This window comes from Trachurus trachurus, assembly GCF_905171665.1.
Source record: "Trachurus trachurus genome assembly, chromosome: 5".
Taxonomy (NCBI): Eukaryota; Metazoa; Chordata; class Actinopteri; order Carangiformes; family Carangidae; genus Trachurus; species Trachurus trachurus.
The window spans coordinates 26154633-26215580 of NC_139896.1; the positions used below are offsets into that span (position 1 = coordinate 26154633).

General features: G+C 38.9%; 2 protein-coding genes across 14 annotated transcripts; both read right to left on the bottom strand.

Annotated features, from left to right (window-relative positions):
• Nucleotides 1–3715: 3715 nt before the first annotated feature.
• On the bottom strand, nt 3716–14800 carry LOC310986600 (immunoglobulin-like and fibronectin type III domain-containing protein 1). Its single transcript, XM_083972573.1, has 24 exons — nt 13950–14800; nt 11596–11663; nt 11285–11407; nt 11047–11183; nt 10850–10949; nt 10717–10758; nt 10581–10626; nt 9989–10172; nt 9720–9833; nt 9428–9590; nt 9027–9299; nt 8319–8933; nt 8100–8224; nt 7865–8006; nt 7424–7717; nt 7035–7331; nt 6756–6935; nt 6524–6652; nt 6124–6432; nt 5937–6022; nt 5621–5813; nt 5049–5345; nt 4119–4445; nt 3716–4022 (listed from the first exon to the last, which is right to left on the bottom strand). Exons 2-24 carry the CDS (start codon nt 11645–11647, stop codon nt 4018–4020), a joined length of 4233 nt encoding a protein of 1410 aa, XP_083828699.1. The 5' UTR covers nt 11648–11663; nt 13950–14800; the 3' UTR covers nt 3716–4017.
• Nucleotides 14801–15059: 259 nt separating this feature from the next.
• Nucleotides 15060–49214, bottom strand: igfn1.1 (immunoglobulin like and fibronectin type III domain containing 1, tandem duplicate 1). 13 transcript variants are annotated; one of them, XM_083972562.1, is made up of 29 exons: nt 48991–49161; nt 48824–48878; nt 45009–45094; nt 39046–39165; nt 37286–37428; nt 37068–37167; nt 36907–36954; nt 35631–35664; nt 35284–35470; nt 35036–35149; nt 34778–34946; nt 34268–34540; nt 33429–34097; nt 32875–32979; nt 30581–30688; nt 26923–27030; nt 23044–23151; nt 19905–20029; nt 19601–19742; nt 19165–19458; nt 18760–19056; nt 18427–18606; nt 18184–18312; nt 17771–18079; nt 17296–17381; nt 16995–17187; nt 16581–16877; nt 15769–16095; nt 15060–15667 (listed from the first exon to the last, which is right to left on the bottom strand). In XM_083972562.1, exons 3-29 carry the CDS (start codon nt 45055–45057, stop codon nt 15663–15665), a joined length of 4719 nt encoding a protein of 1572 aa, XP_083828688.1. In that variant the 5' UTR covers nt 45058–45094; nt 48824–48878; nt 48991–49161; the 3' UTR covers nt 15060–15662. The 13 variants fall into 13 exon arrangements, with proteins under 13 accessions (XP_083828688.1, XP_083828683.1, XP_083828689.1 ...); XM_083972557.1 differs by lacking the exon at nt 48824–48878 and having other exon boundaries at nt 48991–49214; XM_083972563.1 differs by lacking the exons at nt 32875–32979; nt 48824–48878 and having other exon boundaries at nt 48991–49214.
• Between the last annotated feature and the right edge of the window lie 11734 nt (nt 49215–60948).

Genomic DNA, 60948 nt, shown 5'->3' on the forward strand with positions numbered 1-60948 from the left:
TGCACTAATGACTCCTATTGACACCGACTAAAAATACAGTGTGTTTATTGGGAAGGGGGTCTCGGAGGAGTTGTAAATAGTGTAAAGTTAAAAACATGCTTAACAGTGCTCTCTCTGTCAAATTGAATCGTAGGCAACTGGACTTGTATTTGTCTAGGAAGACGTTTCGCCTCTCATCCACTCTCATCAGTTCGTACGCATCGGTCTCACTAGTCTATGCTCTATGCTTAACAGTGTGAGCACAGGACCTGAACTTCACAAAACTCTTGTAGATGAGGTCTTTTCATGTCAGAGACTTTACGATCATGTTGGAATTAATCTGCCACTTTAAAGTAGTATCAGTTGATGGATTCAAAATGCAGACTAATTAGATATGCATTTTAAATGTCTACATTGTTGAGTATTGTGTAAAAATCTGACCTGGTGAAACCTTCACAACTAATAATAAAGCAGGAGAAAATGATTATCGCTGAGGTGATGGCCAGTAAGTAATGAATAAAGCAGCTATAACTATTCCAAGCTCAGTACCAGGTGCACGTGAAGATGCTCTGTGAGTCTTATTAAGCATAAAAACTCGAGTTTTACTGAAACTAATTTAAATGTAAATTTGCCTCAACAGAGGAATTTGGTATTTTGAATGACTTGAGGTAATCTATAAAGGACCAGCCTCACTGTTGGCATTAAAACAGTATGAAAAAAACAGCTCTGTACCTACAGCAGGGAGGTTGCATGTTCCCTTGTATTTAATTTGGGCAGTTTCCACTTTATTAGCCTGACCAGATGTGAACAAGCATATAGTGAGATAATTGTTGTTTTAATAGATTGGAAATAAAGGAGAGTAATGATGATAAATATGTCACCCGTCCTGATAAGCTGTGCCAAGACTGTTAATAGTGGTTGTTGATGAAAAGTTATCACGTCAGCCTTTGAGGACAGTTCCCATGATTTCTTCAACTTTTTCTCTGTAAATCTTCTTGAGTCAACATTATTTAAAGAAGTGTGACCATGGGAAAGAGTTCCTCTGAGGAGTTTACAGATGAGTCTCTTTCTACTTTCCAAAGAGTTTCACTGCTTCCCTGCAATTGGTGAGCTTAACTTCCTCAGTCTGCAGATTGAAGTTACAGCTGATGTGATTTATCCTCATATTGCAACTTTGTTACTCAGCTGTTCCTCATTCACATCACCATGCAGTAACAGATAATTTAGTTGCAGCAGAACTCCTAATGCCTTTTGAAAAAACAAAACAAAAAACATCAAACCAACTGCATATGTTAATGATTTTAAATGGAATTGTTGTTATGATTAAGAGGGACTTCACTAGTACAGTACATGTCAGAATTTTAAATGCCACTCAAACATTACTTCTTTTTTTTTACATTGAGAAATGTACTGAGTATATTTTCATCATGAGGGCATTTACTTACAGTACATTCCTCATGGAGTCTGGCCTGACGGCACTTAAAACCATCACAGTCACTGGTCTCAGTAATAACACAGCTATGGTCAGTTTGAGCACGATTGTGTGTGTGTGGATATTTCAAGCAGTGTAATAAAAGTGGGTGTGCGGCACAGGAACTATGACTGTTCTCAGGCACGGTAAGCTGATATGAGAGGCTTAATGTTCTTGAAGGCATTTATTGCAGGGGGGGGTTCACTGAAGTCAGGATCTTTGAATTCTGCCATCCAAAACAATGACGAAACAAGCTTCAATTACACAACAATATGCAACATGTTCAAAGGTTACTTCAGCAATGCGGGCCCGTTTCTTTTTTATCTTGCATTTATTTTCATTGTAAAAGCACACTGCATTGAAGCATCACTGAAAAGAATAAGTGTTTGAGTTGTGAAAAATCGCCATATATTTACATGTTTACATTGTCAAAGAAAGAAAGTGGCTTGTAGTTATAGGAAATATCTTTTGTATACCACTATCAAACAGCCAATATTATTCGAAATTTAACGTTTTTAGAAGCATATCGCTACAAAGCATTGCGGAATACTGTTGGTATGTAAACTCCCAGTTGTGTCAATAATCCCAGTTGTGTCAATAATAACAGGATGCCATGTGGCCACTGATAATATTAGTGTGTCTCCAGACTTTACACAGGAATATGTGCAGTTGTTTGCAAGGTTGCACTTAGTCATGCACATGAAATTGTATCATTTATGACTTTCCATAATAGACTTGCCATATCCTCTGAAAGCGTGCAAACACATGCTCGCAGTAAAAGAGTAATCTGAAGCCATGTGACAGTTGGCAAAACGGAAGCAGTGCACGTGAAGGTGCAAAATGGAAAGGCGCAATAAATGCCTCACAGTACAGCTATGTGCTATGTGTCAAACAGTGGTTAAGAATAGCCAAATTCTCTTATTTGTTTATTTATTTTTTGGTGAGTTTACCCCACTCTCTCAAAAGTTAATTTTTTCCTCCTTACTTAGCCCTTATTATTTTTTTTCTTCTTTTTTTTTTACTTTCATCATTTTGTTCCATGACGTGCAATTCCTTCAATAAAAAACATTATCAAAAAAAAATAAAGAAAGAAAAAAAGAATAGCCAAATAAATCAGACATACTTGATCAATTTTAAATTGACAAAAAAAGGCTTGTATGTCTTTAGGCTAATAATATTTTGAACTTTGTGCTGTGCTTTATGACAACCATGGGTTTATGTTGTAACAGAATGATGAATGGTTGTATTGTGCCTCAATGCAACAGTAAACATAGACAGAGACAAGGCCAGTGTCTGGGTCTGAATATTGACATCTTTGAGCACAGAAGTATGACTGCCAGGCTACTGTTTATTTTTTTATTTATTTATTTTTTTTATGTATTTGTTATTGGAGTCACACTGCAGGTTAAAATGGTAAAAGGTCTATGAATGGTAATAATAGTGTTGCCAATCATATACAGTTTTGTTCACACTCAAATCAGGTACTCGACTGTATGAACTGCCATGAAATTCGATGAATGCTTTTACATTGCCAGTCAAATGTCCAAACCTCTGTCACAGCCAGGTACTGTGGATGACAGCCATGTATAATCCTGCATGGTAACAAACTTGCACTGACACTCATGGCACCTGAACAATGCACCCTAATGACTTGATTCATTAGCAGATTTTTCTTCCTGTGGTATCAGTGAGGTCAGTATTTTAATTTGTCCAATTTCTATGATTTATGACTCAATCAAAACCATCTCTCAAAGCCCTCAGCTGCACTTGATGGAAACTTGCAAAATTATGGAGGTGAACCTGGTAAACATTACCTCTGCATACAAACATTAGCACTCTGAGCATGGTAGGCTAGCACTCTGAATATCAATGATAATAATAATAATAATAATAATAATAATAATAATAATAATAATAATAATAATAATAATAATAATAATAGTTAGTAGAAGTTCAAAGCACCTAAATGTCTTTAGACTCTAGGTCTTGATAATTGACTGTGCAGACTTGTCATTATAGACTTACGTTATACAACTGAGAAAAGACACCGCAGTTCACTTTCAGCAGATTGGTTTTATTTACACCTTGTCATTCATAATGATTAATAATTTAAACACATACAAACACTATCTCAGTTGTAGCCACATTGTCACACCAGTTTCCATGAGATAGTAAGTTTTGGAAGGACCAGTAAACGTTCTGTGTCATTCAGAAAACGGCAGAGGAAACTAACTCTAGTCCCTAGTCACAGCTCAGGGAAAAATAGGTATATTGCTAATGTTGAATTGCAGATGTCATCTTTTTGTGCGATAGAGAAATAAAGATGAATATTAGAATCAAGTCTAAATCTCTGACATTTGTTATTAGTGCTTTCAAACATTTACAGATTGTTATCAAGAGTTCTTCCTTTCCTTTCTCTCTTTCAGCCTTTATTCTCTCTCTCACTGTTAATTCAAACACATTAATTCACAAATGGATAACAGCAGATTTCGATTTGGCAAATCTTCCACCTTCCATGCATTTAAACGGATCAGGTTTGTTCAGCACTTCTGGAGCTCAGCTTCATCCTAATCTGCAGGGGAAAGAGGAAGAGAAGCTAATTGATTCAACAACCAACCAGAGAGTGGGAACATATGGTATGGTGTGTGTGTGTGAGGGGAGTTTTTACCTTTAACGATGAGTTTAGTTGAACACTCCACCCTGCCCAGAGGGTTTTCCGCGATGACTGAGTAATCTCCACTGTCCTTGGATCCAACTTTGAGAATCACCATGGAGCAGACACCACATGTATTGGTGATGTAGTAGTTAGTGTTAGTGTTGAGGCTGACATTATTTCTGTACCAGGTAACATGGGGTTTGGGGTCTCCTGTCACTGCACAGCTCATGTAGCACTCGTAACTCTCTGGGCTGTTGCGTGTTTTTAGAGGAACGCTGAAAGATGGAGCAGTCTCAAAGCTGCAGTCCTTTGAGACAGGCATGTTCAAAGAAAATGTTTCTGCAATGATCAAAAGAAAATGGAGAGGGAAGTCAAAAAGGTGTATTACATAATGATTGGTACATTTTTCATTGCTGCCACCTAGTTGTTGTTGTTTTATGCATTTATCCATCTTCAGAGGAAGGCAGTTTACTGATCATGCTTTGAAATTGTCACTCCTATTATGTTTAACATCAAGGGCCACAGCTAACGATTTCCAATATTGATTAGTCTCACAATCACCGTCTCGTTAAATAAACTCTTGTGTGAAATGTCAAAGGTAAATGTCAATAGGAAACTCTTCAATTAACAGGCTCAGAATATGTGAGTTATCCCATTAACAACCCAAAATCCAATATATTGTATGTCATACAACATTGCTGCAAACTTTGATTTCTAGAATGTGGAACTACTGTTAAAGTAGGCATTATTACTAAATGAAATCATGAAATTATTGTGTTGATTAATTTCTTGAAAATTTTTTTAAATGAGCAGCAGCAAATGTTTTGCTTTTATAAATGTCTGAAACAAAAATCTGGATCCCTTCATCCATCTATTAACCACTGCAACCCCATGCCGCCCCATATAGTTTCAACACAATTCAAAATAACTAGTTAAACCTGCCTTTCTTTCTCTTCACTTCCCAGGTTGCTGAGTCAGAGGGTTTGGACATCCCCATGTCATTCTTGGCATAGACCCTGAACTGGTACTGCCTTCCTGGCATGATGTTGATGGCGGTGAACTTGTTATTGAAGAGATGGTCTGCCACAGTTTGCCATGAACGCTTAACTGAATCACGTTTGGTGATAATGTAATGGAGCCTGTCATCTTTCTTTTCATCTGGAGAAGCAGTCCAGGACACCGTCACTGTTCCCGCCACATTCTCATCCAGCTCCACGGGGCCTGGAGGCTTGGGGTCATCTGGAAATGGGTAGGAAACCATTTTCATTATCTTGATGTGTTACTTAAACACAGAACATAGCATACACATAACACCTTTGTGGACACCTTTTTGAATATTTCGTACACTGTAGGTATCAGCATTCACTTTGTCTCTGCATTGGATACAAAGTCAGCTTAAATGAACAAATAACTAACAGTTATTTTCTTAATCATTTGAATGGTTTTGTTTGTAAAACAAAATGCTGATATTGTGAAAAAATGCTGATTCAAACTGACATAAGCATAAGCATTACCTGTGATTCTTATCTCAACGCTGGAGGTCTCTTGACCAACCATGTTCTTCACAATGATGGTGTAGATCCCAGTGTCATGGCGCTCTGATGAGGGGATCATTAACTGTGATGACGTGTCTGAGTTGCTCACTGCCACATGCTTTCCCACAGGCAGGCCATCCTTGAGCCATGCAATTGCTGGTACTGGAGAAGCCTGTCAACAATAGGGGATACTTTCTGTTGCACAGCAGCAAAGTGTCTAATGTTTCTCTTTAGATGGGACATTGTATGAAACATATTTTCATACTCAAGTTTTCATATGAACATAATACTGAACCTGAAAGTTGAAGTTGACTCGAACAGCGTTCCCAGCTCTCATTACCATGAAGGTCTTTATTTTTTTGTCAGTGAAGTGAGGTCTCACTGTAACAATGTAGGAAGAGTGTTGGATAAAGTTAATTAGAAAAGCGATTTAATGAAGGTAAAATGAACCATAGTCTGACAGTGGGCAGTTCATTACTCACCTGGAGGAGGCATTGCAATGATGTAGTTGTCCAGTTCTTGAGGTTCACCGTCTCCACCCTCATTGGTGGCTACAACTCTCACCCAATACATGGCCATGGACTTCAAGCCCATAATAGTGTACGAGGTCACAATGATAGGACTGGTGTTACAACGATCCCATTCTGGGTTCTCTGCTGGTCTGAGCTCCACAAAGAATCCTTTAGCCTCATCTTGGACCCCTTCCTCCTCTATGGGTTTGGTCCAGCCCAGTGATAGGGTGGTGTACGTGGAGTCTGTCACCTTCAAGTCAATGACTTTACCAGGAGGTTCTGAAAGATTGAGAATAGTTGAAGCATTGAGATAATCTGCAAATATGCAACGAGGCAGTGGTGAAATAGATGAGTTGGGCTTGTCACTCACTCTTTGGATCTCGGGCAATCACAAATTCAGAGGGTGTACTTGGCTCTCCAGCACCAGAAATATTGATAGCTGATACACGGAACTCATACTCGATGCCTTCAACAACATCCTTCACGGCATACTTTTTCTCTGTTAGCATGACAAAAGGTAGGGGTAAAACATCATTACCTTTGCTTTTGCTGTACTTACTATAGAATTGCAAGCACAAGTCAGTAAAATTGCCTCACTGTACCTTTAATGGGCTCATCAGGTGGATTGACAAGGCTCCACAAATTGCTGCCATTCTTACGTTTCTCCACATTGTATCCTAAGAGGTTGGTTCCTCCAGTATTAGTAGGTGCAGACCAAGCAAGATTGATACAGTCTTTGAAAGCGCTAACAATTTTTGGTGTGGAAGGAGGTCCAGGATAAGCTGAAACAAAATTAAAATGGGGACAACAGTCACTTTTTAAGTGGTTCATACAAATTCCTGACAACACTTACTGTAGCAGAGACTTCTGATGAGGCTTACCCTTCGTCCCTGCCTGAATGTCGTCGGTCTCCATCATCTCACTGATGCCTTGATCGGTTTCAGCCCTGATGTGGTAGCAGTACTTTCTGCCATGATCCACATCAGTGTCCCTGTATTTAGGCTCTGGGCCTATCTTGCCCAATTTCTTCCAGCTGTTTCGGCCAATCTGCTGACGTTCCAGGATGTAGTCGGTGATAGGGCAGCCTCCATTGTTTTTGGGAGTCCTCCATTTGAAATCAATGCAAGTTGATGAACTTTCAATTATGTCCACAGGGCCAAGAGGTGGTGTTGGTTTGTCTGTAGTTAGAGTGATAATAAAGAATAATAACAGTGCTCATATAGCTCTTAATGGACACATTAAGAACATGCAGATGTCAAGATGCACAAACCTAAAACAATAAGCTGCGTAATGGCCTCAGTTGTCCCACATTCATTTTTAATCTTAATCTTAATTTCTCCTGTGGTTTTGCGCTGGCACTTGATCAGCAGCAGGCGGGTGTGTGACGAAGACTTCTCTATCTTGATATGACTGTCCTCCAACAGCTCCTCGCCCTCATTGTACCACTGAATCTTCATGGGCTCTCTTCCAACGAAGGTCAACTTGAAGGCTGCGTCTTTCCCAGTTTTGATTGTAACAGGTTTAATGAACTCAGCAAGGTCATCAACATTAATTCTTGGAGGATCTAAGAGGAAAAAACAGACAAACTTTTTAAAACTGAGACTTTGAATTGATGAGCATAGAAGAATATTGTCTGACACATCACAGTACTGTAGCTGTCCCTCTGTGTTGCTAAAGTTGGAGTACCGCAAATCAGTTTTGCTGACAGCACCTGCAACATTTAGCGCAGCTTCTGTTTTACGTCCATCGGCTTCACATCGGTACTTCCCAGAATCCTCTTCTTTGCAGTTTTTGATAATGAGTTTGCGAAAGGTCCCATCTTTAACGATACAGATATCGTCTGTAGCTGTTATCTGAAATGCAAATACACACTCATGTAAACACACTTAAATCTCAGAGGTGAAAGTAATGCAAGTCAATACTCTATCAACTTTAAAGTTCTTCACCTCTTGCCCATCTTTGTACCAGGCTGCATCACATTCCTCACTGCTTAGTTTGCAGACCAATTCTGCATCAGTACCAATGACGGCAGTTACATCTGACAGTCCACCGGTGAAGTAAACTCCAGGGTCTAAAGGAAATGCAACCTTACGGTTATGAACAATTACAGTATAGCAGTACATGGGATTTAATTACTGACTCTCTGATTTTCTTATGCATCTCACCAACGACTGTATCAGGGACGAGTGGGCCTGCCCTCACTCTCTTTCTTTTCCCTTGAGCAGGCTCCCCTTCTTCAGCATCAGCAACTTCAGCCTCAGCCTCTCCCTCCTTGGCTTTCACCGTCTTTTTGGAATCTGATGATGCAGATCCAGCATCTCCTTTCCCTTCTCCTTCTCCTTCTCCCTCTTCTACAGCATCATCTTCCTCCTCCTCCTCCTCCTCCTCCTCCTCATCTTCTACACCTTCTTCCTCCCCATCTACTGCTCCTTCAGCAGTTCCTTCTGCTTTATCTGTACCATCTCCCACTTTTGTCTTTGAACCTGCCTTTGCCTTCGCTTTTGTCTTTCCCTTTCCCTTTGGTTTAGCTTTAGCTTTAGCTTTGGCCTCTGCTTCTGCTTTAGCTTTAGCTTCAGCCTCTGCCTTCTCAGCTGCAGCTGCAGCAGCCAACGCAGCTGCTGCCTCTGCCTCTGCCATTGCCTTTGCAATCAACTCCTCTCTTTCTTTCTGTATCTTGGCATTTTGTTCCTGAGCGATCTGCAGAAGATTGGATCCACCGCCTCCTGCTCTGGTCGTTTTGCGAACTTTCTTCTTTCCACGTGCATTGGGATCCTTGTCAACTAATAAGGAGGTACAAGGTGTGAGGATATTTTCAATGTATATACAGTATGTCTTGAACAATATGAAAACAGAAAAAAAAAATGAAACAGTACCTTCCACTACAAGCCAGGCACTGCATGATGCATCCCCAACCACAGCTGAGTAAATTCCTTTGTCCAAAGGCATGCAGTCCTTGATCACCAGGCTGTGAATCAGCATGTCCTCTGACACAAGGATGTCAAATTTGTCTCCTTGCTCCAGTGGGGTCTTGCCCGCCGTCCAGTTAATCTTTTTCATGGGTTGTGAAACAAGACACTCAAACACAGCATCCTCTCTTTCCTCTGCTGTGACATCTTGAATCTTGACCATGAACTCTACTGAGGGAACTAGAAAACACACAATAGCAGCTGAACATGAGATCTGGAGATTTCCCATCACAGGACAAGTCGTGTAGCATTCTTGTACAGCATTATGTTGATCTAAAGTATGAAGTAAATCTCATGCATGATCTTACGTTTCAAGTCAGTCGAGAAAATTTTAACTCCATCCACCTCCACTTGGTATAACCCGGCATCCTCAGGACTTATACCATTGATGTTAAACACAAACCTCTTCCCCACTTGTTTCAATCCATGTTTTACCTCTGTGTCAATATCGAAGGGAACCATAACTCCATCCTGTTTAAACATAAGTGGCCACAAAAGTTGATGCATTATAAAGCAGAGTCTGTAATATGATTTAATGCTGCCCTTTGATTTATCAACTATTAAGAGCATATTTTACAATACAATGATAAAACATCTCACCTTAAATAAGAAAATTTTGCTGGTAGGGTCTCTGAGTGACATTTCAAATTCAAACTCTGCACCACCGGAAGGTTTCAGTTCAATGGGCTTGAGGTTGCAAAGCTTTTCAACAACCTGTAGCCAAATTGGAAAAACAAAAATGTCAGTGTAAAAGTATAAAACATTTGTTTGGAATTTTTTTTACTAACTCATCTATGATCATCATCATCAGCAGCAGCAGAAGCACAAGACAAGACATATGATATTATTTTAGCTGAAACGTATCATACCTTTTCCTGTTCTTGCTCTCTCTCGACCTTTTTCTCATTTAGTTTTTTCAGCATCCCTCGGAAGTCAGTGATACCATACTCTGCACATATGCTCTCGTAATCTTTCTTGTTTGCACTCATCAACAGATCCCAAAACCTGTCATCAATTTCTTTCTTGACCTCCTCTTTTGCCTCCATGTCAACTCTTAAAAAAACAAAGCAAATATTTATCAGTTAAAGCAAACAATCACACATGCACTGCAAAAACTCAAAATCTTTCCAAGAATATTTGTCTAATTTCTAGTCAAAACTAATCTCTTTCCACTTAAAATAAGTAACTTGAAATAAGTAGAAAAATCTGCCAATGAAATTAAGTTTTTTGTACATGTTATAAGGAAGAAAAACTTTGTTCCACTATCAGATTTTTCTATTTATTTCACTTATTTCAAGTGAAAACATGCTTGAAAGGAGTAAAACGTGTCTAAAAACAAGATACTTTTTATATGAGTCTTATTTTAAGTATAATGAGATTTGTTTTGACTAGAAATTAAGATATTTGAGTTTTTGCAGTGTGATTTGTTTTTTCTTCTCCAAATCCCACAGTATGACTTACGTATTTTTTAAGGCCTTTTTGAAATCCTCAGGCATCTCCCGGATAGCTAAAATGACACAAGAGCCCACATGGTTATGATTTAGATTCAATGCATGATTGACATTACATTATTTGAAGTTGATTATAGGCTTCATACCTGTTCTTGATTGTTGCATAGCTTTGCCCTTTTTAAAGCCAACTAAAATGGAAGAAATTAGAGTGAGGTGAGACTTACAATAATAATATAATTTGTAATAATTCATTTTGGTTTAACAAAGTGTAGACCTCACCTTCAATGACATTTAGGGTAGCTGTTACAATCGCTTTTCCATATTCATTTTCAGCAAAACACTTGTAGGTGTCAGCCTGATCCACCGATACATTTGGAATCTATCAGTAAATTCATGGTGATGATTAATATTTTTTCAAAAGCAGGATTTACTGTTCATTTCAAATGATTTATTGATTAGCAGTCATGATAACACACCTGTAGCTGATGTTCACCAGTACTTTGATCAAAGGCGATTTTGAACATCTCCTCATCTATTTCTCCATTACTTCTAACCCATTTCACAGTTGGTTTTGGTTTGCCAGTAACTATGGCTCTGAAGATAGCCAGTTTTCCTACAGGAAAGGCACCAGGAATATACAGGGAGGTTATTATTTCAGAAAACATCACAGTCAGATGAAGTGAAGTTGTGATTAGAGGTAGTATTCAACCTTACCCTCTTGAATTGTCAGAGAAATTGGTTTGCGAGTAAAATCTGGTGTGCTCATGCCCTCGGGTAGTTCTTCCACATACTGGGTGATCATAACTCCAGGCACCCGGGACTTCTTTTTAATCCTCACTGTTATTACATAAAATAAAATTGCATTGTTCATAAATAACTTAAAGAATAATTTTATTGGGCTGAATTGCTTTGACATATGATGTCTCAGGAAAAGACAAATGCATGCAAGTATAGTTTTTATCACATGCTTTGTTTGGCAAGAACATACAGTTACGGGGAAGTTTTAAAACTCTGTCATTACTTACCCTGCCCTGGAGCAGTCGGCTCCTCATCCTTAGACTTACGTATCTTAAACATCTTGACAACAGCTTCTCTGTTAATACAAAAGTATTACAGTGCACTTTTAAAACACTTAAAACACTGTAAAACAGAAGGGATTACTGTTGCTTGTATGCCATTTACTGTAATTGATCTTCACTGTGATGGACTGTTATTTGTGCTCATGTCAATACAGCTTCTGCAATCTGGAACAAATGCCAAATCTTGGCCACTATTAAATGCCATAGGATTTCCTATTGCAGATAGTCCTTTATCACTTATAACTGTTTTAAATGGTGGATTAGGGCAGCATGCCCACTATTAAAGGTTTTTTTTACTACATGATGTTGATGCATTTTTAAGTAAAGTGCCCATCCTTGGAGAGACAGTAATGTTTAATGGGACATAATTTATTCCTCCTAACAATAACAAAAGGTGAGCTAAGTAATACTGCTGTACAAATATCAATTTTATTGCAGGAACTCACTGTTAGACAAAGAGTAGGAGCTTTATATTTCAGGGAAATAGGGCAAGGAGCCATGAGTCTGTAATTCTATCTGGACCTGAAGTGGAAGAACCCCTGTGATCACAAAATACTTGACATTGTGTAGATTCCTACAAGTGACCGGCCTAATTTTGAAGGCAGTAGGTCACATAACTCATAAAACCATCTATCTGACTCAGGAAGTGTTGCAACTGGCTGAGTGCAAATGGAACATTTCTCATAACCATCTTGGTATTTAGGTTGTTCTCTGTTTATCCCTGAAGTTTTATTAAGTGAAAAAAAAAAAAAGATTAAAAAAAAAAAAAAGTGTGCCACCACAGGCAGGTATTGTGTGGATGGTTATATAATTTACTTTTTCCCTTTTTTTAGTTGCATCATTAACTGAAAGTTGTTCTGAAATTACAAAGGTTGATATTAATCAACTGTATTCTTCATCACTTTAATCGGTTTATAATGAAGTGCGTAATTAGGCAGGTTTCATTCCAAGGACTCCACAGCCAGTATACTGCTTTATGATCAAGCTTAAGTTGCATTCAGTCAACACTGCATACATGACACATTAAATAATAACAAACACACCTCATATGGTGTGGAAAAATATTTCTAATTAATAGACCTAGTTTTTTTGTTATTATTTTATTTATTTGTGTTACAAAAAATCTAAAAGATGAAAATATTAAGTCTGTCATAATGATATGTGACATGAGAAGATCACATTTCTAAGACTGTAAAAATGTTTCATCACGGGAAAAAAATCATATTGGTCATTTGAGTATTAAGGCCATGTGTAAAGTACTGTGAGCACTCTGTCCTCAAGGGGCTTCTTAAAACCTTAACCTTTTTTATGATGTCATTATGATGAGCTTAGATCTCATTGGTCCATAGACAGGAAAACCTAATGAACTATTTACATAATAGATCAGAATCAAGTTCAATATGAATAGCCATATCAGTGATATGAAATTGCCCTTGTAACTGAACTTGAACAAAGACTTCAAGACCTTTTCCTGAAGCACATATTACTATGCGCTGAAGACTTAGTCATAACACAAACAGATCCAGACCCTTAAATGATCATAAAAGCATAAAACTAATGGGTAGAATAAAATCTGCTGGCTTCTGTCACTTGATGAAGTACCTGCAGATTTACCAGTTTTGTACACTTGGTACGCTGCTGTGAAGCTATATTTGTCTGAGTGAAAAAATAGCTTTGCCAAGGGTGTGAACTGATTTATGAATACGTTGTCAGGTCCTGGTCTTAAATTTCTCAGCTCCATTTAATAGCAGAGCACATACTTGTACTTTGTTATTTTTCCACAATAAAATGCTTAATGAAAGTATCACTTTGAAACTTAGCAATGTAGTGTAACTCTGAAATCTTTGTAGGACAGAAGTAAGGGGATTTTAGGGATTTAAGTGCTAAACCGCAAAAAAGTGCCTTGTCTGTCGCATCACATACGACTGTTGTCTCACATGTACACATATTTTTCATCAGCTTTGTCCTGTCTGAATGAGTTCCGCCTTTAAAACATATCTTATATTACACATTTACAGGTCATAATTATTGATTCCTCTCTTCATATGAGAAACATATGAGAAACTGGAATCAAATACAATCAGCATGTCAATTTAATCGGAATTCTGACTTTCAATACCTAAGTACATTCACAATGACTTAGTACCATTTAAATCTTCAGTCAATATATAGAAACAGGCAAACTGTTGTGAAATAAGCACATAACAAAAAATACCTTTTATACATACATGTTTTGAAGAAAAATTGAATTAATTTAAGGATCTGTTAATATTTAGGAATTTAGTTTAAATAATGTTTACTTACTATTTTTTCAAGTAAACTGCTGTTCTCTGTTGCTTGTTGCCAGCCAGGTTCCAGCTGATTCTTGAGTGTGCACTCTCCGTTTTGAGAGGCAATAAAGCCTTTCGGAGACACTCAGAGCAACCTAACCCACTGCTTTTTCACAGGGCTCCCAGGGATAGGTTTACTGACATGCACTTTGGCCCCTAAGTGCTATAGGTTCTTGAAAAGGGGGGACCAGAGCAAATGCAGCAGTGATGCTCTATAAACCCTCCCTCCAAACTGGAATTTAAGCTTTAGCACTGCAGTGGGTCGCTTTTGTCCGCTCTTATTAAAAAGGGAAGTCTCAGGGGAAGTGACATACTGTAGAAGTGCCATGGGCTGAGTTGCTTCTCCATTAGCTTAATTGCACACGTAGGCTGCCTGATTCTCATCCCAACATTTAACAAGAGGTAAGTGTCAATTAAATTTAGTTTTTTGAGCTCCGTACATTGCTTTGTTTTGCATGTTTAGGAAAATGTCAGAATCAGAATTAATGAACTGTGCTGAAAGTCTCTCCCAAGAATTACACAATTTGCATGGATGGTCTTATTTATTCTGACACTGTTCTGTATATTGAATGAAAAACAAACAACTGACAAAACAAGCTGTACCTAACATCATTCTCAGACTAATGAGCCACAGTCATTTTGAATGTCTTGTTAAAAAGCTCAGATAGAAGTTAACAATTTTTCAAGCATTGTAGCAAGCACTTCTATTTGAAACTGAGAGGTGTCACCCTTCACTAGCCAGAAATGTTTTAGCCCTCGGTGCAACTGTTGACCCTCTCTTCTTCAGTGACTCTAAACTTGGACTTCTATCTGACCCCACAAAAAATATGCCCAGAGAGGTAATACAAGAAGACTGAACATAAATTATTCACGTAAACCTTCATGGAGGTGAACAAGTGGCATGAATTTTGATACTTGCTATGTCAAGACTTGACATGGGCCCGCAATATATGCCAAAGTCTATCATCATGGCTAAATGGTGATAGTGTGTTTTGTTTTTCTTCTAATATGCATTTAAATTGATTTTCTTCTAAGTGCTCAACTGTTGTTGCCTTGCAGACTAAAAAATCCACATCACAATAACGGTATGAAATGTTTATTTACACCAAACCCACACATGTTTTATTATGTGTAACATGCTACAACAAACAATCCCACAACATGTCATTATGGTTTTCACTCTGTTTCAGTTTAGAGGAGGAGCCTCAATTATGTAAATATGATGGTTGCAACTAACCAGTCACCACACAAGTAAACAGAAACCTGCATCTAAAAATGAATTGGAACACATAAGCTGATAGTTATAGTAGCTTTGTGTGCACAACTTTTTAAATGATAATTTTTTAAAACCAATACATTACAGCTACAGCTTCACCTTTCCTTTCTATAAATATGTCCTGTATTTAACATGCATATCTATACAGTTAAAATACGAAGATTGAACATCAGAATTTCGAACTTTTATTTTATTGAGACTGCACAGTTCAAATCAAAACAGACAGCACATTTGTGGCTTTTAATTCAGCAACTATTATGAATAAGCACCAATCTTCCTACGTGTGTCGGAGCTGGCTCAACTCTAAAGACATAGTACTGACAGTAGTATTTGTAAATTACCCAAACATTTTTTTCTCTCTCTCTCTCAGAGGTTTAGAGCAGTCCCATCATCTTCAGCATGCGCATTTATTCTGAAAAAAAAAGACAAAGATAGTTTAATATTAGTGTCACAGTATTAAGTGGCAACATGACAACTTCTTTAAAATACAAGTTCATTGCGTTTGAGATTTACCTCTGACTGTCAGCTTGGTGGAGCACTCTGCCCGTCCCATAGGGTTTTCTGCAACAACCTTGTACTCTCCAGTGTCCTTAGGTCCAACCCTCAGTATGAGCATAGAGCATACTCCACAGGTGTTGGAGATGAAGTAGTTAGTGTTGGTATTCAGACTGATATTGTTGCGGAGCCATGTCACATGGGGTGTTGGGTCTCCTCTTATGGCACAGCTCATGTAGCACTCATAACCTTGAGGAGCAGTGTGCATTTTCAGAGGAACAATGAATCTTGGAGGACACTGCAGGTCGCAGGTCTTTGAATCCGGCATGCGCACAGTGAACTTTTCTGGAATAAAATGAGAGCACACCGCAAGAGATCAGAATTCATCTAATGTTTCAACATCAGGCCTAATGTCAGTTCTGTGAGGAGATTCATGGGTACAGCACATTCTGGTCTGATTTACATATCAGAGCTTTTCATAGAAATAACACTCACATTGGGAGTCTGTCCTAATAGAAAATGTCAGTATTAAAATTATATGAATATCCTAAAAAAGAGACATTGAATTTGGTGTTGTGATTGGATCTAATCAAGTCAAAACCCAGCATATCCAGCAAATTAGCTGGGTGAATATAACTTAAAAATAAGTATTTTAAAGCCTGAATGTTCAAAAGAAGAGTTGAAATTGTGTAACTGATTAATTGGCTTCAAACATTACTGTGGAATTTGCACAAGTAAAGACCTTTAATTCAGTAGTTTAGTGGAGGGATATGGTTTATGGGATAAAATACATAGAGGTCTTTGCTATTTGAACAACATTAACAACGTACCCTTTTTGGTAGAAATCAGCCACTTTGTTGATTCAGAGGGATTGGAGGAGCCCATGTCGTTCTTTGCATAGACTCTGAACTGATATTCTCTGCCGGGCATTATGTTGCAGACTGTGAATTTATTGTTGAAGATGAGATCTGCAACAGTGTGCCATGATCTTTTGTTTGAATCGCGCTTGGTCACCATGTAATGCAGCCTGTCGTCACGTTTCTCATCTGGAGATGGGGTCCATGAAATGGTGACTGTGCCAGGCACATTTTCATCAAGCTCCACGGGACCTGGTGGCTTAGGTTCATCTGGAATTCAGATACACAAACAAATATTTTTCCTTCTTTTTAGTTGCTGTGTGTGGAATAGGAGTAAATTATTTATACAGGATTTATAAAGAATGTATACTATTATAACAAACTCACCGGTGACTCTAATTTCAATGCTGAACGTTTCCTGGCCAACAATGTTCTTGACAATGATTGTGTAGATTCCAGTGTCTGAGCGCTCAGAGGAGGCAATCAGAAGCTGGGATGTTCCCTCTGCATTGCTGACCGTCACCTTTTTAGACACTGGTGATCCATCTTTTAGCCATGTGACGTCTGGCCAAGGAGAGGCCTACAAACAATAGAATTTTGTCATAGGTTACAGGATATCAGAGAAGTAAGTCCACCACATGTGCATTGTCAACAAAATGTCAAGCCATTTAATTACTTCCTGAATTACCTCAAAGTTAATGTTGAATCGGGCAGAATTTCCTGCTCTCACCACCATTAAACTCTTGATTTTTGAATCTGTGAACCGTGGCCTCACTGGGAGAACAACAGGGTAAAAGTTAGTTATTAACTGCCACACATTTGTTGTTGTCAATTGATTTGTTGTTGTTGTTTAAGGGTAAAGGGCAAAACAGAAAAAAAAGTAAAACTACTGGCTTTAATTTATGGCACTTCTAAATGATTATCAATGGTGATATATATTCTTAAATGAAAGTGAAGAAATGATGAACGTTGATAAGGTGGAGGGGTCAAGTAGAGCAGTACGTTATACTGTATAGTTGTGTCCTGGAGAGTTTATCATTGGATTTGTCTTTATTGTTTAAACTAGGACACCCTGGTTACCCTGAGCTAGGTTCATGTTGAATCTTAAATGCACTTACAAAGTGTTAGACAAATACAGTATTAATCTTTGTAGTATTTCTTACCAGGAGGAGGCATAGCAAGGATGTAATTATCCAGCTCCTGTGGCTCCCCCTCTCCTCCATCATTAGTAGCAGTAACTCTCACCCAGTACATGGCCAATGACTTCATGCCTTTCACTGTATAGGTTGTCATGGTTATTGCATTGGTATTGCAGCGGTCCCAGTCTGTATTTTCTGCAGGCCTGATCTCCACAAAATATCCTTTGGCTTCATCCTCAACCCCCTCAATGTCCTTGGGTTTGGTCCAAGACAGGGACAGGGTTGTGTAGGTGGAATCTGTCACTTTAAAGTCAATGACTTTCCCAGGAGGCTCTGCAACACATGATTCATAGTGAATGCTGGAATTTGTAGGTTGTATGTGAAGCATCAGTATGATGAAATAATGGCTCTCAGAATATTTTTAAATGTCCACCTACTTTTAGGGTCTCTGGCAAACACAAATTCAGATGGTGTACTAAATTCACCCGCTCCAGAGTTGTTGATTGCACTCACACGGAATTCATACTCCATGCCTTCAACCACATCTTTGGCTGCATATCCCTTCCCTGTGTGGGAAACACACAGTACACTGTATATAGCACTTACACACAACAACATATTGGCCATGTAAACTGTCATATTATGATCAAGCAGTGATAAGGTATACGTAGGAGAGTAACCTTTGATCATCTCTTCATGTGGGTTGACTTGTCCCCACAGGTTGCTGCCCTTCTTGCGTTTCTCAATGTTATATCCTAGAATATTGGTTCCCCCAGTGTTGGCAGGGGGAGTCCAGGCAAGGTTGATGCAGTCCTTGAAGGCACTCACAATTTTTGGTGCAGATGGAGGTCCAGGATATGCTATGTGTGGGGAGGATTGGCATCTATGATCATTCCCAACTCTCAAAGATTCAGTAAGTGTCTCATGCAAGTGCAAGTGCTGAAGAAACCAGCTGAATAACTCAATGAGAAAATAATTGTGGTGTTAGATGAATCAGTTCAGTCTGAGTTTACCCTTTGTTCCGGCTTGAACGTCCTCCGTTTCCATGAGCTCACTGGTGCCCATTTCGGTCTCCACTCTGATGCGATAGCAGTACCTTCTGCCGTGGTCTACATCAGTGTCCTTGTATTTGGCCTCTTGACCAATTGGACCCATCTTCTTCCAGGTGTTACGGCCAACTTGTTGTCGTTCGAGGATGTAGTTTTGTATGTCGCAGCCACCATTGTCTTTTGGGGGTCTCCATTTGAAGTCAATTGTGGTGGAGGAGGCCTCAACAATATCCAGGGGTCCCATGGGCGGAGTAGGTTTATCTGTCAAAAAACAAAATAGCATACAAAATGTTCATCTTTACTGAATACTTTATACTACAAAAATAGTGTAGAATTGTTTCCACTGAATTTGTCATATACTGTACATACCCAGAACCACAAGCTGGCTAAAGGCCTCAATCGTGCCAAACTCATTTTTGAGTTTCATCTTGATTTCACCACTGTCTTTACGCTGCAGCTTGGTGAGGAGCAGACGGCTGTACCCATCCAAGGTCTCAATCTTGATATTTGACTCATCTGAAAGCTCCTCACCGTCAAGGTACCATTGAACTTTTATAGGTTCCCGTCCAATATAAGGTAATTTGAAGGCAGCTTTCTGTCCTTTTTTCACTGTGATTGGAGTTTTAAATTTCTCCAGTTCCTCAGTATCAAATCTGGGTGGATCTAAAATGGTTGGTAAAAACAGAGAGATATTTTAAGCAATGACAAACATACATCTACTGTAATTAAGCGTTGAATAATCATTGGAGTTATATGAAGTACCGTATGCAAGGGACTATACGTTTTGTGAGGAAGAGGTTTTTACCTTCAACAAAAATCTGGGCCTCTGTTTTCCGTCCATCCGCTTCAAATTTATATGTTCCAGAAGATTCCTCTGTGACTTTGTGGATTTTCAGCCGGTGGAAAGTTCCGTCTTTTGTAATGGTTATACCATCTTCGGGTTTAATCTGGAAAAAACAAAAGCAAAAAAAAAAAAAAACACAACAAATATCAAGTCTCATTTGAACCTCTGACTTTTATGAATTTTATGAACTTTTACTTTTTGGGTCATATTATTGCATAACATCCAAACAATTGCTAGACAATGACTGTATAGACCCCAGGCTTACCTCCTCTCCATCTTTGTACCAGATTCCCTGGCAGTCTTCTCTGCTTACTTTACACTCAATCTCTGCTGCTTCCCCAACAATGGCTTTGCAGTCAGAAAGCGCAGCATGAAAGTGAACTCCTGGGTCTGAGGATTTACCAACCGGCAAGTTAGTGAACGCTCAAGAATTACAGCTGCACTATACATGTGTATACAAGTTGTTGTTGTTGTTGTTGTTGTTGTTGTTTCAATTTCAAGATTTTGTAATTGTGGATCTACAATTACATGGAAGTCATGCATTTATGCATGGATGAATGCATGGTCTACACACTTGTAATCCAAGTGTGTACACACTTACCTCACTTTTTAAACAACTTTGTATCAAGTCTCTGCATTTTTGGTGATATGTATTTTATTATTAACCTATAAAATACATAGTTTAAATGCAGATTTTATGTCATATAATATATTTGAAGAGACTGCATGATCCAACTTTGTAAGGGATGAAAGAAGAGTGCACTTTGCATGTGTTTTAAAGTTGATGAAGAAGTCTTCTTGGTTATTGTGTAGCTTGATTGTCTTGTTTTGGAGTGCCCTTCTTCAACCTCAGAGTTTGTAGAGTTGAAATCTTGGCACAGCTTATAAGAAAATCATCACAGAGGTGTTCACTTGCATCTGTTCATTTAGTTACTCTTCTAGATTGCGGCATCCACTGACCAGTTCTCCTCTGTCAGTGGATTTTGTCTGTTTTTAATGTGAGGTCAGTCTTCACTGTGAAGAACCTGCTTTAGAGCATGGTCATCCTCCAGAATCAGCTCAGAGTGTCTTCATCTTCAAATAATGTAAGAGTGTGTCAATACACAAGTATTACAGTTGCTGTGTCAAGAACAAGGTTCTGCTCATTTAAATAATTAACCTCAATGCACCGACTCATCCTCAATTAACAATTAAAAAAGGCAAGCAAGATTGTTAACACAAATGCACACAGAGCACAGACAATATTCACACACACATAGTCTGCAAACATACATAAGAAACAGAGTTGAATTCAAATTAAGAGCAATTTCCTGTTGATATCAAACCTGTAGGTCATAGGAACAAATTACTTAAATGTTTCTCTTCGGTTCTCTGCAAAACACAAGACTACAGTAGGTTTTGTTTAATTTCACTGTTATGACAGCTGAAAAAAAAATCATACAGTGTGATAGCAAAAAAACATTAGTGCAACAGATTTGATTAGCAGCACTCTCAAGGTTAAAAACCACTCTTGCTGAACTGTCTGATCATTCTAAGAGGCCATTTAACCAATTAGAGATCAAATGTAGCATTCTGCTCAGTGATCACACACTTTTATCTGTTAACCCTCAAACCACTGAAAAAGTCATCTGCTCATCAAATGACTTTGTTCAGTGACAGTGCTTCCCATGCAGCATTTACAATGCAGCACCTGTAATCTTACCACTAACTCTCTCCTCGATCAACGGGCGTTGACGTGCACGGCCTGAACGCTTGCCAGCTGCAGATGGCTCACCACCGTCTGCACCCTCACCATTTTCAGCAGATTCATCACTGGCTGCTGCCGGCCCCGTGCCATTATCACCACCGGCACCACTCGCTTCTCTGTTTTTTGCTTTTCAGTTTTAGGGGATATCATCGTAATTACCGTCAATCCAATGTTTCTCATTTGTTGTTGGATATGCCTTACAAATAACATTAATGAAAACAGTAACAACAACAATTTAAGTGTCATCCCATGGAAACAATATCAGCAGCAACCCGAAAAGAACAAAACATTAACTTCAGTGCAGGAAGAATAGGGTGGTGGAAAAGGTGATATATGACTCAATGGTGCCATTGTGAAGTGGCTCGATTAACTTACAGTAAGTGGTCTGTTGTTTTTCTGTGTGCAGGTAAGACTATTTCATACACTTGTCACACTGATGAATTATTTGTGAAGTAAAGTAGTAATAACACTAATGACAAAGTCCTCATACAGTAGTCTTCATTTTTCTTTTAGTAGATTTCAATAAAATGAAGCCATATGAATAATTCTAAAACAATTTAGTTCAAGAATAACAAATCTCAAAATCTCTTCTGAACAGCCATCTTTTATGATTTTGATTTTAATTTATATGTCACTTTTTCCATCTTTGTATCCTCTCACAACAAACCTATACATGAATGGAACATGTATTTTACAACATGAAGACACACATGTCTGCAAACAGCAGACAGATCACACACAAGACACAAATGCAGACAAATGCCTTCGTCTGTCTACATAAAGCATGAAAGGAGGAGAAGACAGAATTTAGCATAGCATAGCAGGCTACACTAGTTTCTGTTTCTCACAAGAGGCACAAAAGACAAACACATGAAGATGTAGACATGTGATGTCCGAGTATATGAATTATTGATGGCTTAGTTCATTTAACGGATGATGAATAAGTTGATACTTAAAGCCCAGGGTTTGTGATTGTTGTTTCTGCAAGACTTTTCAAGAATTGATAAGTAACTACAGCAAATATGGTCGCTGAGAATTTGATAGAATACAGGGTTTTTCCTGCATAGAAAATTGTGAGGTGGCCGTCCATCAAATTTAATATCGCCTGCGCTTCCCAACAAAATTTTACATCTTGTCTTCATTGAAGATGTCGTTTCCTCACAAGCATTGAACTTGAAGGGCAAACTGTAGCTCTTTGCAACTATGGCAATGTGGCGCTGTATCGCAATCCGTGCATCAGACATCCAGGACTTCCAAAGAAGAGGAACAAAAACGTGCTGGGTTTTCTCCTTGCAGAAGGAATGTGTCCGGTGGCGCCCTGATTTCTCCTCTTGCCCTCCCCTGGTGTGCCGGCTTAGTACCACCTCACCCTAATTTTCAGTCAGGAAAAACCCTGAAATATGTTTTGAAATCCACCTGGGCCACACGGAGCTTTTAGTTAATCATGTGGTCAGCAAAGTGGAGCAGTGTAAAGCTTTGTGAAGGGTCAGTGACTTTGTTTAGTCAGTGTTATACAGTACATTTAATGTTAATGAGGCTGCATCTAAGTTAGGAAACATTTCCCACAATTGTGAAATTGTGACAAGTCATTTTCTTTTTAAAATGACTTTAGTATTCAATAAGTCGACTACAACATGCAGTCTCCAACATCTCTTACCAACAACAGGTTCTTCAACCTCCACAAGTTTCTTTTTGGAACGTTTTCCTTTTTTCCCAGTCTTTTCACCATCACCTTGATTTGTGGTTTCCTCATCATTACTATCTCCTATTAGTAGTAATAAATACAGTAGCTATTTACAGAATGCCACACATGACATTATGACGAGTCTAATCATTAACGCAAACCTAAAGATGAATGAAGTGATCTAACATAAATGGGCTTGTTTGCTCAGCTGCTTGCTCTCAGCATAGTTATTCTTTTCTTTTTAAACTTTATGCAATATTGTTATTTTGTTTATTTGAGGATATTAAGATATCAATGAAAGAAGAAGAGAGTTTTACAATGAATTTTAAAGTTAACAGAAAAGACAAAACAACAGGAAGAAACGGTAATTTAAGTGTCATCGTATCGAAACAATATCAGCAGCAACATAAAGAACAAATTAACTTCAGTGCAGGAAGAATAGGGCGTTGGAAAAGGTGATATATGACTCAATGGTGCCATTGTGAAGTGGTCCGATTAACTTAAGTGGTCTGTTGATTGTTTTTCTTTGTGCAGGTAAGACTATCTTGCTAGTACATATCACTTGTCATACTGATTAATTATTTTATGGATACGTTGTAAAGTAGTAATAACACTATTGACAAAGTCCTCATACAGTAGTCTTCATTTTTCATTTAGTAAAATGAAGCCATGTGATTAATTATTATTTTTTGCCTTTTTTATTGGATAGTATAGAGACAGGAAATGGGGAGGACGAGAGAGGGGGAATGACTTGCATTAAAGGGCCACGCAATGCGGGATTCAAACCGGGGCCGACTGCAGTGAGGACTGTAGACTCTACATACAGTATGGGGCGCCTGCTCAACCCACTGCGACACTCGGCGCCCCAGCCATATGATTAATTCTAAAACAATTCAGTTCAAGAATAACAAATCTCAAAATCTCTTCTGAACAGGCGTCTTTTATGTTTTTAATTTTAATTCATATGTCACTTTTTCCATCTTTGTATCCTCTCACAACAAACCTATACATGAATGGAACATGTATTTTACAACATGAAGACACACATGTCTGCAAACAGCAGACAGATCACACACAAGACACACATGCAGACAAATGTCTTTGTCTGTCTACGTAAAGCATGAAAGGAGGAGAAGACAGAATTTAGCATAGCATAGCAGGCTACACTAGTTTCTGTTTCTCACAAGAGGCACAAAAGACAAACACATAAAGATGTAGACATGTGATATCCAAGTATATGAATTATTAATGGCTTAGTTCATTTAACGGATGATGAATAAGTTGATACTTAAAGCCCAGGGTTTGCGATTGTTGTTTCTGCAAGACTTTTCAAGAATTGATAAGTAACATGTCCTAACTACAGCAAATATGGTCGCTGAGAATTTGATAGAATACAGGGTTTTTCCTGCATAGAAAATTGTGAGGTGGCCGTCCATCAAATTTCATATCACCTGCGCTTCCCAACAAATTTTTAGATCTTGTCTTCATTGAAGATGTCGTTTCCTCACAAGCATTGAACTTGAAGGGCAAACTGTAGCTCTTTGCAACTATGGCAATGTGGCGCTGTATCGCAATCCGTGCATCAGACATCCAGGACTTCCAAAGAAGAGGAACAAAAACGTGCTGGGTTTACTCCTTGCAGAAGGAATGTGTCCGGTGGCGCCCTGATTTCTCCTCTTGCCCTCCCCTGGTGTGCCGGCTTAGTACCACCTCACCCTAATTTTCAGTCAGGAAAAACCCTGAAATATGTTTTGAAATCCACCTGGGCCACATGGAGCTTTTAGTTAATCATGTGGTCAGCAAAGTTGAGCAGTGTAAAGCTTTGTGAAGGGTCAGTGACTTTGTTTAGTCAGTGTTATACAGTACATTTAATGTTAATGAGGCTGCATCTAAGTTAGGAAACATTTCCCACAATTGTGAAATTGTGACAAGTCATTTTCTTTTTAAAATGACTTTAGTATTCAATAAGTCGACTACAACATGCAGTCTCCAACATCTCTTACCAACAACAGGTTCTTCAACCTCCACAAGTTTCTTTTTGGAACGTTTTCCTTTTTTCCCAGTCTTTTCACCATCACCTTGATTTGCGGTTTCCTCATCATTACTATCTCCTATTAGTAGTAATAAATACAGTAGCTATTTACAGAATGCCACACATGACATTATGACAAGTCTAATCATTTACTGTCATATTAACGCAGACATAAAGATGAGTAAAGTGATCTAACATAAATGGGCTTGTTTGCTCAGCTGCTTGCTCTCAGCATAGTTATTCTTTTCTTTTCTTTTTAAACTTTATGCAATATTGTTATTTTGTTGATTTGAGGATATTAAGATATCAGTGAAAGAAGAAGAGAGTTTTACAACGAATCCTAAAGTTAACAGAAAAGACAAAACAACAGCAAGAAACAGTAATTTAAGTGTCATCGCATAGAAAAAATATCAGCAGCAACATAAAGAACAAAACATTAACTTCAGTGCAGGAAGAATAGGGCGGTGGAAAAGGTGATATATGACTCAATGGTGCCATTGTGAAGACTGGTCCGATTAACTTAAGTGGGCTGTTGATTGTTTTTCTTTGTGCAGGTAAGACTATCTTGCTAGTACTATCACTTGTCATACTGATGAATTATTTTATGGATACGTTGTAAAGTAGTAATAACACTAGTGACAAAGTCCTCATACAGTAGTCTTCATTTTTCATTTAGTAGAATTCAATAAAATGAAGCCATATGAATAATTCTAAAACAATTTAGTTCAAGAATAACAAATCTCAAAATCTTTTCTGAACAGCCATCTTTTAGGATTTTGATTTTAATTTATATGTCACTTTTTCCATCTTTGTATCCTCTCACAACAAACCTATACATGAATGGAACATGTATTTTACAACATGAAGACACACATGTCTGCAAACAGCAGACAGATCACACACAAGACACAAATGCAGACAAATGTCTTTGTCTGTCTACGTAAAGCATGAAAGAAGAAGAAGACAGAATTTAGCATAGCATAGCAGGCTACACTAGTTTCTGTTTCTCACAAGAGGCACAAAAGACAAACACATGAAGATGTAGACATGTGATATCCAAGTATATGAATTATTGATGGCTTAGTTCATTTAAGGGATGATGAATAAGTTGATACTTATAGCCCAGGGTTTGCGATTGTTGTTTCTGCAAGACCTTTCAAGAATTGATAAGTAACTACAGCAAATATGGTCGCTGAGAATTTGATAGAATACAGGGTTTTTCCTGCATAGAAAATTGTGAGGTGGCCGTCCATCAAATTTCATATCGCCTGCGCTTCCCAACAAAATTTTAGATCTTGTCTTCATTGAAGATGTCGTTTCCTCACAAGCATTGAACTTGAAGGGCAAACTGTAGCTCTTTGCAACTATGGCAATGTGGCGCTGTATCGCAATCCGTGCATCAGACATCCAGGACTTCCAAAGAAGAGGAACAAAAACGTGCTGGGTTTTCTCCTTGCAGAAGGAATGTGTCCGGTGGCGCCCTGATTTCTCCTCTTGCCCTCCCCTGGTGTGCCGGCTTAGTACCACCTCACCCTAATTTTCAGTCAGGAAAAACCCTGAAATATGTTTTGAAATCCACCCGGGGCCACACGGAGCTTTTAGTTAATCATGTGGTCAGCAAAGTGGAGCAGTGTAAAGCTTTGTGAAGGGTCAGTGACTTCGTTTAGTCAGTGTTATACAGTAAATTTAATGTTAATGAGGCTGCACTAAGTTAGGAAACATTTCCCACAATTGTGAAATTGTGACAAGTCATTTTCTTTTTAAAATGACTTTAGTATTCAAGAAGTCGACTACAACATGCAGTCTCCAACATCTCTTACCAACAACAGGTTCTTCAACCTCCACAAGTTTCTTTTTGGAACGTTTTCCTTTTTTCCCAGTCTTTTCACCATCACCTTGATTTGTGGTTTCCTCATCATTACTATCTCCTATTAGTAGTAATAAATACAGTAGCTATTTACAGAATGCCACACATGACATTATGACAAGTCTAATCATTTACTGTCATATTAACGCAGACATACAAGTGATCTACTGTAACATAAATGTGCTTGTTTGCTCAGCTGCTTGCTCTCAGCATTCTTTTCTTTTCTTTTTAAACTTTACGCAATATTGTTATTTTGTGGATTTGAGGATATTAAGATATCAATGAAAGAAGAAAAGAGTGTTGTCCTAAAGTTAACAGAAAAGACAAAACAACAGCAAGAAACAGTAATTTAAGTGTCATCGCATAGAAAAGATATCAACAGAAAAGAACAAAACATTAACTTCAGTGGAGGAAGAATAGGGCCGTGGAAAAGGTGATATATGACACAATGGTGCCATTGTGAAGACTGGTCCGATTAACTTACTGTAAGTGGTCTATTGTTTTTCTTTGTGCAGGTAAAACTGTTTTGCTAGTACATATCACTTGTCACACTGTTGAATTATTTTATGGATACTTTGTAAAGTAGTAATAACACTAGTGACAAAGTCCTCATACAGTAGTCTTCATTTAGTAGAATTCAATAAAATGAAGCCATATGAATAATTCTAAAACAATTTAGTTCAAGAATAACAAATCTCAAAACCTCTTCTGAACAGCCATCTTTTATGATTTTGATTTTAATTCATATGTCGCTTTTTCCATCTTTGTATCCTCTCACAACAAACCTATACATGAATGGAACATGTATTTTACAACATGAAGACACACATGTCTGCAAACAGCAGACAGATCACACACAAGACACAAATGCAGACAAATGTCTTTGTCTGTCTACGTAAAGCATGAAAGAAGGAGAAGACAGAATTTAGCATAGCATAGCAGGCTACACTAGTTTCTGTTTCTCACAAGAGGCACAAAAGACAAACACATGAAGATGTAGACATGTGATATCCAAGTATATGAATTATTATTGGCTTAGTTCATTTAACGGTTGATGAATAAGTTGATACTTAAAGCCCAGGGTTTGCGATCGTTGTTTCTGCAAGACTTTTCAAGAATTGATAAGTAACTACAGCAAATATGGTCGCTGAGAATTTGATAGAATACAGGGTTTTTCCTGCATAAAAAATTGTGAGGTGGCCGTCCATCAAATTTCATATCGCCTGCGCTTCCCAACAAATTTTTAGATCTTGTCTTCATTGAAGATGTCGTTTCCTAACAAGCATTGAACTTGAAGGGCAAACTGTAGCTCTTTGCAACTATGGCAATGTGGCGCTGTATCGCAATCCGTGCATCAGACATCCAGGACTTCCAAAGAAGAGGAACAAAAACGTGCTGGGTTTTCTCCTTGCGGAAGGAATGTGTCCGGTGGCGCCCTGATTTCTCCTCTTGCCCTCCCCTGATGTGCCGGCTTAGTACCACCTCACCCTAATTTTCAGTCAGGAAAAACCCTGAAATATGTTTTGAAATCCACCTGGGCCACATGGAGCTTTTAGTTAATCATGTGGTCAGCAAAGTTGAGCAGTGTAAAGCTTTGTGAAGGGTCAGTGACTTTGTTTAGTCAGTGTTATACAGTAAATTTAATGTTAATGAGGCTGCATCTAAGTTAGGAAACATTTCCCACAATTGTGAAATTGTGACAAGTCATTTTCTTTTTAAAATGACTTTAGTATTCAATAAGTCGACTACAACATGCAGTCTCCAACATCTCTTACCAACAGCAGGTTCTTCAACCTCCACAAGTTTCTTTTTGGAACGTTTTCCTTTTTTCCCAGTCTTTTCACCATCACCTTGATTTGCGGTTTCCTCATCATTACTATCTCCTATTAGTAGTAATAAATACAGTAGCTATTTACAGAATGCCACACATGACATTATGACAAGTCTAATCATTAACGCAAACCTAAAGATGAATGAAGTGATCTAACATAAATGGGCTTGTTTGCTCAGCTGCTTGCTCTCAGCATAGTTATTCTTTTCTTTTCTTTTTAAACTTTACGCAATATTGTTATTTCGTTGATTTGAGGATATTAAGATATCAGTGAAAGAAGAAGAGAGTTTTACAACGAATCCTAAAGTTAACAGAAAAGACAAAACAACAGCAAGAAACAGTAATTTAAGTGTCATCGCATAGAAACAATATCAGCAGCAACAGAAAAGAACAAAACATTAACTTCAGTGCAGGAAGAATAGGGCGGTGGAAAAGGTGATATATGACACAATGGTGCCATTGTGAAGTGGCTCGATTAACTTACTGTAAGTGGTCTGTTGATTGTTTTTCTTTGTGCAGGTAAGACTATCTTGCTAGTACTATCACTTGTCACACTGATGAATTATTTTATGGATACTTTGTAAAGTAGTAATAACACTAGTGACAAAGTCCTCATACAGTAGTCTTCATTTTTCATTTAGTAGAATTCAATAAAATGAAGCCATATGAATAATTCTAAAACAATTTAGTTCAAGAATAACAAATCTCAAAATCTCTTCTGAATAGGAATCTTTTATGTTTTTAATTTTAATTCATATGTCACTTTTTCCATCTTTGTATCCTCTCACAACAAACCTATACATGAATGGAACATGTATTTTACAACATGAAGACACACATGTCTGCAAGCAGCAGACAGATCACACACAAGACACACATGCAGACAAATGTCTTTGTCTGTCTACGTAAAGCATGAAAGAAGGAGAAGACAGAATTTAGCATAGCATAGCAGGCTACACTAGTTTCTGTTTCTCACAAGAGGCACAAAAGACAAACACATGAAGATGTAGACATGTGATATCAGAGTATATGAATTATTAATGGTTTAGTTCATTTAACGGATGATGAATAAGTTGATACTTATAGCCCAGGGTTTGCGATTGTTGTTTCTGCAAGACTTTTCAAGAATTGATAAGTAACTACAGCAAATATGGTTGCTGAGAATTTGATAGAATACAGGGTTTTTCCTGCATAGCAAATTGTGAGGTGGCCGTCCATCAAATTTCATATCGCCTGCGCTTCCCAAAAATTTTTAGATCTTGTCTTCATTGACGATGTCGTTTCCTCACAAGCATTGAACTTGAAGGGCAAACTGTAGCTCTTTGCAACTACGGTAATGTGGTGCTGTATCGCAATCCGTGCATCAGACATCCAGGACTTCCAAAGAAGAGGAACAAAAACGTGCTGGGTTTTCTCCTTGCAGAAGGAATGTGTCCGGTGGCGCCCTGATCACTCCTCTTGCCCTCCCCTGGTGTGCCGGCTTAGTACCACCTCACCCTAATTTTCAGTCAGGAAAAACCCTGAAATATGTTTTGAAATCCACCTGGGCCACACGGAGCTTTTAGTTAATCATGTGGTCAGCAAAGTGGAGCAGTGTAAAGCTTTGTGAAGGGTCAGTGACTTCGTTTAGTCAGTGTTATACAGTACATTTAATGTTAATGCAGCTGCATCTAGGTTAGGTTTCCCACAATTGTGAAATTGTGACAAAGTCATTTTCTTTTTAAAATGACTTTAGTATTCAAGAAGTCGACTACAACATGCAGTCTCCAACATCTCTTACCAACAACAGGTTCTTCAACCTCCACAAGTTTCTTTTTGGAACGTTTTCCTTTTTTCCCAGTCTTTTCACCATCACCTTGATTTGCGGTTTCCTCATCATTACTATCTCCTATTAGTAGTAATAAATACAGTAGCTATTTACAGAATGCCACACATGACATTATGACAAGTCTAATCATTTACTGTCATATTAACGCAGACATAAAGATGAATGAAATGATCTAACATAAATGTACAATATGGGCTTGTTTGCTCAGCAGTTTTTTTTTCTTTTCTTTTTTAAACTTTATGCAAAATTGTTATTTTGTTGATTTGAGGATATTATTTAAGATATCAACGAAAGAAGAAGAGAGTTTTACAATGAATCTTAAAGTTCACAGAAAAGACAAAACAACAGCAAGAAACAGAAATATACATCAAGAGAATTGTAATAATTAGGCAGAAGAAAAAAAGAGGAGATTAATATCAAAACACAAGCGATGGTAATTACAATATCACCGTAATTATCATCCATCTAGTGTTTTGTTCGCTCTTGATTATGTCTCACAAATAACATTAATGAAAACAGTAAGCATAACAATTAAAGCATCAACACAGAGCAAGGTAACAGTAACAACAACGACAGAAAGAAGAACATTAACTTAAAGAGGGTGGTGGAAAAGTTGATATACCATTTAATTCACACAATTCTTTTATAGAGCCATTGTAGAAGTTTAGACTATTGTGTTACTGTATGTCAGTTTTTCACATGATCAAATGTTATCATGGAGACTTTGAATTTGTCTGTTGGTAAATCACTTTTCCATCTTTGTTCCTGACACAACAAACTTCGACATGAACAAAGCAAGATACTTGGCAACATGAAGAAGACACATGTATCACACACAAAACACAAATGCAGACATATGTCTACATTTCTAATTAAAAGAAGAGAATACAGAATTTAGCATAGCATACAGGCTATGCTACATGTTAGTTTCTGTTTCTCATAAGAGGCACAAAGACAAACACGAAGAGATGTGGACATGTACATTTGTGGTTTAATTAATGTTTATGTTAATCTGACAGGTGATGAAAGACTTAATACTTTAAGCCCAGGGTTTTCATTTGTTTTTGGACTGAAAACCAACAGAATGGGATACTTTTAATCTCATAGTCTGTAGAACTGCATGGCTTTTCAAGAATTGATGAATACTGTAGATATCTCTAAACCGGTACTACGATCTTACACATCTGGATAAGGCCGGTTTGGTTGCTGAGGCTTGACAAGACTTTTCAGGAATTGTTTTCAATGGGCTACATGGAGCTTTTACTTATTTGAGTGATGGGCAACATGGAACAGTCATGGTTTTTGTAAAGTGTCTGTGGTTTAATTTAGTCAAGGTTATATACATGTATTGTTAATGCAGCTTGATCTACAGTGGCAAGAAAAGTACATCACCCCTTTGGAATGACCTGGTTCTCCTGCATTGATTGGTCAAAAAATGTGATCTGATCTTCATTAAAAGATGGAGACAAACAGTGTCTTTGAGCTAACAATAATAACTTTTGTGTCTATTGAAGCCATTATAATATTAACAGTGCTGGTGGTAAAAGTAAGTGAACCCTTAGATTTAATATATGGGTGAACCTTGTTCAGCACTAATAAAATCAAGCAGTTTGTCCTGTAGCTGCTGATTGGACCTGCACAATGGACTTCGACTTGGCCACTCCAACAGGATTTTCTGTCACTCTTTGATCGCAACAAAGTCTGGTGTTTCAGTACCTGTATTGTTGTGTCACCTAGCTTCTACTGATATTGTTCTGTAAGAGACCTAGATGAACTTGGCTATTGATCTGACTGTCTTGGTTATGTAAATGATCATTCTGCTCTGTGCCACTGACATCTATCATCTTAGATGGACACCCACCTCTAGGGAGAGTGGTCACAGACCTAAATTATCTATTAACACTTTGTCTAAATGTGGACTTATGAATAGTCTCAGTGACCCTTGCATTTTTTTCAAATCAACGATTCCTAGTAAGGAGTCAGTTTGGAACTCTTCATTTACATTGGCTTCTTTTGAACAGCAAAGAACATGTTACATTATGAGTTGAACTAGATTGTGTTTGCCGATAACTGCTATGAAGATCTGACCATATTTTAGGACAAATTTATGCATAAATGAAGGCAATTCCAAAATTCTTGCCATGTTTAGATTTTCCTGCTGTTGCGATGTTAAAGTCATTTTCATTCCTAAATGACTTTAGTATTCGATAAGTCGCCTACAACATGCAGCCTTCGATATCTCTTACCAACAACAGCTCCTTCAACCTCCGCAAGTTTCTTTTTGGAACGTTTTCCTTTTTTCGCAGATTTTCCACCTTGTTGATTTGTGGTTTCCTCGTCATTACTATCTCCTATTAATAATAATAAATACAATAGCAGCTATTTACAGAATGCCACACATGACATTTTGACAAGTCTAATCACTTTCTCTCATATTATGCAGACCTAAAGGTTACTTGAATCTAAGAGGTTCTTTCTTCAAAATATATTGATATTGGCCTGTTGATTTAAAGATATCATCAAATATCTTTAAATCTTTAAAGTAACGATTAAGAGAATTTCATAATCAACCTGAAAGTTCACAGAAAAGACAAACAACAGGAAGAAGAAGTCTAAACATCAAAAGAACTGTAAAATGCGGACAAAAGAAATAAGGGACATTAATATCAAAACACAAAGACATTAATAACAACAATGATATTTTGGAACAGATTTCTCTGTAGATATGTCATACATTTGGTTACATCCTGCTAAGCATTCAGAAGAAGAAGATACATTAAAATGTGAATGAGTTTCTTACCTATAACTGTATCTGGAACGAGGGGACCATCTCTCGCACGTCTGCGTTTTCCTTTACCTCCTTCTCCCTCTCCTCCTTCACCCTCTCCTTCCAAGTCGTCATCAGAAAATTCTAAGGAGTCAAAGTCCTCATCTCCAAATTCTCCTCCAGCCCCACCTCCAACTCCTGCTCCTTCTGCTCCTGCAGCCCCACCAGCTCCTGCCCCTCCTTCTCCTCCAGCTCCATCTACACCTCCTACTCCACCCGCACCCCCAGCTCCTCCAGCTCCTCCAGCTCCTCCAGCTCCTCCAGCTCCTCCAGCTCCTCCAGCACCACCAGCACCACCAGCTCCAGCAGCGCCGGCAGCTCCATCTGCGCCACCAGCTGCCCCAGACTTCATACTTTTCCCAGATGCTGCCCTCTTTGCCCTTGCCTTAGCCTCTGCCTTGGCCCTGGCTTTGGCCTTGGCTGCTTCCTTTCTAGCTGCTAATGCCTCTGCTTCTGCAGCTGCATCTGCAGCATCTTTTTCCTCTTGAGACTTCTTGGCCCTTTCCATTTTTTCTAGCATTTCTTTCTCATATTTTTCCTGCTGCTCCTTAGCTATTCTCATCAGATCTTCATCGTCGCCGCCTCCAGCCACAGTAGTTTTGCGAGCTGCCTTCTTGCCCTTGCTGGCAGGATCTTTGTTGGCTAAAAGATAATGTTAAATGCATTTAAATTTTTAGCTGAATTAAACAATTATTTGCTGTCAGGGAAACTATCTGCAAGATGTTCCATATTTATGCATGCTACTGGCATTTGTGTCGTATAATGAGAATCCCCAAAGATTAGAAAAAGTCGAAAGAGAATAAATTTCTCACCTTCTACTACAAGCCAAGCATTGCAGGATTTGATTCCTGCCACGGCCGCATAGATACCAGCATCCAAAGGCATACAGTCCCGCACAATCAGCTTGTGAATGAGCTTATCTTCAGACACAATGATTTCATGTTTTTCACCATTTGTGAGCAGGGCGTTTTTGCCAAACCATTTGATCTCATTCATGGGGGCACTCAGGACACATTGAAAGATGGCGTCCTCTCGTTCTTCTGCCTTGACCTCTCGTATTTTGACTGCAAAGTCAACTTCAGGTACTGCAGAATTTCAAAAAGGCGCAGAAAGAAGCAGACACAAAAGGTTTAATTCCTTTCATCTGTCCTATACATTTACTAAACTGCCTGGCCTGTTCAGGGTTATCTTCTATATTTCCTTTGCTACCTCTAATATAAAATGAAATGTTTTGGATTGGAGTATAACAGATCAGTCACAACTGAAAATAACTACATTTAGTTAAATACCATTTAAGCTTGTCCACTGAAGCAGTTACTTACCTTTGAAATCACTGGAAAATACATTGACACCTTCAACATCCACTGAGTAGAGTCCAGCATCATCTTTACCCAGTTTATTAATCGTGAATACAAATTTCTTTCCAATTCGTTTCAAACTATGCTTCAACCCCTCGCCTTCTTCTTTGGCGAATGCGACCATGATACCATCCTGCAGAAACGTATGGACATGTTTCCATCCTTATGCATCCAGAGGTAGTGAAAGAAAAACAAGACTGAAGTAAGCACTTAGTAACTTACCTTGTACACAAAGATTTTGCTGTTAGGATCCTTGAGGTCCATGTCCAACTCAATTGTCGCAAAGTCTTCAGCTGTGACCTCAATAGGTTTCAGTTTACTGATATGGGACACAAACTATAGAAGAAATCACAACACGAAAAATGATTAAGGGAAGAGATTCAAGACTGTAGAGTTCAAGCACAAATGAAATGAAAGAATAAAAAGTGTTATGGAGATGTTAAAGCAGTCCTCCATCAGATGCAGCATACCTCTGCTAACTCCTCCTCTCTTTCTCTCTTCATTTCATTAAGTTTCTTCAACATGCCTCGGAAGTCTTTGATACCGTACTCAGCACAGATCTTCTCATAATCTTTCTTGTCCGCACTAAGCAGGATTTCCCAGACCTTCTCCTCATTGTCCATCACCTTGCCGTGCTCACGTGTACCGTCAGGGTTTCTGCAGAGTGAGAGATTTCACTAATTTCACCAAAGTCCTTTGGGAGCAATTGCTCTCATCTTGTCATATGAAAGAAAAATATGAGCAGTGATGACTGAGAAACGCAGTGTAACCATGTATTTGAATAGACAAGCAGCTGAGTTCACATCATTTCACTCACCGTTTCTTAAGCTGTTTTCTGATGTCTGTGATGTCTGAAAAACCATAAAAAACAGTCCATCACTGTGTTACATCATGAATCATCAATGACAATTTAATCTTTAACGGTGTATGGGAGTTTCTTTTATTTCATGCTTTGTTCAATTTCCTATTTCCTTTTGACAAAATACATTTTTAAACTTAATAGACAAGACTGGTCATATTATCGTTATTGTCAAAGGACAATTATGCAAGTCTTTTTAGAGATAAATTGTTATAAAGGTGTCTTTCATGCCTGTTAGGTTAATTTGGACCAGAAAAAGCACTGTTAGGCAGAATCGGCAGATCATGTTGTGGCGTCTCTAGTGTCAATTTATCAGTCACATTAACGTAATTTCACAGTTTTTCTGAGTTAAATAGCTTTTCAGTAGCAAAGCTTTTTTTGATCTAGTATAGCAGAGTTATCATATCCACACAAAAATACATTTCCGATGACCTTTTAATGGGTCGTTCCGCTCTGAAATAAAACAAAGGACCAATGTGTGAGGCTACCACAATACAGTACATGGACATGTATGTCAACCTATAAAATCACTTTGACATCATATAACTGTACTTGGGCTGATGAGTGCAAATAAGGAGTATTGGCTGAAGTACTTTTGCCATGTTTGATAGCTTAGCTTGCTATATTTCTCTGGGGGGAAATTCAGTGTAGTGAAGCTTCACTTAATGTAGTGTAACACTTAGAGCTTAGCTCGCTAAGCAACAGTACCCCCAGCCACAGGAACTGACGGATCAAACATCACGGTGAGCTGTCTCCTTCACTCCTGTCAGACCTGACACAGCTGACACAAGTGACAACTTGATCACTGATGTTCTCCATTTTCAGTCAATTTCTAAGAGAGTCATTAATGTGTCAGCGGCACCGCACTGATGTGACAGATGCACTTTGTGACAGGCAGATTTATCCCAATAAATTCCATTAATGAATAAAATGTCATGTTATGAAAATATATGTGCTAATGTTGTAGCATTGATACCTTTGATCAAAACAATCGACCTCTATTCATGTTGGAGCACAACTGGTTGTGTCACGTTTGTAAAAATGTGATACTGATTCTGAAACTGGTATATGGGCTACAGTATATGCACTCTTTGAGTGTGACAGGGGTAGGGGCAGTGCATTATTTTGTCATAATTGAAATGATCTACCTTGACCCAAGAGTCAAACTAACACAACTTGTCCTGCTAGAAAATGATAGGATAAGATAAAACTCTGAATTTATTTGAACTCTCACCTTCTCCTGCTTGTGACTTTTGCAATTCCTTTTCTTTGGAAAATCCAACTGTAAACAAACAATAACTTCAGATTGCATTACTTGTTGATTGCATATTCTCTGGAGGATAAATAATAAATAAATTATCAATTATCTGATACCGAAAATAATAAGAATCCTACCAGCAATAACATTCAAGACAACTGTGCAAACAGCCCTTCCATGTTCATTTGTTGCATAACACTTGTAGGTGTCAGCGTCCTCTGGGGTAACCTTTGGAAACTATTGAAATGCAAACATAGAGTTAATGGCATATGTATTACAGCACTCACAGCAGCATGTGTTTTAAATGGTCTTCATGTATAGCTCATACTGCAAGTGCCACACATGTAAAGCTTACCGCAATGGTGTGTTCGTGGGAGGCCTCATCGTAATTTTGTTGGCACACGTCTGGGTGATATACTATCTCTCCGTTTGCTCTGCTCCATGTCACAGCAGGTGTGGGATCTCCCACGACAATGGCTTTAAAGACGGCCAATTTACCTGGAAGGGGACCAAATAAGGATTTCATTATGACAGATACTGTAAGTCATTGCTGTGCTTTTAGTAGGAATTGCTGTGTTGCGGATACATGGCATGTTTTCATACCAGGCCCACTAACTTGACAATCAAATTAATTAATTAATCTTCATTTGAAACAAGGAATCACCTCCGATGCTGTTAAACAATTTGTTGGATTGTGGTTTACTTTGGGATTAGATTTAAAAAATATATACTATATATATGATATGGGATGTTTTCGTGTTTTTTGTCACAGCAAATAGCAGAAAGAATGCAGGGAGGAGAGAGACTGGAGAACGTCATGTAAAACTACGGCAGTTCACGGCTGCTGCTTTAATCTTGGGCCCCCAGGGTGCTACCTCATGTTTATATATTTACATCTACAGCATGTGCCTCTGCACTAAGGATTGTAAATCGACATGACTGAAGCTCATTGTGAAATGACATGTATTTTCTCCCTTTCACAGGTAATGGGAGCAATTAGAGGTTTGTTTTTTTCCTCAATGACACTTCATCACATACACAAACCTGAGAATTAATGCAGTTATGTTAGGGGTGGGCGATATGATGATATTAAATCGTGAAGGATTAGAGCGTGTAGACGATCTGCCAAAGTGCAGAGATCGTAGGATCGTCTGGGGCACCTTTTATGTTGCAAGAGTGCATTTTATCAGAGTATGTTTAGGCTACTTGCACATGCTGGCAAAACTGCAGCTATTTAAATGGGCTCTATGCACAGCTCCACTACTTCCTGAATTTCTGAAAGGCAGCTCCCAAACTGATTAATCCAGGTGTGTCTGATCATTGTGACTACTCAGACACACCTGGATTAATCAGTTTGTCTAATAATGTAAGACAGGAAATAAAGGAGCTGTAGCCTAGAAATCTATCTGCACCCTAGCGGCAGCAAACATATTTGCTCCGTAGGTGGGTCTAGAAACGAGCCATAGGAACTTTTTGAGTCTCGAACACCGTTTGTGTTCACCAATCACAGCGCTCTATCTGTTTAGAGAGTCGTTGGGCGGGCTTAACGCGATGACGACATACATTTTAATTGGCTTGTCAGGATAACGTCATCCTGCTCTTTGCTCTGATTGGTCGTAGCGCTACCCTATTGGTGCAGAGGCAGTTTGAAAGACAGCCTTCATCCCGCCCCCTGGATTGAGCCGAGGTCTACCGGTCGTTCCCAGACTAGACATGTTAATGATATAGTCTGGCTTGTCAGGCTAAAGGAGCTGCCTTAAGTTCAGGAAGTAGTGGAGCTGTGCATAGAGCCCATTAAAATTTGTTTAGAAAGGCTCTTAGACCTAAATTGTCTGTTTTTCAATTTTAGATTTAAGATCGTGATAAAATCGAGATCGTTATTTTATTTTTCAAAAACTGTGATATGATATTTTTGCCATATCGCCCACCCCTAAATTATGTGGAAAATCACTTTCACTTTGATTTGTTTGATTGATCATCTGTCAGAGTCCGGGGATTTTTTTCATTTAGTCTACATGTTGCTTGTTGTCATGTCTGATTTGATAGGTTAAACAGTTTGAGCCAGAACATCCATGACTGTTCCAGTGTTGTGATGACGGACAGAAGAGGACCTACCTTCTTGAATAGTCAGGGCGATGGGTTTGCGGGTGAAATCTGGAGTTGACTGTCCTTCTGGAAGTTCCTCCTTAAACTGCGTTATCATGACACCGGGCACTTTGGACTTCTTCTTGATGCCTAATTACATAAGAAGAATATTAGAACTGAGAAGAGCATGTTGTAAGATGCGTGGTAAGAAGTGTAATGTGAGGTGAGAAAATATATACTAACATTCATCATTTTTGTACAGTGTATTCATGAAAACATGAAAGCAGTTATGACTTATGTTCAGGAGCCATCCTCAAATGAGTGAACTAAGTACAAGGACTCTTAAGAAAGGCTTACCAATACTGTATTCAGATTTAGTTCAAACGTGGATGAAAAATACAAATCTAAAACCCAGAGAAGTTACCCAGTATACATTTGTCAGTGTAAACTTCACACATACAGTAGACGCATTCAAACATACGTGTCAAGTGTTCGATCGGAAAAAAGCTACATTTGGGAATAAAAATGCCACATTATTAGATTAAATGTCCAAAGGCTTATATGTCTAGGCAAAGATAAATGAAATACCTAAAGATTAACTCACTGAACTCGGTAGTCGGTATGGTTGTTTTTAGGAGCTTAATTCTTTTTATTCCTACATATTTTAAGAACATCAAGCACTTTCTGTATGAACTGAGTGCCATGTGTAGAGGAAAAACAGCAGCAAGTGCAAATGTTCTGAACCAAATTAGCATGACTCTCACTGTCACCTCAGATCTGACCCCACCAGAGGGTTACTGTACTCGCTCCTCTACTTTCTGGAAACGCTATTGCTCTTTTTGCAAAAACACAATAAGAGCAAATCTACATTCCCACCTACGCTGTGTCTCCTGTGCTTTGGCTTTGCTTTGCCACTGTATCCTCACAACAAAGTTAACATTGAGCTCTCCCACTGGATTAAGAGTGCCTATAATGAGCAACCCTGTAAGACAACAATAGGGTCAGAAGTCTAAGAGCTTCCCAGTGGGACTGTGACTGTAATTTATGCATTCAGACAAAACTCCAGTTGTATAAGCCTTATTTTTAAGCAACTGTGTAAAAGAAGACCTGGCAAAATTGGATGTGTATTAATATACTTTGGCCTGTTGACATTAGTGGTGAGTGTTTAATCTTGATATAAGCATGCGCAATAAACTAATATTTAGTGTGATAATACTGTACATTCAGTTGTCTTGACATTAACATAAATGTTTGTGGCATTTATGTGAGGGGGAACTTTGAGTTAATCAGGATGTGGACGAATCATGTTCACTGTTAAATTGATTGTGGTTTACTTGAAGTTGGTTGATGTTATTTTTGTCAGGTCTAGTGCTGTTTATTTCCATTTAACCAATAAATTAATTTGCAATGAAGAAAAAAAATAATACTGTAATGCAGTCTATATATTTTTTAGCTCTCATTTCTAGAGATATACAGTAAGATATTAGATTACCTGAATATACAAACTTTAAAAATCATCTACAAATTCTAATTCACTAATTCTCCACTTATTAGTTCATATTTTGTGTCCACAGAGCAGAGGCATTATGGACTAGTACATTTCTGAGATTTATACATCCTCTATTCACCTTATATACTGTATTTGTTGGATGGCTTTAGGTTCAGTGAGGCCTAATGAAAATATTATGTTGACATAATTGGGTTCAACTGAGGCTGAATAATTTTTATTTATTTGTTTTTACAGTATCAAGCTTTTTTCTTTTCTTTTCTTTTTTTTTTTACCTAGCTCGCAAGAAGCAGGTTTCAGGTTAAGTTTTTAATATTTAGCCATTAAGATTTTTATGTGATTTAAATAAGGGAAGTTGTAACAAAAACTGTGTGTAAGGTCCTGAAGGGTGACATCTGAAATCAACCAAACCACCTATGCTCCTGTTAAACTACACAGTTTTACATTATTCTTAATTCTGAGCACAGTTCAGTCTAATTTTGTGAACAGACACAGGAAAAGTCGGCCACAATTGTGTGTGTGTCGGGGTATGTTTAGGGAGCCCAGTCCGGCCCCGCCCTTTGCAGCTGCTACTGTACAGTTAGGTCGACAAGGTGCAAATGATATGGTTCCAGCCTGGCTCTCACGTTGAGGCATTTGAAATGTGTGTCCTTGGAAAAAGGCATTGATGCAGGTTTGAGTCTGTTACAGAAGTGCCATGAACTAACCCACAGCAGTCTCGAGGGGGGCATCGCCAACTGCTGATCACGGGGGTTCAGCTGGTCCGACGGTCCCTGGTCTTTTATTATTTTCACTTGGCACGAAAGACCTGCAACAGGCAGAATATTAACTATAGAATATAGTGTTTTACCAAATGAATAGAGGGTGGCCTTGCATTTTGCAGTCTGAAGCACACTGGAGGTGAAATGTGCTACTGAACAGTACGTTTTGTATGTTGCAGAGCACTGATAACACACGATATGTTTGCATGGAGGTATTGATCAGCCTATTAATGTAGAACAGCAATTAAGACTGCATTTTTAAGCCAAGCATTGATTTCATGGGTCAGTCAGCAGAAAGTTTTTTTTTTCTTCTTTTTTCAAGTGTTATTGGCATAAATATGGCACATAAAGATCCTGTCAATCCTGAGCAGAATTAACATGACTTATGTGCTTTATACTGTAGCTGCTGTGTACAAATATCTTAGGTTTTAGGATTTAGATGTATTTTTGAGGCTTTAGATATGTGTGTGTGTGCTGCCACACATATTTTATATACAGTCCTTATCTGAAATGAGCCTGTGGCAAAACGTAAGCCTTTGAAACAGTTGCACAGGAGGACTGTTTACACTGCGTAAGAGTTTTCTATAACACCATACTGTATACAGGTGTAGGTGTAGAAGACCAATTTTGAAGTCTTTGATTTTGCCTTTCTTCCGTGGTTAATCGACTTCTTTTGTCGTAGCCAGGCGTGATGATGATAGATTGTTACCAGAGTAGGTGTTCCTTAAGAAGGCAATGATTGAAAGTGTACAGTTCATCAGAAATGAAAGCAGTGGATAGAGCTATTTTTCTTATTTCTCCAATACTTTCTCTTGTTGATTGATTTTTTCCTCCCGTTTCTTCTGTACAGTGTGATTCATTTACGCTAAATGCAGCTCTAATAATGCATCATTGTCTGGTTCTTGAGTGAACCTGATGCATTTTGTACTCCTATACCACTCATTAGTGTATGCAAAGCTGCACAGAGTAGAACAGGCCACCGTTAAACCTGATTATAAGGTACTTTATTGACTGTTGTATTCTTTGCTTTCATCCTGTTTCTTTTTACTTTTATAACTTTGTGTTTTTCTCATTCTCTCTCATACAGAAATGCCTTTGTGTATGGTACATACATTTGGCTTTGCTAACTAAATAAACGAATGAGTGATTAACAGCACATTCAGAAAGTTTTTCAAAACCTGCTGACTCTCCAGTGCTGTTGTTATTGGCTGACGTTGTCTGTGTATTTCTCATCACTGCAGCTTAAGTCAGTTGCCATCGTCGCTGTGACTTTGCAGATCCTTGCCACTCGGCTTTCCCAGTTTGTAGCCAGATAATTTATCCACTAAATAATTACAAACTCTTTGTCAACAATGACAAATGAAATTGGTGTGTTCCCTAATACGGTCTATTTCCTTCATTGTCATTGTTACAAGAGAATGAGAAGTTTAATCTGTGATCATACTGAGTCCAGCACCTCGAGGAGGAGTTGCACACTTGTGTGTTACCTTAGTTCCCTCTGAATATTTGTCACAAGTGATACAAGAAATCAAACGCTATCGAGAGCTGTGTGGAGCTTAAGGGCTTCTGGGGGTCATGGGTGTCATTCCAGCTGATTAGCTGGCGAACTCAATGTTATGTATTTACTTGACAGCACATGGTTCTCTGAGACCTGCTTTGAACTGCTGGGATCATAGAAATTGCAATTTTGTATCTGTGGCAGTCGCGGTTGTCCCAATGAAGCCAAGGAGAGCAGCGAAAACATTGAACATATCAAAGGAGCACAGAAAGGAGGAACTTTAAGAGGTGACTCGGTTTGGTGTTTATCGTATAAAAATACTGTACAACCTCAAAAACGATTTGCCTCTACAGTAATATTTTTTTTACTGATACCGAACTTATAATGTTTGCAGTTCATCAGTATTAACTTGAGTTTACAAGTTAATTGCGTTTTAAGCTTGGCGATTTCTCAATTTTTTAAGGGGGCACTGGGGTGGCCAGTCAGATTAGTGAGATGTATGAGGCCATGCCACCCCTGGGAGATGTTCCTACAGAGCAAGTTCACTTATTGAGACTGAACTGTGCCAACATACTGTACAGGATGTTTTTTTTTAAAAAGTGGCATTTTTGGCTTAACATCACGAGATACAATAGACACATGGCAATCAACCGCAGTGCCCTCTAGCAACAGTCTGCAGCCAGTATTCATATGGAGATTGTTGAAAATGTCACAATGAAATGCATCTGTTGTGACACTGAAAGCTGAATCATCCACTTTGGATGACACCTTTCAAGGAGTGATGAAGGTCACATCACACATGCAACTCACCCAACATGGAGTCATGCACTTGCAGGAGGTGAATCGTTTGTGTGATTTGATTTCTCTTTTTGCTCGCATACCTTTGTCGTCTGGTTGAACTCCCTCAGAACCGTCGACTTAACACGCAACGTGACAGCAGGAGAGGGAACAGGACAGGTAAATATTAATCCTGACAAAAGCACCATGGCAGGTTGGAACTTCGACAGGATTACGGACACATAATAAACATGAAACACCACAGAATACATCATATAACCCAGGAATGGGAAGCACAAAGACAGACACAATTTGAACAGAACAAATTCCTCAGACACATCACGTGACAGAAAAGTTGTTAGTCATAGACAAAATATAATACAGCACGTTAGCAGTATGGTTACAGCAGCATCTAGACAGTTGTGCTGTGCAACTGCTGATTAGACTTGTTTCAAGCTCGCTCAGGCATTTCCTCACGGCCGACATCTCAGGATGATTCCTGTGCAGTGCTTGAGAGAAATTATGTGCAGATAACTTTGGACAAAAGCAATTTTTGTAGGGAAATATTTTCAAATAAGCCTTCATTTTGTCTTCTATCAGACAAAGACAGCATTTCACTTTCAATTTCCTCTTCAATTGCAGCAGCTACTCGTGGCCATCGCGTGAGGATTTTGTTTGTTCGTCTTGTTACCGTCATCTACATGTCGGTGTTGTTCTTCAGACAGATTCAGAATATTCTTTGTCCCGACATGTTATTCGGTTGTCAAGAGATTTCTTTTCCCAGCATGCTCTCTGTTCAGTGATTCATGATTTATTTGCATCTTATCTTCTGGCATCTGTGACGCCTGCGGTCATTTATTTGACCGACATCTTCATAATCACATCCTTGGGAAGCAGAGGCTGATGAATGATGTGGACGGTGCTTCATTCAGACTTGTTGCTGCTGGTTCTGTGTGTTTCTATCAGACAGCAAAACAGTCTGCTGCCTTGATGATTAAAAAAACAAAAACAAACACGCCTTTGCTGGTACGTTGACATCATGGATGACAACCTCACTGTAATTTGAAAAATCATAAATACTGCTTTGCTTCCACTTGAGCAAAGAAATGGCTGTGGTTCTTATCTTCATTTTTCTCTCAGCAGAAATGGTCAGCGGTGTTTTTCATTCAGATATCAGGATCCCATGTCTTCAGAATAGATGCATTTTTCAACACAATACACTGACCTTGTGTTGTCTCTGATACGGCCATCTTCTCCAGATGTTTATCTGTCTTGCAGCTTGTTTTTTAAAAAATTTCTTCAATACAGCGTCACATTAATTACTTCGTATAAAGATTAGTCCTCAAATGAATTCTGTTTAGCATCATCCCTCGGTGAAGCAATACCTGCAATACCGAACCCCTTGACTGACCTAACAAGAGAGGGGGGGCGTCTATCATTCTACACTTACCTGCCTGCCCAGCGGCAGTTTGATCGGTCACCTTTGACTTCTTCCACATCTTGCCGTCCTCTGGAGCTCTGCTGATTCAGAAGTATCTGCAGTGGGGAAAAAACATGAAAGAGGAAATCTTTAGCAGAGCACAACGTGCATGCAGTGACTGACATTCTCCTCAGTCTTTTTAACTTTTGGAGCGGTCATGCTTTGATTTGTTCATTCTCTTTTTGAAAATTTAAGCAGATGCCACTCAAAGGGTTGTGGATTTATTTAAAACTTTTCTGGTGGAAATCCGACAGAAGCACAGTGCTCTTTTCCACCAGTGCAGTTGCTCTAACCAGTCAGTAAGAGGCAGCAACCAGTGTCATTTACAGCGACTGTGGGGCTGAACATGGGGAGCAGGAATCTTTTCAAAGCATGTGTTAATTAAGCAAGGACCTTGTTGAAGCCTTAAATAAACAGGGTGGAAGGTTAGGTTGAGTTAAAAAAAAAAAGACTTCTCATTGTCACAGCAACAGCCTCGCAGTCCAGATTATTATTATCTAACCTGTGGTACAGTCAGAAAGAAGAACGTAAAAGTTGAAATGCCATGTTTTATATAACCTCTTTACAAAGTCTCTCTTCACAGGAAAAAATACACAGGCTAAAAATACAATTGGAGCACTCCACCGCAATTTCCACTTGATTTAGATATTTATAAAATGTATGACCTGAAGATTTACATTATTTATCCAATGGAAGCACATTTCAGGCCTGAGATCTGAGAGAGAACCACAACCATGATATGAAGATAGAGAAACAGTTTAACATTAAAACCTCAGGTGTAACGTGACACTGAAGAGGATCACAAGCACTCATGGCACTTGTTTCACTGTGTCCATGTGAGTCCTCTCTGTTATGAAGGGTCACATGCATCACTTTTATGCCATTACTATATTTTGTTCTTGTAAAATTTGACCTAATGACTCTCGAGTTAAGAGGTCTTAACCTTCTCATTGGACAAGGGCTTGAGGTAGGAGTGGTTATAGATGAGCAATTAATGTTATTGTCATTATTACTTTGCAGTGGAACAGATTTTCAGATAATATTGTTGACATCAAGAGGTGAGTACTGTTTGAGAGTCATTGTGCTTTTGAATGACCTAACATGCTAATGTTACTAATTCTGGCAATCCTTTTCCCTCATGATATGATTTTCTGAATTACTCTGGATATTGCATTGGATATTTTATTAAACATTTAAGATTTATTGGTGCTATAATGTAAAAAAGAAAGTCATAACCGCACATTTGGATTTTCGTGGAGCTTCTTTTGCATGAAAATGCTCAAATTAGTGTTGATCTAATAATACGTTTATCATGTCTGTCTTCTGTTATTCATACACAACTGGCATGCTGCTCTCTTTAGCAAAGGCCTGTGTGTGTCTGAACAGCATGTGTGCTCAGCCTGCTCCTCTAAACCTTGATATCTTGGTTTCAAATTTTAAGCATTTCTCTATAAGCTTCAGAATGCTCATGACTGAATCAGATTAAATCAGTTTCTCTTTACAAAGAGATTAAGACTCAAACACTAAGGTAATCTGTGATCATATGTGATCATGTGCTCATAATAGCATTCACTTTGAACACTTAGAATATTCTGTCATAGGTACAAAAATACTGTAATGTCTGACAAGTAAGGAATTCTCTCTCTCTCTCTTTTTCAACATAGCCACAACTTAACCAATGAATGTTGAATATTTCACTTGCATTGTAACTATTAAGTCCTATCCCGATGTCACACTGAAAATTAAACCTGGCATCTTGGAAAGTAAGTGTTTTATTTTTAGTTGTACACATGCTTCAGCATATGTTCAGAAGGTTCTGGGATCTAGCAGCAATCTTGGCTCTGGGTGAGTCTGGAAAATGAACTACACAACACATATGGTAAAAGCAAAACAGCCTGCAACAGGAGACATTCTGGCAGAAGGCCCTTTGCATTAAAGGGAACCCACTGCTCTTCCCTCCCACTGGATAGATTGCTGCTTTAGCTGATTGCATTTATAGTTTAAGGTTTGGCTGAGGCTCCCATCTGTTTTAATGAAAGCTGACTTGTGAGGGAGGGAACATTGTGGACAAAATAACATAGATCCTGAACATCTGTCCCAGTCACTGTCCCTGAGATTTGTGCTGCGGGCTGCATTACAGCACTTCTGTTGCTTTGAAAAAAAAAAAAATTTTTGAAAAAAAAAAATTAAAGCAAGTATGTGGGCAGGCTGGCTGTCACTGCAGGCAAAATAACAAGACACCAAGCTCAGAATTAGAGACGGTCTATCTGAGACGTTGGACCGCTGTGGCAGAGAGGATATATCCACAGCTCTTCACCCTCAGTCAACCTGAGTTTGCACCGGCACTCGCCTCTGCATATCTTTCTTTAGTGCTCCTCTGTTGACATCATGCTTATATGTGGTTGCTATGTTCTGCGCATGCTATCATAAAGTAGAAAATAGCATTGCTGTAAACGAGTCTGCTTTCCTAATAGCATCTTACTTACACATATTCCTGTGACTGTTTGTCTGCTGCTGCTGCAGCATTTTGACAGTTTCTTTCCTAACAGCTTCCTCCTCATTCTTCACTGAGTGATCACTGATTTCTTATCTGCCCATGTGTGGTGAAGACCTGTGATGTTCCACTGTAATTATAATCTTTGCATGTGTGCAACAGCACGTCTCTTGACATCATTTAAACTTGACCTCTTCTACTATTAACCAAAATGTCAATGGGGTTCTTTATAGAAAGAAAGAATAAAAAAAGGGGGGCAGCAGAGATGCTGTGCAGTAGACGAATGAATTATTCCTAATATGTCAGTTGTACGTGACATGTCAGAGAGATTCAGCCTCCCTCCACTGCAGATGACTGCACCACTGACCATGTATTCTTGAAATGGCATGTGGTAGCTTCTCGAATGTCCCTCACTGCATTTCTCCACAGCACACGTCACCTGCTGCGGCTGAGCGCTCAAGACAGTGAGTGGCCGTCGGCCGTGTAACTCACTCAGAACCAGGCTTGACGACAAGGCCCTTTGGTGTCAAATGAGCGCTAATGGTGCTACTTGAACTTTCCCAGTGGAATCGCCCATTTGTTCGATTGCTGGGGGAGAGCTGACAAGTTGATGCGTTAAAAGCATGTCCCAGCTTTAGCATGTTATGTACGACAGCGTGTCTAAATCAGTCTTCCATGTTCAGTCACTGTATCCCTGCTCATCTATGAAGTGGAATTGCATTGAAAATAATTAGCTTTCTGTGCACATTGTGAGAAACAAGTAACAACTCCAGCGTAAACAACTTCAGCTGCAACCCCGGGTTTCTTTGGTGTAAAAAGAAAGTCTCCTTTCCTGGCAGAGTACAACCCACTCCCTCCATGCAAGTGTCTGAATCTCAGGCTACATATCGATTTGATACCTCCGTCTAAAGTTAGTCATCAGGCAGCAACCTCGCAGCTCTGACCTCACTGCTATGATCCAGCACTCCAGATTTAAAACCAGCATTCAAACTGAGAAGCCTGCATGCCAGCAGACTGGGATTTCATGCACCAACACCAAATCTGTGTCCTCATTGTAACTAAATCCTGCACAGTGTTTAATGCATATATAAATTATTGATATAGGAACGCAGTTTGTAATTTGAGAGTCTGAAACTAGATAGCACATAAAATTCTATTTACTCTGAGTCAGTTTATTACTCTTTAAGTACAGCACATTCAGTTCTCTGTAGAGGAAAATAGAATCATGTACATGTGCAAGTACAAGTTTTTTTTTTTTTTTTTTACTGCAAATATTTGTGCACCTGCTCACCAAGTGCTGACGTCTTTCAGATGCAAATGGACGCCGGCCCCGCGCTGTGTATATCCTGAAAGTATGTTGGTAGGGGCTGTCTTAGAACAAACAGGCTGCCTGTAATCCGTTTCTCCTCTCTGCTCAGTGCATTTTCTCATCCAGCTTTCATTTTGAGGGCCACCTACCTGCTCACAGTCCTCAGCGCTCTCAGCTCTGTTCCCTGTCAGGCAGCAGTCTGGTCACACTGTACCGCCTTCTAATTTTTTCAATGTAATAGATCCGTTCAGGAGTGTGCAAGTCAGTGCTTGATGCTCCTCTACTGCCTGTGGCCAGCGACTGCCAAAAGCTGTTTAGGCTTTTTTGTATTTGTGGTGACTCCAAAGACATTGGAGGTTGAGTGGGCGGTGTAGCAGGAGGGCACGGTGGAAGGGTGGGTCAAAGAGCAGGTTGAAATACCTCTTCAAGAATTATCTGTCATCATTATGAAAATGAAGTTTGTTTGTTTACAAGCTACGGGTCTGGATATATCTGAGTTCACAAGCTGAAGACATGAATACGTTTGCTGTGTGTAAGTGTAAGTGTGCTGTAAATTCTGATGTACCTTTAAGGTTTAAATTTAGTCATTTGATGATTCTTCATGAAAATAAAGAGGAAAAGACCAAACTTGTTGTCATTTTGTCTTTTTTTTGTATTCCCTGACACTTGTCACATGTTAAAGATACACACACAGCAGGTCAGGCAGTCGACACATGATGGATGGACCACCTGGTTATTTCAGGCCACTCAGTCTAGAACAGTAGTGTTATTAAAAAATAAAAACTTGTCAACGTCATCCATCCAAACACACTATATTTTCTGAAAAATCAACATTTGTTTGTGTGTTAACATTATAATCAATGATTCTTGACAAATTGGACATTGATTAACATCCTGTCAACTGTAATTAACAAAGTAAGGAATTTCTAAATGGTCTGTATTGATTCGACAGTGATGATGTCGACTGGATGGAGTTTGACATCCAGGGCAAAGTGTCCTCATTAAAGGGAAAACTGTGAGGCTGTTATAGCATGGTCACAGTTAACACTCAGTAATGATAACACATTAGTTGACAATAGGCCTCTGCTGAGAAATGTAATATCTTGTTGTGGATAAAACCTATTTACAGCTACATATCTAAAGTTCAAGGCTGCAGCCTTTGTCCCTCGTCTTTTAGCCCACACCCTCGTCTTCCAGCTGCATGTCATGTTGGGAGCTGTTGTATTATTTTGAGACACAGTGTGAGTGTTAGCAGCCACTGCCCATGGGGGGGCTTAAATCGAGATGTGAGGTGTAGGTGTGTCACATTGTCCCCCTCCTCCCTGTGTCTACGCCACCACCATCGCCACCGCCACCCATCGGTGTCGTGCCAAAGACGAGGCAGCTGCTGCGAGTTTATGTTCCTGTGTGCATCTGAAACCTGATCAAGAGTATCTACAAGTGTTAATAACTCCAACAAAAACATCCCCACTAGAAATACACATACATGACATGACACTGGGGAATAAAAGCACTAATTCATGCACAAAGTGAACCACATTTATTAAGGTACAGTATGAAAGAGAGTGCTACTGGATGTTTACAGCACGTACAGTATCATTCTCATATTTCTCAATATTTTTATATTTCAGTGTCCATGTCCATGTTTAACATTTTATTATTTGGGTTGAGTTTTAGACATGGCAGACCCTTCTCCAACCTCCCACCCCTCCCTGAAAAAGGTTTTTTTTTATTTTTACGGCATGCCGGGCGGTCCTGCAGCACCAAAACCTTTCTTACCCCGGCAGTAAAACCAGTGCACTTTGCCCCCAGCAAACAACAACAACCATAAATACGTCACGCTTAAAGAAATATGTTGAAGGGTGTCGATTTCTAACAGATGGTTGTAGGTCTGTGTCTATTTAAGTCTGATCTCTACAGTATAGCGTATAGGTTAAATCAGTGCTTCCATGTTAATTTAAATCATTACATTTTTTATTTGGTTTGTTTGTTTGTGTGTGTGAGAGAGAGAAACCTTTCTTTATCCTGTGTTGGTGATGATGTTCAGCTACTTGGCAATCATCTCTTATGGGATTTCAGGATCTGATACAGTGGTACAGTATAGCAGTAGCTTACATTTTCGTTTCAAGATGGCATAATTCAATTAAATTCAATTAACTTTATTTTTCCATTAGGATCTTCATTTGTGGAAAAGCGTCAGTGCTAATTTAAACAAGGTAAATAAACAAGATAAATACATATAGATAACCACTTAAAGCAGAAGTAAGCGATCCGGTCGTTTTGGCTAATGCTGCGTTCCAGGCAGGCTTTTGAAACCGTAATTTACAGCTTCAAGTCACAACTTACGACTTTGTAGCGTTCCAGGCAACCCGTAACTCGTGTTTTTTCACAGGTCGGAAAAACACGAGTTACGGGTTGCCTTGAACGCACCATAACAGTCCTCGTCCCTACGTCACCACATTCACGCGCATCCCTTGGCTGCACACACAGCCCTTCATGCCGTTCTCTCTCCTCATTGGATAAAACTTGTAGGATACGATAAATGTTTTCTCCTCGGCTCAGAGCAGAGCAGAGTGACTGACAGACCTGTGTTTCGGTCCAAACACTCTATGTAAGTGATTGCTGTCGGAAGATATAACTATTTAAGACTTATATTAACACAAAAATATCGCTTACTTCTGCTTTAATGCTTAAACTGGCTTTACTGCTTCTCTGACATAGAAAGAGGACACCACAGACATGTTCTGGTTTAATAGCTGGCTGGAGGGTTACTGGATGTCATCTGGTCAGGCCCAGGTCTGGGAGGGGTTGATGGGGAGCATAAGGGCCGGCTCATGCTATATTCAGATGAGTATGATTTGGCAAACCATTAATGCTCATTAGTATCAGTAAGAGTTAGTATTGATAGGATAAGATACAGAGAAAAAAATAATTGAATCATCAGGCTGGTTCATCTGTTCCTGATAAGGTTGTGTTAATTTATTATAGAAATACATTGTCATAAACTATAATAAGGTATATTTACATCCATATATACATTTGTTATACTTTATTTTTTCAGGAAGTCACAATAAGATCAAGATCACTCAACATATCCGCTATAATTCTGACTCTGGCTTATACAAGTTTGTGGTCTTCATGCATGATAATAAAACTTCATTCATACAGCTTTATCCACACTTATAATTCCATCTATCTTTTTCCTTATTGGTATTTATTCTTAAGAAATTTTCAGCATGTTATTACAGCTTATTAACCCTCACACTTTTTTTTAAATCCCTGTGTAAACTGAGGCATTCCAGCCTTACCCTCTGATTTTTACTAGTTCTCCTGGCCTTCGACTCGAGACGCCCACTGTCAGCAAATCTCGCACCAGGTCTGTTTCATCCCCCTTGAGGGATGCTCTCATCGCACATAATCACAGGTCAAGCTCCAGTTTTGAAAACATGTACAGTTGCATAATGAAAAATAACACGCTTGTCCGAGCTGTCCCCCGTGTGCTGTTACTGGCTTCCTCATACTCCCGCTAACTGTTTTGCAGACTAAAGCTTCCAGGTATAAGTGTACAGTGATGACTTAGTATTCCCCAAATTCCTTGACCCACATGCCAACTGGCTCCTTACAACTGTCTGCATCTGTTTCTAATGGTCTGTCTCATAATTCACACTCCACCTCCTCTGGCTCCCCGTTGCCTCCCTTCCACTTCATTTACCATCCATATCTACCTGTTCTTTGATATTCAAGTCCTTCCTTTGAGTCTGCTCCCTCAGGCAATGTCTTATCTCACTCTGTCATTTTGATCCGTCTTAATCATCATGGTATTTTACGTGCTTCATTACTGCCAGACATACAGTATGTAACTGCATTTGATATTTTTTCTGTGACGTATGCTTTTAATAGTGATGGTAAAATAAGGTTTGTTTTGCAGCTGGACTGCAAAGGTTAAATCTTCCCAGGCAAAAGTGCAGGCCACCAACTCTCCTCTTCTGCGGCTGCACTATTTTTATCTGGATAACTTTAATAGTGCTGGAATCAGAAAGACATTTTTATCTGCTGTGGATAATGTTTTGGAGCTTCAGGGAGTCCACCATGTGATCGGGAAAGGTAATGCCCGCAATCCTTGTAAGAAGTGAGTGGCTGATGAGGTCACACCATGTGTCTGATTTACTGCTCTGCTAGCTTTGCTATACAGATACGCCCCGGCCGAAGCTCAGCCCACAGCAGCATATATACTACATCAGGAGATATTTTGGATGCCTTTTGGATGAGGAAGTAGATGTAAATATGAAACTGTGCATTTCCTGAGTTTTTTATCTGTGCACAGTGAGCACAGCTTGTCAGTGAGTTTGTTCTTTTCAATGCACTAAACATCATGTTCTCTGGCACGCATGCAAAAAAAATGGCACATGTTCTGTTTTCAAGCAGTCGATAATAGTAAACAATGTGTTTTCCATTTTCTTCTCTTTTTTAAATTTTATTTGATCACTGCCACCAGTTGTCACCATGCTGTAGAAATTTGGCCCCTACCTGACCTCTGAACCGGGATGTTAAAAAAAAATAGAAGAAAATAGAAGAAAATCAAACCTTTTCACACTTTCCGGCTCCTTAAAGTACGCACACACCCAAGCAGTGAGCTAGAAGAGGCAGCTAAACTTCTGACTTTACCTCCAGAGTAATTGAATGCTTGCTTTTCACACCTCTCTGACTCTAAAGTGGCGTTCATCATGTCCCCGTCATGGACTCAACAGCGTGGAAAACTCAATTTTGGCTGAATTATACTTTCAAAGGAATATTTTACTGAAAATGTACTCGGAGACATTGACTGGAGCCGTCCTCTTAGTGAAATTCTTATCACACTCAGAAAACCTGTGGTTCTGATGTGAATCAAGCGAAAGCAATGGGCTATATATGTCGTTTTACCACCACCTGACTGTCACTGAGACTCAGTGAGTTAGTGGGATGTTTTTGAGTTTCCTAAACTATTCTAAGAACAGTTAAATTATATAATATTATGACTGTGATCTGGGGTGCAGTTAAGGACACACTGTTCTGTTATAAATGGATACCTTAACCAAATAAACTGCACTTTGGTCCTCATCATTCAAATAATAGTGCTGATTTATTGCATAGTGTACAAGTGCACAAAGTACAGTAAGCTAATACATACATTTTATGTTTGTCTGACGCTGTTTCAGTTGCCAGATTGTGTGTACAAATCAAGCTAGACACACTATAAACCCATGTACATACATACAATTTAAACCCATCTGTTACCACAACTTGGCAACTCCACAACCTGACTCAAGCAGTGGCGCAGCTGCTCTCTGTGCAGGACATTTGACTGTGGAATTAGTTCTGGTTAAATGCACAAGTTCAAATAATGGTGTGTTTTTTTTTTATGGAAAATAAATTATTAATTCACATTATGTTAAATTTCAATTAAAATAAGCTTGTTTTGTAAGTATAGTGAAGCTTTATAATTGATTTATTTCCGTTAAACCCCCTGCCTGAATAAAGACCTAAATGTTGGCAGGTATCTAAATACACAGAGTTAGTATATTCCACCACTGACAACACTCACTTCTAAGTCCCTGGTATATTTGGCCATACTGCACAATTAGAAGAAGTAACTGTCCACTTTTGTCATGCGGTGAATCTTCTGCTCTAATGAGGAGACAAGTGTGCACCATGGAGACTGAATCCTCCCTGACTGTATGGCCCACGGACGGCGCTGGCATAGTGCAGTTAACAGATGGTGGAACAGACGTGTGCAGTGCTTTGATATGAGAGATGATACCATCTATATACATGTTAATTGACAATTTAGCAGGAATGTCAAATGGTCACATCCTGGCGAGTCGCCATCAGAAGAGTGGGAGCTGGTGTCAACCTGTCAACACAGCACGTCCAGCTAAATTGGTTTTCACAGAGCTCTTAGCTCAAAGATGGAGTTTACTGTAGTCAAAATTAGGTGTTCATTAGGCAGGTGTAAGCAAGGTCATGGTAATTACATATACATTAAAAGAGCAGTGGCTGTGTTCACTGGAATAGTTTCACAGAGATTGATATTATGTGATGTCAGTGGATGTTTATGTATTGTACATGACCACATTGAGCAGGCAACTGTTTTGAACATGTGTGGGCTGAGCGACCCTGGAAGTGGATCTGAGTGTGGATATGGGTCAGCTCAGTCAGCCCGCAGAGTCAGGGGGTTAGTTGAATGTGACCTCTTCCAACATATCAGTATTTTGTCCTACATTTGGAAAGCATTCAACTCCGTAAAAAGGCAACCAAAGGTCACCAACGTAATGGCTGCTGAACTGTTTAAACGGTGTGAATGCCTCAGTTATTTTGTTCATAATTTGTAAGAACTTTTACTTGACACTGACCCTTTGAATGACCTTTGATGGTAGAAGCAAAGACTGCACAGGCTGATTTTTCCTAAATTATTTTTTTTTAATAGGTATTTTCATAACATGCTTTTGTGGAATTGTTGTTGGTTGAGATTCTTAGGCGTCGTTCAACTTGCTTGAGTCACGATCAGAGGCTCTTTTAGCTTCGAGAGCGTCCGGGGTCGAGGTTAACATGGCCTCTCTGGAATTCTCCCTTCATCATGTGGTTCGTCTGCTGATGGAGCGTTTGGGATAACTGAGATGTCTCTATTTCCAGTCAAGAAGCGATCTGCCTCATTTCTTCACACCATTAGAAAAAAATATGAGAAAGTACTGTCTTAGACTCTGGGGATTTGCTCCCCCTCCCTTCCTGATATGCCATTTCCCTCTCCTGATTTCTCGCACCTTTCTTGGTCGCACTTTTACTGTCTGGTCCACTGACATTCAACTCTCCCCTCGCCCATCTCTCCCCTTGACTGTGGTGATAAACCCATAGCTGTCGCTGTCATGCAACACTGAGGACACTCATAAAGGCGCCACCTGTTGCTGGTGCATGCCGGGACGCTTAACTTGGAATACTGCAAACTTGGCACAGCTCAGCCCTTTGCTCCCCCCACCCCAGTATCCTTTTACTGGTGACATGTGTCCAATTAATGCTGCTCAATCCACTGCTAACAGAAGGTAGAAATAATTTAGAAAACTGGGAGGATGGCTGCTCGCTGCCGTGGAAGTTTAGGATCAACACAGTGTATCTCCAACATGCAGTTAATCCTACTGCTATACTACACGTTATTGAAATCTTACATAACAACATAGTCAACCATGCTTGCTCTGTCGTATCCTCATTTCACCATTAGAAATTAGCTCCTAATTGCATAATGCACATGTAAATTTCTCAGAAAATATATAAAATATGCAGTACATGTTTATTACCATCACCTGCAAATACTAGAGAATTCAACACCAATTTTCTAATACTATATTTAAAAAAATCTGCCAGATAATTGTAATGAGTGACACTGTTCCCACGAGATAATGACGCCATTTAGTGTTTCAGATGCCTTGATCTGACCTGTGTTGACGTTCATTTCAAGGACCTCTAGTGGCTGTGTGAATTATGATTATGATGAGGCCGTTGGGACCGGAGGCAGAGACACCGTGATATTGTTTTTAGCACCATAAACTTCATAGGGAGCCACCTGGGGTGTTTGGGCTGGGGAACAAACCTAGTTTCTAGTTTCATAGCACATTGGTTTCTTTTGATTGTGATTTTCCATAACTTTAAGCAAGTGTTGGCTAAGGTTCTTTTTAATCCTGACCAGCACTATTTCAGATGAACACACAGTGAAGTGACAGGTGCTGTATATGAATAATGTAATGGTTTGGAGGGGAAAGACAGAAATTAAGTTTTTCTGACAGAAAATGCTTATGTGTCATTTTGAGGGCAGTTATTAACAATGTATTTTGTCATTTAGATATGAAGACTTGTACTCTGCTGCCAGCCGTCATTAACGATTAGACCAAGTGTAATATAGTTACAAGTGCAAAACCTCAATAACCTTCCAGTTCTTGCAGAAAGGAGTAGTCAGTGAAGATCAGTCAGTACAAGAAATAATTCAGTACAATAAATAATTGCATAGATATCTCAAAGTTGAGGTCAACAGTTTGACAGCTGAAACTGATGAATGTTATTGCAATTATTACTGTATTGTCTTTAAGCTTGAAAATGCTTTCCTCCCATTTTTCATTATGTGTGCTCTGTCGTAGAGCCTGCACTCATGTTGTCGTCGTTGTTGTTGTGGTGATTTAGTAGTATAATGTTTTGGCTCAGTGAAATTAGTTGACACAGGCTTTTGGCAAATGGGAAGCATGTTTGTGAAAACGAGTTCAGAGTTGAATTTGTGTTCCACAGCTGTGCCAGAGTAATTATAATTATCTCAAGTAATTTTTGTAAGTAGAAAATATGTTTGCAAATTAAAGGAGATCTGAAATGGCTCTCACAATTTGTCCCCATTTTTCTGTCTCTGTCACATTTGGCAGGTTTACAACGTGTAATTGATCTGAAATACTGTACTACAGTGTAATTGCACGTGAAAGCTTAAACTTAAGATCTTTAGCCAAGCGTTAATTGTAAGCTTTGTTTTCTAGCTTTGATGATAATTGCGGTACACTTGATTGTAATTACAGTATATGTCTAAGAGCCACTGACACATAAAAGCAAGACATACAGTACAAGCCTATGCAGTGAAAAGCTATAGCATCCCACCGTTTATTAATGTCCACACGTTCTTTGGCAATTAATCACACAGCTGTGATGTAATTTGTTCGAGCCCCCGCGGCTCACAACTACAACCAAGAGATTCCGGATGTACCCTACTACCGCAAACTGAAGTATGCTACAGTAAAGGCTTCCTTTAGGTGATGGAGGGGTGTCGTGCTGTGAAGAAGTAATCATCTTTAATAAAGTAAAATCTTACCAGTTCATCTAGGCTTTCAGGAAATCACAGTCTTCATTAACTCTGAACCGCAGCTCATGGTCTTCATCAGTGGAGTCATCCACTGATGTAGACCATGAGCTGCAGCTGAAGTTACAGAAAAGAAACAAAAGGAGAAAAAAAGAGGAAAGAAAAACAACTAATACCTGAATCTTGAATCAGATTCTTATAATTTGAAGGAGAGAAACAGACTGGATGTGTGACATGTTGGTTTTTATTTCAGAGAACATGTAAATGGGTTAGAGTGAACACGCTGGCAGAGTGACACATAAAGTATAAGACTTGTTGGATGAGATGGTGTTGCATTATCTACAGGCACAGCGTCTCTCCTGTTTTCAAACACCTGTCACTTTCATGTCCCAGCAAAAATAGACAAAAAACAGACCTGCCAGTATTACATCATCATCATTACACCAAACTGATACCCTCCACTCAGGCTGTCTTTGTCTTAAATCATGTGATGCAGTCATGGAAATAATAGAACTTCATTCCAGCAGCTGCATGTGGAGACATTTGTTGACATTTGGTGATGAAAAAAAAAAAAATCAATTATTAAAAATTTAATTTATAATGACAAGGAATCCAACACCTCAGTAACATGCAGTTACTACAGTAGGCTATATTGTATGTAGATAGACCCCAACCACGAGGTCTGGTGGTACTATAGTAATGACGCATAGACAGTAATGAAATGAAATGGAAATGTGGATGTGGATGTGTCATTGTGGTATTAAAGTGCTCACAGGAAGCCTCGCCGTTACATGGTTTTATCATCCAAAGTTTTTGCTGATTTAAATTGGTGGGACATGAAGACTGTTGATGATTGAAATGAGTGATCTTCTAAGGTATAATTAAGTAAGTAGCAAGAAAGTAACTTTTTACACCATTTAAAATCAGCTTTTATTAAACCAATTGGAACTAATTAGTCCAGATGTTTTGAGAACTGTTCAAACTAATTTTTGACAAATGACTGATGATTTTTAAACAGTGAGTTTTAAAGTAATTTATCTTGCAGCATCTTGATGGTTTTATACATATATATTTTTTTATCATCAGCTGGAATAGCCTGAGCGTCACTACCCACCCCACACCACCCCATCATCGTACAGTAGCCTGGCCAGAAGATGATGGATGATGATTCACTGGTCCAAAGCATCTGACCCGTTTCAACCTGACTCCTCTGCAACAGTAAACAGACGCGCCTTTCGACATTTGAGCTACCTTCACATTCTCGCATGGCCAGCCTCCATTTTTTATAGAGCTTCACTATTTCTTGTAGATGCTGCAACAGTGTTTCCAGTTTGCCTCTGTGCTAAAGCGATAATCCTCAACGGTTCCTTTTAAGAAATGAACATTCAGCTCTTTTCACATGGAGGGGGACACGCTGCCAATGTCCAGCTCTTGAACGCTTTCACATGTGCTGCTCAAAAGTCTCTACCGCTGGGTGTCATGGAAGATGCTCCTACACAAATGATGTTGTGTGTACAGTACATTTCTAATGCAGCAACATTGCTTTATCATTGATAGTAAAGCATTATAGTAGCCAGACAAAGAAAAGTGTCACCTATAGAGTTCAAACTTCATCAACAGGAGATAAATGGAAAAAGAAGTCATAGGTTATATGTAAAACAAACAAGGTGATCACTAATCTCATTTATTTGTTCAGTTACCAAAATGATGGTCTCATTCTTAGAACAATATATGAATTTACAAATAATTATTTCATTAAGACAATTAAGCAACATTCTCTGGTAAACAGAACGCCAGTGAGTTCAATATTGATTTTAAATGATCACATCCTGAATTAGAGCCCACTGAGGCTATAAAGGTTGTACTGCAGGAGCTAAACCACAAGTAGATGAAGAAAAAATGTAATAAAAAAAATGTTGTAACATGAATATTATGGCAATTTGAAAATTACAATATTCCAGTTTTTGTAAGTAAAATTTGGTTTAAAAAATGTGTTTATTTTAGCTGTTGCAACTTTACTATAAAAGCAGAATAGCCTTGTGTTTGCAGCCAGAAAGTCACTCTTTGGTCGTATTTTAGAACATCCTTTGCTTTAATTCTCTTCAGTCTCCATGACTACTGGGGCATCACGCTCATTGTTCCCATTTCTTTGCCTCACATACTTTAAAAGGAAAGAAGTACAGCAGAAGTGTATGGACAAGTTAACTCTGTGCATGTCCCTGACAAATAAAAAATAAACTAAACTAAACAAGTTCACAGATAGAAGCAGATACAGGCGCTGGAAGACCTGAGGAAGAGACGGGGTTAAACAAACGCTGAGACACTCCTCCTCATTCATGTTATATGGCTGTTTCACTGCCAGGAAGTAGATGTTGATGTTCTGTGCTAAACAGTGTTGAGTAACTAGGAAAGTGTTTTTGAACTTGAGAGTGTTGGTCAGCACATCCTGGGTCAGGGGTATTTGAAGATGACCCCATTGTGGCTTGTCAGGATTCATCTGTGTGTGACCTCATCCATCTCTACAATCTGTAGCTGTTGAAGCGATAGAATGAAGTGACATCTCACAAATTTTACTCATCCTTTTCATAAAAGCAAAAAAAAAAGAAAGAAATAAGATAAAACATAATAATCCTAATGGTAAATAAATCATTATTTCTTTCTTCTTCTTTATTTTTTATCATGGGCAAGCTCAATCACTTGAACCTACAGAGTTCCAATCTCTCAGCACCAGACGAGGGCCAGAGGCATGTTCTGGTGTCTGTGGTCTGTGTGTGCAGGGCCGGCCCTGTACATCTGGGGGCCCTAAGCAGGATAAAATTGGGGGCCCTGCCTCACAGTGTATATATGTACCATCAAATATTTATAAAACCAGCTACCGTATGCAACCCTTGCATATTTTATTGTACCTCTATCAACATGATGGCGAGCAGATATTTTATTACTAATTAGAGTCACTGAAACACTTAAAGGGACAACGAGGAGTTTCTATTTGGTTATAAAAAAGTCTCACGTCAATGTGGATGAATCTCCGCTACCCACACTTGTTAATGGGCCCATTTTCGATAAATATATCGTTCTATCTCTATCGTTATTTTGTTATTATTAGTGGTGGCGGAGATGCTGGTCGAGCCGACCAGCGTTTTTTACTTTCGGTTTCGCAACGAGTCATGAGAATAACGCAGCTGAATTGCCGTTTATGGTCGGAACTACGACAGTAACTGAACCTCTTTGAACCTCTGACTTTAATTCT

Bases quoted from the DNA above. Each gene is read 5' to 3' on its own strand.
- LOC310986600 (XM_083972573.1), bottom strand. From the start codon at position 11,647: ATGTTTAAGATACGTAAGTCTAAGGATGAGGAGCCGACTGCTCCAGGG. The intron at 9,834-9,988 runs GTATGATACGTT...ATTTGGCTACAG, and splicing joins GAGAGCAAGAACAGGAAAAG to GTTGTTGAAAAGCTTTGCAA. The intron at 8,225-8,318 runs GTGAGATGCATA...CATTTCCTTTAG, and splicing joins CGTCCCTGATACAGTCGTTG to ACCCTGGAGTTTACTTCACC.
- igfn1.1 (XM_083972557.1), bottom strand. From the start codon at position 45,057: ATGTGGAAGAAGTCAAAGGTGACCGATCAAACTGCCGCTGGGCAGGCA. The intron at 36,955-37,067 runs GTAGGATTCTTA...GTTTGTTTACAG, and splicing joins TGTCTTGAATGTTATTGCTG to TTGGATTTTCCAAAGAAAAG. The intron at 17,188-17,295 runs GTAATTCAGGAA...TATTGTTTGTAG, and splicing joins GATTCAACATTAACTTTGAG to GCCTCTCCTTGGCCAGACGT.